The sequence below is a fragment of the Macaca nemestrina genome, chromosome 6 (assembly GCF_043159975.1).
Source record: "Macaca nemestrina isolate mMacNem1 chromosome 6, mMacNem.hap1, whole genome shotgun sequence".
Lineage (NCBI taxonomy): Eukaryota > Metazoa > Chordata > Mammalia > Primates > Cercopithecidae > Macaca > Macaca nemestrina.
The window spans coordinates 103513188-103585276 of NC_092130.1; the positions used below are offsets into that span (position 1 = coordinate 103513188).

General features: G+C 42.5%; 1 protein-coding gene and 1 pseudogene across 3 annotated transcripts; one reads left to right on the plus strand and one right to left on the minus strand.

Annotated features, from left to right (window-relative positions):
• The first annotated feature begins 1780 nt into the window (after window positions 1-1780).
• On the plus strand, window positions 1781-44144 carry LOC105475162 (forkhead box D1). Of its 3 annotated transcripts, none has more exons than XM_071098821.1 (2): window positions 1781-4250; window positions 43766-44144. In XM_071098821.1, the coding sequence occupies exon 1, from the start codon at window positions 2813-2815 to the stop codon at window positions 4217-4219; it is 1407 nt and encodes a 468-aa protein (XP_070954922.1). In that variant the 5' UTR covers window positions 1781-2812; the 3' UTR covers window positions 4220-4250; window positions 43766-44144. The 3 variants fall into 3 exon arrangements, 2 of the variants coding, with proteins under 2 accessions (XP_070954922.1, XP_011728495.2); XM_011730193.3 differs by lacking the exon at window positions 43766-44144 and adding an exon at window positions 6008-10503; XR_011624917.1 differs by lacking the exon at window positions 1781-4250 and adding an exon at window positions 19893-19957.
• On the minus strand, window positions 40130-40436 carry LOC139363849 (non-histone chromosomal protein HMG-17 pseudogene; annotated as a pseudogene).
• Window positions 44145-72089: the final 27945 nt, after the last annotated feature.

Sequence of the window (72089 nt, forward strand, 5' to 3'; positions counted from 1 at the left end):
CCGCGCTTGGGGAATTTCGCGAAGTCGGAACTAAAGGTTGCATACAAACATGGAGCTTAACTAAGCAAACAAAACAAGTGGTCACATCCAAATGTGGGGCTTCAGTAAAGCTCGCCTAAATCTTAGTGACACTTCTCTGTCTCTGCAGCGGTCCCTCTGGGCTGATCTTCCACTCTGACCTTCAGTAAGTCCTAACACTTTCCCCGGAGTGGCCAGGAGATAATTCGCCACATTTTGCAAACGTTTCCAGGGAAGAGCCTCTTAACCCTTTGGGGGAGAAACTTGCAGATAAAGTTACAAACGAACGCAGTCTATCTCCCACGCCATGAGCGTTATGATGGCTGTAACCGGTCACCTAAAGTAATTAATGGTCCGCGAACAAATTCTTCCTCTCTGTTTCATCTTTGAATAACTTCGCCACACACCAACCCTCAGTGCTGCGAAAGTCATGGTGTTTATTTAGATATCGACTGAGTACTTATAAAACTTAAACTTTCCAATGTCAAAGTGAACTCCTTGGTAAGGACTCCTGGCTGCATCAACAAAGAAATGTGATGCCTGATTAATAGTGCTGATTAATGTTGGCTCAGGTTAATGCTCAGCCTATTACAGTAATTAAATGGTTCAGTCATATATCAAACGAGAGTCAATGAAAAACAATTTAGAACGTCGAGGCTTTCTCATAGATTGTTCAAAGACCTATGATAGTCTTTATGGGTCATGTGTAAATGTAACTGGTGGTAGCAGTCCTCAGCAACAAAAACTCGATTTTAATAGAGGTCTTTAGATGAGGAAACAGTTTATTTTTGAGGCTCTGTGATTGATAGAGGTAGTAATGACACGTTTCAAAATGTGAAAAGTACTTGGTCGATAAAATGATATACACAAGGGCAGCTGATGGCTGTTACTACAGAACGTCATTGAAGTTTGATTTAGTTCTTGTCAAGAGGTCATTTTAATCAGAAAGTTAAACTTTTGGGGCAAGCTCCCCTCTTTGAAATAGAAGCATTTTAGGAAATGCACAAATAAGTGAATGTGAATTCAACAAACTATTAGGATTTTCCCACTAGCCAAAATAGCTCGTTTGAGGTGGTGATAAAGATATATTTAAAAGAGCATATCTTAATTATTTCCACTATCTTGTCACCTGAAAAGAAAACTGAATTGAGCGGAACTTGAATCTCATAAAAAAAAATCTTCATTTCACCAGAAAGTATTAACAATATTTAAGGATTTTCCAAAAACACATTTTTTAAAGTTTATCTTAAAGTCATCTATCATTATAGTTTCTATTTAAAAAGACTCAGTAGAAATATGTATACGTTACGTAATTTAAGTATTTTGAGATTACTATGAAAAGTGCTGACTAGAATGTTCCTCCTACTGAGAACTACATAGCCCCATTATGAACGAACTTTTTTTCTTTTTTTTTTCTTTTTTTTGAGGCGGAGTTTCGATCTTGTTGCCCAGGCTGGGGTGCAGTGGCACGATTTCGGTTCAGTGCAACCTCCGCATCCCAGGTTCAAGCGATTCTTCAGCCTCGGCCTCCTGAGTAGCCGGGATTACAGGCGCCACCTACTAATTTTTTCGTATTTTTAGTAGAGACAGGGTTTCACCATGTTGGCCAGGTTGGTCGAACTTTTCAGTAGTTTCTAGGTGCAATTTTTGTGCGTGTATTTGGGTTTTCACTAAAATTTTCTATTTCTTTTCCGAATTCAATTATTATGTTCTTTATTCCCATGACATTTGTCAGATCGTCTCATTAGAGTGGCTTAGTTTAACTGTCAAGTCTCTGGGGCATTCAACTGCAGAGAAGTGACTAAAACGCCAGTCTCAGAGCAATTTTATTAACAGATGGAAAATAAACGTCTTTGGAGTAAAACCTAAGAGAATGGGCTAAGGAGTCAATAAACAATTCTTATCGTGATTAAATTGGGGGGCTTCTCATCAGATCCAATGGGGAGTCGCTCGCCCGATCTAGGGGAGTTGGACACCCCCAACAGACCCTAGAGCGTACCCCAGGGACTACGTCAGACAGTGGGGTGGTTATCCCCCGGCTGGACGGCTTCTACAGGCTGTCGAGGGGTCAAACCAGAGTGTCGCGGGTGGGCTGCTGAGGTTAGGTTGGAGGACTAATTGAGGAGGCTGGGAAGTCTAACTCGTGCAGCGGCCCTCGTGCAGAACGCCAGGTAATTCGGGCATTAGCCCCTTTGGCAGGAAATAGTGAGGTCCCTTCTCCTCCCAATTCTTCTCAGCTGCTGCCTCCCTCCTACGGGTGAATTTTCTCTCCCGAACAGGGCTGATTTCCTAGGCTTTCTTCCCTCGGCAGCGCTCTGACGTGCACACCATGTGACAGGCCCCCTTCTGCTATAAGCCGAGGAAGGTCCGCCCTCTCCTGGACTCAGCCCTGGCCTCGCCGAGCTCTGTTCCTAGACTCTCACCCGTCCCGCACGTTCTTGGGCGCCAGGCATTCGGATTCGCCCGCCCGGGCCCCGCCACCCCCTCCTCAACCGACGGGGCAAAAGCTGCTCCGAGAGGAGAAGGTCAAGTGCTCTGCCCGGGACGGACGCGAGCGGAGCCCAGTGAGCGCAGCATCCGCGCGGCTACCGCGGCGGCGCAGGAGTTACAAAGTCTGCGCGCGAGACTCCGCCGCCACCCAGCAGCCCCGGCGCAGCTCCGGCAGCCGCAGTCGCAGCGCCCCCAGCGTGGCGCCCCCCGGCCGGGCCTGCCGCCCGGGACCAGGGCTGGGGCGCAGAGGGAACCCGGAGCCCGGCGCCCCCATGCGCCGCCCCGCCGCCGCCACGCCACAGCTATGACCCTGAGCACTGAGATGTCCGATGCCTCCGGCCTCGCCGAGGAAACAGACATCGACGTGGTGGGGGAGGGCGAGGACGAAGACGACGAGGAAGAGGAGGACGACGACGAGGGCGGCGGTGGCGGGCCCCGGCTGGCTGTCCCCGCGCGGCGGCGGCGGCGCTCCTACGCCGGGGAGGACGAGCTGGAGGATCTGGAGGAGGAGGACGACGACGATGACATCCTGCTGGCCCCGCCTGCTGGGGGCTCCCCGGCGCCCCCGGGCCCGGCCCCGGCCCCAGCGGCGGGGGCAGGAGCCAGTGGGGGCGGCGGCGGCGCGGGCTGCGGCAGCGGCGGCGGCGGCGGGAGCGCGGGTAGCGGCGCCAAGAACCCGCTGGTGAAGCCGCCCTACTCGTATATCGCGCTCATCACTATGGCCATCCTGCAGAGCCCCAAGAAGCGGCTGACGCTGAGCGAGATCTGCGAGTTCATCAGTGGCCGCTTCCCCTACTACCGAGAGAAGTTCCCCGCCTGGCAGAACAGCATCCGCCACAACCTCTCGCTCAACGACTGCTTCGTCAAGATACCCCGCGAGCCCGGCAACCCAGGCAAAGGCAACTACTGGACGCTGGACCCGGAGTCCGCCGACATGTTCGACAACGGCAGCTTCCTGCGCCGGAGGAAGCGCTTCAAGCGGCAGCCGCTACTCCCACCCAACGCCGCGGCCGCCGAGTCGCTACTGCTGCGCGGCGCGGGAGCCGCAGGGGGCGCGGGCGACCCGGCAGCAGCCGCCGCGCTCTTCCCGCCCGCGCCGCCGCCGCCCCCGCATGCTTACGGCTACGGCCCCTACGGCTGCGGCTACGGCCTGCAGCTGCCGCCTTACGCGCCGCCCTCGGCCCTCTTCGCTGCTGCCGCGGCCGCCGCAGCTGCCGCCGCCTTCCACCCGCACTCGCCCCCGCCGCCCCCGCCGCCGCATGGCGCGGCCGCCGAGCTGGCCCGGACCGCCTTCGGCTACCGGCCGCACCCGCTCGGCGCCGCCCTGCCCGGCCCCCTGCCGGCCTCCGCGGCCAAGGCGGGCGGCCCGGGCGCCTCAGCGCTGGCGCGCTCGCCCTTCTCCATCGAGAGCATCATCGGGGGCAGCTTGGGCCCGGCCGCCGCTGCCGCTGCCGCCGCGCAGGCCGCCGCCGCGGCTCAGGCCTCGCCCTCGCCCTCGCCTGTGGCTGCTCCGCCCGCGCCCGGATCCAGCGGAGGAGGCTGCGCAGCGCAGGCGGCCGTGGGCCCGGCGGCCGCGCTCACCCGCTCCCTCGTGGCAGCCGCGGCCGCCGCCGCCTCCTCCGTCTCCTCGTCCGCCGCCCTGGGGACTCTGCACCAAGGGACTGCCCTGTCCAGTGTCGAGAACTTTACTGCTAGGATATCCAATTGTTAATAACGCTATGTTAGCGCGCTCGAGGAAGAAGGTAGGAATCCCGGCTCCTTTTCTCGTCTCAGTGGTTCGGTGTTTTGTTCGTTCCTCCCGGCGTGGCCCCTCTCGACCTCGCGCGCCTATTTTCGCCGCTGCGAATTCTCGGACGAAACTGTCAACAGCTCGGGCGCGCTTTTCGGCTCTGCGGGTCCCTCTATTTATGCAAAGCCGTCCTATGCTACAGCCCCCCCCACCGACCTGGAGTGGGGAGGAAGAGGGTGCCGGGGAAGGGGGTCCGCCCTGTCCAGGCACTAGAGGCTCCCTTGACTTTTGGTAGATGAAAAACAACTAAGCCTTTTTGAGGTGTAGAGATTCTCAGGTCCAGGCGTTAAAAAATAATGTTCAAAAGAATAATACAAAAATAGTAAAGGTCTTGAAGAATACCAACGAAGCAATTCTTTTTTGAGGACACTTGTCTGGTGTACTTTTTCATGAAAAGGAAAAAAATGGTTAACATGTTTACACAAGAAAAAAAGTCAAAATTATAATTTCTTATTTCAACCTGTGTTTTGTATCATAACAGACGTGCGGAATTTTTTTGTACTTACTGCATATTCTTTACAAGGAGTATTGTAAATTTTACTGGCAATTATTATTGTACTATTCTAAATGTAAGATTTTTACACTTTTTCAGAAATAAAAATGCTTAATTTTCAAAGAAAATTCACCAGAATAATTGGCTTCAGTTGTCCCCTTTTTAGTTTTTCTTTTCTACTTAAAGTTTCTATATGGGGTAAGTAGAAACTCGGTATAGAACAGACTTAAATATTTTCTGAGAGAATTTAACAACAGCATCATGCCGTGATTTTTCATTTGAACCTCCTAAGTGAAAACCGTGGTAGGAGATCAGAAATTACTTTTAAATGACTTCAAATAAAATAAGTTACTTTCGTGTACATTTTCAAATCTGATTCTATGCCATTTTAAAGCGCATTGAGGTATGTTAAAATTAAAACCACCGGTACCCAAAGATAATTTTATAGGAACTTTGCATTTCATTTTTGAGCTTCCTTCCTCATTTAATTTCTACTCCGTTCACGACAATATTATATCTACGGAAACTCTCAACATAATAGGTTGTAATGGAAGTGAAACAAGCAAAGAGGCAGTCTAGTTTTAAAATTCTAATAGGAAAAATTAGTAGAGATGACCATCAGTTAAGGAGCTTTAAAGCCCTGAATAAGGACATATTTGCGTATAAGAAATAAATTATATTTAAAAGTGCCAGTATTTACAGCTACTATGTTGCAGATGGAAGGAATGCGAGTAATTGTATAAAGAGGTTTTTCTCTTAAAAGGCCAATTTATTGAAATTCTGACTTAAGTGAATAGGGTATTTAAGATAAACCTTCAACTTTGGGATGCTTTAAAGAATAAATGAAAATGTATCAGGTGTTCATTGAACTAATTATATTTATTGAATTTAGGTGATTTAGGTTTATCTTTTTCAGTTTTTAATGTCTTTTATTAACTATTACATGAAATTTCTAGTTCTTTGAAAAAAACGTGAGATACAAGTTTTGATTACTACAATGTTGTGTGCCCCAAAGAATACCTAGGTATATGTAACACATAATTTAAATGTCTAACATTAGTGTTTGCAGCGGAGATTAAATCTGTTTATTCAATTCTTTAAAATGTTTGGACAGGTATATATATGAAGATTCGCAGATTTAACTTACCAAGTTAATGAAATCTATAGGGTCAATATTTTGCAATGATGCTCATTCATGACGCCCTGTCTCTTTTTAGGGAGAAAACGGACTCTCTCGGGCTCAAATGAAGTTCTCTCTCCCACCCCCGCCCCCAGTTAAATGTTTGAAGGAGGTTAAATTCTCTCACCCTCAAACTTACCCCTAAATCTGTAGATACAAATTGAAATACTGTTAGACCAAAGTCTTATATACAAAAGTTACTTTTACTCTAGCCCGGTTAAGAGAGGGGAGTCATTGAATCCGAGAACGTCTGGACTCCACGCGCCGCCTCGGGTGGAGAGGCGTTGGCAGGCGGAATCCAAACGGCACAGACACTGCTGGCGCGCCTGGTAGCCTTCTGTAACGCACGCATCTGAAATTTAGATATGAAAATAGTTACGAACAGAGACAGCCAAGAACAAAACTGTGTGTATTTTTGATTTTTTGCGCGATGCGTGGATGTCCTGAAAGCAGGGAATCCTGGTTAATCTTGTCTCTTGTTCATATTCCCACGTCTTCAAAAGTGCCAGAACGGGCCCCACCTCCAGGGGTGTCAGTGAATTTAAGAGAATGGCAAGAAGGCACAGGGCGATCCAGGCCTCGCTCCGGGTCCCGGGGTTGGGGTCCCGCTTCACGCGCCCCCACCGGAGACCGCAAGCCTGTTTTTAAACAGGTGGAGACCAGCGTGAGCTCAGAGCTAAAGGAACGTGCAAACCCAAGCCGCCTCGATTCAAAGTTTTGCGTCCTGCTGCTCAGCTCCCCACCCTCTGCGTTTGGGGTTCAGTTCTCGGCCTTGCAGACCCTGCGGGCCTGCTCCCAGGGGGATGAGACTGGGGGAAGCAGGGCCACCGGGCGGGTGAGGTAGGAGCCGCGAGAGGTGTGGGCCGCGGGGCAGGCGAGGGACGAGTGGGCCGTGGACCCGGGACCGGCGAGCCAGGAGCGCGGGGCGCGCCCCATCAGGCCGTGCAGGCGAGCAGGTGCTGGAACAAAGGCCGCGGGGCCGCCAGGCTACCGCGGCCTTTGATGGGCAAGGACCTCTCCTCCTGGAGCTCCTCATTCGCATGCAAATCCAGCGCTGGTCCCCTTTTCTTTGTAGGCAAACAGAAGGATGTTTGTGTGTTTGTAGGAACGAAGCCTGCTTGAACAAGCCTTCCTCAATAGGCTGGGTCTCGAAAAATAAACCAGTTGGACAAACATTGGCCACCAGCTCTCCTCCTCCCAACTACAAAGTGTGGATTTGCTACAACTCATTAACCCGACGCTTTTCTCCCCTTCTCCTTGTTTCTCTGCTCATCAAACGCCCCCGTAGAGCCTCGAGACAAATGACCGAAGCTCAGTCGGGAGGGAATTGCAGTTAATAGGGAGAGGGATATATTGGGGCTAATGGTTCAGGCAGCTCCCGGAGAAGGACCACACAAAAAGGAGCCTCTCCATTCAGGGCTCTGTTGTGCTGCGGAGATTTAATCTGCAGCTAGATTTAGCCAAATGTTATCTATTGCGGGGGTAATGAAGCCCTTATGGGTTGAATTGCTCCTTGTACCACACATGGTGTCATGACCTTACATCGTTCCTTGGTTGATTTCTCTTTTCTCTATTGGGTAATTATTTTATTTCTTTAAAATAAGAAGCTAGTGCTTCTCCTCAACAACGTGTTTCCTGTCCATCCTATCTCATGCATTTATTTAAGGGCCACTTCCCTTCCCCTTAAGAAAAAAAGGAACTGGGGAGATGAAGGAAAAAAATTGTGAAGACGCTTCTTATTTTTCACTCCCTGAAGCATCTGTATGTTTACACATCTCAACTTGTCTGGCCCCTACTTGGCAGCTCTTTCCTGGCCAAACTTTCTGTTGATGGAACTGGAATTCTGGATATATTTATTATCAAAATTCTTGCAGTGAATGTAGTAAGCATTCATCTCAGGAAAAGGCTTTTCTGCCCTTCACAGTTTTTTCTTTTTTATAAACCTACCATTTCTTCCTGTAGCCTGTCCTCTGAGAGAGTTGGGGGAGGTGGTTATTCTGATGGAAGGTGATTATTTTGATGGAATACCAGCCTGTGTCATTTATTAAAGGCCGTCTGAGGCCAGTGGTTGAGGCTGTGCCTGTTGTGTTTTTCTCTCTCTAGCCCCAGTGACTCTGATTTCCTTGTTTGATCAAGGACCAAGCTTGGAGCAGCTAACGGTGTTATTACAACTGCTATTGATGGGTAGGGATCTGTTCTTACTACCCAAAGCCAGGAATCAAGGACTCTAGTTATAATTTTAAAATTCTCTGCTGGCTACACATTTTGCTCACACCTGTTTTTATTACTGACTGAGAAAAGACATTTTGGGGGCAATTTAAAGGTCATATCAGCATCAAACCCAATCCAAATCAGAAATCTGCCCAGGAACTGCCCTAGTGTCTCAGGGCTCTTCCAGGAGGGAAACTATGCATCTAATTGGAATTCCAGGGGTCCATCACCCCCTTAGAACTAAACCAGACTAGGACAGGCCTGGGGAGCAGAGGACAAGTGAAGTGGGCCCAGCATTGTCTGCATTCATTCTTGTTTCTGCTGTTTTCCTGGTGGTGCAGCTGGGTCACACATATACATACACAGGCATGCATGCTCATTGCCCATCAGCTGCCACTTGCCTCCTCTATGATTTTGTAATTAGACATATGCTTTTTGTTGGTAAATGTGTTTGATGTCATGGCCAGTGAAACATGGTGTGTTTATAGGGCAACGAATGTAAATGTGTAAATATGTTTAGTGTAAAATCTGGCCCTTCGACTTTAGCAATAAATACCCTGCCAGCTCGGATACAATTACATTTGACAGAAAGATGGAGAATCTGATCATGACCAGCTGCTCAGGGCTCTTTGGGGCTTATACTTTCCCAACTGAATTCGCTTTTCAGATAATTTCTTTGCATGTCGCATCCCTCTAATCACATCTTTCCCTTGATGTGAACAGCTTGGGCTTCTTTCTTGTTAGTGTTGACCCCTCTGGCATGTAGGAAACTTCCTGGTTTGTTCCTCCAGCTTCTTTCCTCTAGGAAAATACTAGTCAGTAAGATGCAAAGCACACACAGAGAAAACAACTGATGATTCTCAAAGATCCCCTTTGATTCCAAAGCCTCCATATGGGGTGGCTAGGAGGAGAAACGAAGATAACAGTGATGAGCTTCTGATGACTTACATTTAGAGTTTTTCCTGTTGTTATTACCATGAGCTTACCACCTTGAAAGAACTATTTTGTGCTACTCTGACTTTTAAAAGTAGAAGTTTTAGGGAAGTGTATGTTTGGAAAAGTGCGCAAATCCTAACAACTTTTCACAGTGGCCACATATGTATTACATAACTAGCATCAGAGCAAGAAGCAGATGTTATCAGTGTCCCAGAACCCCTTTCGTGTCTATTCAGTCAATATCATCAACACACACTGACTTTGTAAAAGGACACTCACTAATAATTCTCTCAACTGCACTGTGAAATAGTGAGGATAAGAATTATTATTGAGCTCATTTTACAAATAAAGATATCAAGGCTCAAAAGAGATTAAATGACTTGCCCAAGGTCACAGCTACTGGGACTTCAGCATTTAAAACTCATCTTATTTTTGTTACATTGCACTGCTACTTTGTTGCCATCGTTGTGATTTATTAAATAACAACTGTGGTAGGGAAGTTGCCTTAGAGGTCACTGTGTAGAAGAGTCATTTATTTCTTACACTTTTTTTTTTTTTTTTGGGCATTGTTGCCATACCTTCCTCCCTACCACTTCCACCCAGGTCTTCTGAGAGATACTGTCACAACTCATTTTAGATTCGTTTGGAATTGATAGCTAATTATTTTAAGAGGCATCAGCTTCCTCCACGTAGCTCTATACGATACACATGATACTTTCCTGGCATCCCTCACGCCCCCCATTTTTTGGCATCAACAGTATTCTTTAAAACATCACACACACACATTCACATACACACGCGCACACACACAGCTATTTTGTACCATTTACCCATTTCCTCAGCTTCTTTTGCTGGTTTTTAATGGTCAGGATCCTCTAGTTTAGAACTTTTTGCTAAACTGCTAAGCAGGTCTTACAACCAGCCTTAGGGATACATCCTCCCTGTGTGGAAAAGGTAGGAATACATAAGGAGTCAGATCAACTGGTTTAACACTTAATGAGAAAATGAAAGATTTTTCTGAATATCCTTCTCTCAGCATACTCTTAAAGATATTTTGTTGTCTTTGAACAGCTGTATATGATGTGGCTTGGGCCCATCCTTTTTGCCCCTATACAATTAATCCACCTGCCTTGCCAGAGGTCTCCTAAAATGCTTATGGGGGAATTCTAGACTACCTGCGAGCTTACCATTGCCCATTGCCATCCAGAAGTCTGGTTACAGCCCAGCCTCCTCAGGCAAGGGTTGGGGCCACTGCTTTGTTCAGTGTGAAGACATCCACACCAGAGTCAGTGCAGGGATTGTGCCTGTAAGCTGCAGAGTGCAAAGGAGAGTGTGTATGGCAGTCTTTCCAAGGGACGGTGCATAATGCAAGAGAAAATGGATTTCCCGGAGAAAATATGTTGTTTTAAAAACAAGAAACTTTTTTCTTTTTAATTCTAGAGTTAAAAAAAAAAAAAAAAAAAACCTAGGCCCCACCAGTCCACTGAGCACTGGAAGAGGAACAGGTGTGGGGTGGAGGTGGGTGGGTACAGGCTGAATCTGAGACCCTGCGGCCTTGCCTGGATCTCCTTGTCCTAGAGGGAGCCAGGCACAGACCAAGGATTCTTATTGCAATTACTGATCAATAACAGACTGGCAAAGAGGGGAGGGCAGAGATTAATTATGGCAGAAGGCAGAAGTGTCTTTGCTTACTTGCCTAGGAATTGCTGTTAAAATAGCTAGAAGACAGATGTTTTCAGCAGCAAAAGGAAGCAATACATTTTCGGAAAGGTCTACAAGAAAGGGTTATTATGAAGGAAAAATAACTGGCCCTCTATTTTTGCTTATTCTAATGCAGAGAGTTTCATATATGTATGAAACTGTGCAGAATTTTGTTCTGTTAGATGATTGACTCTGGAGAAAAAAAATCACAAGCCAAAAGAAAAAAAAATCTCCAAAGCCTGCAAGAGAAGAAAGAAGACTAGTTTGAAATTAAACATTAGATCAGTTTTCATAATATTTTGCATTTTTCTTGTAGAGTAGGAGAGGTTGTGAGAATTAAATAATACAATTTATGTGAAAATGCTTTGGAAAACTTAAAACCTATATAATGTATAAGACTTATGATTACTTTGTGGCTTCTTTCCACATCTTTATTTTTCAAGGAAAAAAAAGGAAAAACCTCTAAACGTTGGCATATACTTAAATCCCTAAATTAAGAGAAATTTTTGGCCATATATAAAAATTTATCTTCAAAATTTCCATCGCTATCTATGAAATAAATTAGTTCTTCTAGATATAATGAGGATAAAAGAGATGGCATGTGTTTTCTCTTACTTTAGCCAGATGTGTATTTGGACAGATAACTTTCCCTTTCTAAAATAAACAAACCACTGGTGTTTTAAATCCACTCTTCTAGTCTCTTGCTCTGTTTCTTTCCTCTACTTATCTACTGATCATCTCTTTAACTGCTAAGCTTTGAAAAGTGGGATTAGTCTGCACTGTTTATTGAGCACCTGCTATATTGCAAATCCCTTTACTCCTGCTTTAAATATAAGAAACAAATTAAAGAATTCCTGCCACCAATAAGCACTCACTATGGAACAAGAGCAAGCCATTTTAGCAGGAAACAATGGGGTGGAGGGAAGGTTAGCAAGATATATTTTTAAAATCTCTCCATTAAAACCATTTCTTTTCATTACGAAAAATCTCCCTAGTGTGTAAATGAAACTAATAATAGCTTCTTGACAATATATTTCTCGTGTGGCCAATTTACTCAAAAATGACTAAAACGCCTGAGCACCTTTGCCTATGTGGTATGGAGGCAACTCAGAGCCAGAAGTTTCCAGGCACTGTGAATTTAAATTTCTTCCCAAGTGTTTACAGCTTTTTACTAATAGATCAAATCCTATCCCTAGCTGCCAGTTTTCTGTGAAGAGCTGAAAAGGAGGAGGGTGATGGTTTGTGATCAGACCTCAGATATCATTGTGAACGGAGACTGTCACCTATTCTGAATGAGTTCAGGCTCACATGGGTTTGTGAAGAGCTAAATATAGAGACGCAGTAAAACAACAACAAAAACCCTAGGCACTTTTTTTGTTGTTGTTGCAGGCTTAGACATTGTATTACAAATAAAAAAAATTAAAATTAAACCAGGTATATTTTCCTTGTTAAACTTTTGAATAAATACTTTCCCACTTGCTGAAATTGTTGTCGCATCTTCAAAATGCAGACAGAGAATCCAGGTTTTGGACCACTGGGGGTGGTGCATAAGCACCCAAGAGTTTTTCTGCATTCAATTCAAGCATTTATTTCACCTTTAAGTTGTCATTGCTAAGGAACTGCTTCCAAATCACCAAGTTTTTGGGGGTGTGTGTGTGTCTCCAAAAGTAACTGGGGGTACAGAGGAGAAAAATAAAATGTTGAGGCATTCTGTGCTCTGTTTTTGTATTTATGGAATTTATTATTTCTTTGCCTTCCTCCCCCCTTCTGACCTCCCTCCCTATCTGCATAGATAGCAGGACTCCAGCAAACTATCTCCCACAGTTCTTTAGAGTTCTGTAGGATAGGATCCCTTATTTTAGGGAGTTGGTGGGTGCGGGTTGTTACTGTGACTCTATAATGTAACTAAAGCTCTGGCATGTAATAAATCTCTCCCCAAAGACTTTTGGATCTTTGATTTGAAAAAATCGGATTCCTTTTGTGGAAACAGTTGACAGGAACCTAAAAGGATTAGTTGCATTCCACATAGGATAATTTTTACTGGCAACATTTTGAAACGATTTGGTCCCTTTCAGACCTTAAACAATATCCAGAAAAATGATCCAACGAGACTTTTATTGTTTTCCTTTGTATGTGAATCCGCTTGCCGCTTGTGCCAACATCTCGATGGGGTTTTGACAGGGTTTTACTCCTGAGCAGGGCACTGAATTAATTTCTGATCGCCGTTTCGACTCGGTTACCTCCTTCGGCCAGGGGCCTGGCGGTGTTTTCCAGGCGTCAGCCCTTGAAATGGCAGCGGGAGCGGGAGGCTCGGCCTCTCGGTGGCGCTGTGTCCGGGAGGGACGCAGGGGCCGCTCGCCGCTCGCCCGGGGCCCCGGGAGCTCTGGCGTCCGACGTCGTAGGGGCCGACGAGGCAGCGCTCACGCCCCAAACTGCCATCGTCGAACGCTCCCGGGGCCCTCCATCCACGGGAATGGGGCGCGGAAAGGGAGATAATTCTGCTTCTCTCTCTCCTCCAACCGCCCCTCCTAAAGCCCCAAGCACAAAGCCGAGAGCGGCCCGCCTTTCCCTCGAAGACGGCCGCCGAGCTGCTGCGAGCGGGCCGTAGGCCACGGCGCCCCCCGCCTCCCGCCCCTCAGCCCTCTCCACTGTTTATTTTGTTGTCAGCGGACTTATCAAGATGTTAGTTTGCTGGAGGTTCTGACCTGCCCGGGCGCTTTGGCTGCTCGGCCCGGGCTTTCCCCTCTGTTTTTACACCTGCATAAACTCCACCGCACTCCCCTGTCTGATTTATAGCCCAATTAAAGGTTCAGTGTTCTCCAAGCCACCCGGGCTGCTCCCTTCCCCGCCTCCCGCCAGCTGCGGCAAGCGCAGGAATGCGCGGGGCCGGAGCCGGGGCCTGAGGCCGGGCCGGGGCTGAGGCGGTTCCGCGCCCAGCAACCCGCAGGAGCGGCTGCGCGAGTGACCGGCCTGCGCCTGGAGAAGGGCAGAGAAACCTCGGGCACACCACCCAGCAGCAGCGCGCAGAGGCCGCGTCCCCAGCCCAGAGTGATTTCCTTCCTGGGGTTTCGGCCTGAGTGGGACGAGGGCTGCCCGAACAGCACGCGAGGCCGGGACGGGAGGGTGCTGGGAGCTGCCACGTGGCGCGGCCCGACGCGAAGGCCAGGGGTCCGGCCGCTACGCCGCGTCTCTGCACGATTTTCCGGGTGAGGAAGGGGCGGCCGCGGGGCCCGGCGGGGCGGAGAGGCTCCAGGCTGGGGCGGGAGGCCGTGCCCGCTCGGTCACGGCCCTTCCTTCCCGCCCGCCTCGCTCGGCGAAGGCCGGAGACCGCGGCCTGGAGACGCTGGCCGGGGTATGGCTGCTTCCAGCTACCGGGCTCCGGCTGTGGGCGGGAGGCGCGGGGGGTCAAAGACCGCCCAGCCCGGGATTCGGCCAGAGCCCAGACCTGGCGCGGGCTTCGGCTCCAACTTCCTTCTTTGCGGCCTTTTCTTTACGCAGAGAATAAGCGGCAACCCAGCCAAGATTGGCAGCATTGAGCATCTTCCTAACCCAACTCTGTCTTCTTTCCATCTATCAATCCACCTTTCTAATTAGACTAATTAGGAGCGCTCTGGAGTGTCGCTAGGCCCAGGGACTGAACCGCTTAGGGGTTGTGAAAAGACGCCTGAATGGCCTCGCTGGGGGCCGGGCGGGGGCCTTTGCGACCCATTCAGCACAGAGTAACAGTGGCTACATTTATCCCTGGCCATTGAAAAGAGGCTCGATTAAAACGTTTGGGAACTAATGCCACCCTGCATCCCCTCTCTAATTAGAGGAGCCCAGAGCGAAGGCGAGAGCGCCCGGGACTCCGCAGACACTAGTTCTGTGCGCTACTGCTTTCCGCCCTTTCAGCACAGCCGATTTCCTTCCCCGACACAAAAGTCCGCCACCTCCCCACCTGTTGCCCGGCCCTTGCTTTCCCACCCATCCCAAGCCCCTTCGCCCTCATCCCAAGCTGAAGGCCCCGCCAACTGCGTTACAACGCACAGCCCAGACGTTGGGGGCAGCGGAGTGGAAAAAAGGCGCCTAGTTCCCTCCTTCTGTCTTGGAAAGCATCACTTTGCATTCGGTAGGCTACATATTTTCCTCTCCATCTGTCTTCTGTATTTCTCACATACTTACCACCTCCTCCCTCTCCCCCTCCTTACTTTTAGCAACATGGAATTTCCAAGTAAAGCATTTGGGAATGAGAGGAAAGTGGGTCGGATGCCATCCTGAAGTCACTATCTTGGCCAAACATGCTGTAGGAGTTCCTCGCTTGCATCAATAATTTGTATTTTTTGTTACCAGTTTTTTCTTTTCTTTTCTTTTTTAAGAAATGTGTGTGGAGCACCTACTGTGTGATTAGACAGACAGATTCTTACTATACTCCTCAGTCTTCTTTCTTCCCTCTTAGTCCCTCTCCAAATCTGTTTTAACAAGTTAAACCTGACTTGGTTCACTTCCTTAGGCAAGCTGTTGATTCTGTCCCCATAGTGTATTTTTTCCGTTGTCTTTTTCATGGCTCATTAGAAAGAACTGAAGACACAAGATAATAGGGAAGCAAAAGAGAAACGAGAAATAGTAGACATATTGCAACTACAGATTTTGTATGGGGAGGGCGTTGTTTGTTCATTTTATTGATGAGAAGTTATCTAATATTTTTACAAAAATTTGAAGCAAACTTTGCCCTAAAATAAAGGTGACCAAAAGGGGTTTGATTTCCTCTCTCTCTCTCTCTGTGTCTGTCTCTCTCTCTCTCCACCCTCCACCCCCTTAATCCTTCTTTTTGGAAAAGAGCCAGATGTACAAAGAAATATCATCAGGTCACTGTTCTTGATCTTGTTAATTTAGAAAATAGAACCTCAGCAAAAGATGCTATTAACTAAATGTCAACCCACAGCATGCAAAATTCCTTGGATCCAAACTTCAAAAACAGGAATGAAAGATGTCATGTGAGTGAAAGGAATCATGAAATTTTTCAAGGCCTAAACTGATCTTAATAGGGTTTTATTGCTTCCACACTCTGCTTCACAATATTTTAATTTCACAGTTACAATATTCATGACATTGCACCATAAATATAACTAGTTTAGAAACTGGGAGGGGCAGAGAAGAGGAAAGAGATGAGAAAAGCAGTTCATTTGCATTGGAGAAAATGACAATTTGCAAGATGTAAAAATTCGTGGAAACTTTTGAGAGGAAAAACCAAAATCAATTCTGCCTGTGATGTTATCACCAAACCTCTTATTTTTTCATTTCAGTTGTTAGCTTAACTTTTAATTAAAGAATAACATAGATACAATAAAGTATCCAACTCCTAGTGTACATCTTGGTGAATTGTCCATATAGATGCACCTGTGTAGCCACCACAGTTAGAGTATTTTAAACACCCCAGAAAACTCCTCTGTGCCTGTATCCAATAAATGTCATTCCACTTCCAACCACTGTTCTCATTTCTCTCACCACAGATTAGTTTTACCTGTTTTTGAACTTCATATAAATGGAATTATGCAATATGTATGGAGTCTCTTGTTTGACTTTTTTTTTTTACTTGTCAGAATGTTTGTGATATTCATCTGTTCAAACTCCTATTTATAGAATAATATAAATGATAAGTCAATTTAGATAGATAAAGAATGGGAAGCAAATGCTGAAAAGCTTTATCTTAACCTGAAATTTTAGGCCCCCTCCCCAAAGCCCAACATTTCATTATCAACTAACAGAGGTAATTTTATGATTATAAGTAAATAAAATGAAATGATTTACACATAGTAACTGCTAGTTACATCACGTTCAAGATGCAGTTGCGGGTAAATGTAAGGGGAGCAGAAGCCACAAGCTGTTTTGTAATTGGATTCTATTTCCTACTTGCCATTTCATTCCCTAAGACTAGTAGTAAGCACTTTGGGCCTCTTCACAAAGAATGGCATGAACTTGAGGGGGAAAGTAAATTGTATCCTGTGTGTGCCACCTCTGCCGTGCAAGTACTTAATGCAACAGCCTCTCAAGGGCACTTTGAATTCTGTTTGAAGTAAAGTGATCATTTTGCAACTAACATAGCAGCAGTCTCTACTTTGTCTCATCTGTGGGTCACTATACAGACCAGTTAACTTTGAACAGAGCAAACCTGCAGAATTATGATTGTCCTGTTCACTCCTAGCATCCCCAGAAATCCACCCACAAAAGCCAACCACAAAGCCAGAATTCACAGTAGAATTCATGCTGCGAGTGACCAACCAGAGGCAACCAGTGCAGCCCGACATCAGTCCTCCTTCCCTCAACAGAAACAGAAGTCAGCCAATAGGACTTTTTTTCCAGGAAGGATAATATTTTTAGACAAAGGCATGTTTATGACATGGGAGAAATTATAAGGGCAGGTGGAAGGGCCTGAAGTGAGTTTTTGGTCACTTATACTGGACATTGGTAAACGACGTGATGAACACATCTTTTTATAATTTTAAAGCTAAAAATCAATATAAGGCTTGAAGTTCATACCCAGGAAGACAATGTGAAGGCAAAAAGCCATCTCTATTGAATTATCATAAGACCAAATACATTGAATCAGCAATTTCCAAAAATAATTAGAACTACTGACCTATTAGAATAGCTAAAACAGTAGTAATACCAAATGTTAGCAAGGATGCAAAAAAACTGGATCTCTCCTACATTACTGATGTGAATGTAAAGTGGCACAGTTATTCTGGAAAATAGTTTGTCAGTTACTTACAAAATTAAATATGCACTTACCATTCAGCCCAGCCACTATGTCCTAGGGCATTAATCCCAGAGAAATGAAAATTTATGTTTGCAGAAAAACCTGTACATGAATGTTCATAGTAGCTTTATTTGTAATAATAAGAAGAAAGAAAGAAAACAGACAACCCATATGTCCTTCAGTGGTGAAACTCTGGGATATTCATACAAAGGAATATTACTTAGGAATAAAAAGAAATAAACTGATGTGCACAACAAATAGAATCTCAAGGGCAATATGTTTGGCGAAAACAGTCCACCTCAAATTGTTACATACTGCATATTTCCATTTATTTAACATTCTCAAAATGACAAAACTGCATATATGAGAACAGATTGGTGGCCTCCACAGCACAGGGAAAGGGTGGGGGTCCGAATGTAAGAGGGGACCAGGAATGAGTTATTTTGTAGTGATGGAAGAGTTCTGTATCTTGTTATGGTGCTTACTTGAATTACACATGGGATAAAACTGCATAGAACAGTACACACATGAATGCATGTAAAACTTGGCAAAAACTGAGTAAGGCCTATAGTGTACTTAACAGTGATATACAATGTCAATTTCTGAGCCAGACATGGTAGCTCATGCCTATAATCCCAGCACTTTTGGAGGCTGAGGCCGGCAGGTCGCTTAAGGCCAGGAGTTCAAGACCAGCCTGGTCAACATGGTGAAGCCCCTGTCTCTACTAAAACTACAAAAATTAGCCGGGGCATGGGCATCTGTAATCCCAGCTACTCAGGAGGCTGAGGCAGGAAAATCGCTTGAACCTGGGAGGGGAAGGTTGCAGTGAGCTGAGATCGCGCCAGTGCACTCCAGCCTGAACAACAGAGGGAGACTCTGTCTCAAACAAAAACAAAAACAAAGACAAACAAAAAATACACACACATGCACACAAAAAACAGTGTTATACAATGCCAGTTTCCTAGTTTAGATATTGTACTGCAATTACATGTCACCACTAGAGAAAGCTGGGTGAAGGGTGTATGGAACTCTATTTTTGCAACTTCCTCTGAGTCTATAATTATTTTAAAAAATAGTTAAAAAAAAAAGTAAAGGCTCCTTCAGTTTGTGTGTCATTAATAAAACTCCACTGATGGCAAGTACTTTCATTGTCTTTTTCATAATGAATAAGGGTAATTATCTAGCTCTGTCCTTGCAACAGGTACTTTATAAACAACATTTAAAAGACTGACATTTTTCAATTGCATTTTCTATCAATAAGCTCCATCATGAAAACTTTTTGAAATGTAAAAAAAAAAAAAAAAAAAAAAAGCCCATTCATTTGAAAACCTTCATTCTTTGAAGGTAGATTTAATTTTGCAAATGGCCAAATGTCACTGAGTCAAATATGGTGAATAAAGCGGATGAACAAATTGAGTTTTTAAAAAACACTTTTTATTTTTTTCAAAACTAACATATCCTTGAAGATTTATCATCTTGTGTGTCTTGTAAACTGGTTACAAAAGGAGAGTTCTCAAGATGTCCTCAGGAATGGCAGTATCATTGGTATTGGTGTGCTCCCAGGGTGACTGCTTAGAAGAGAACATTCCTGTAAGTTTGATGAAGGGTAAAAAAAAATTGTATCGTTTTTTAGTCATGCTTTAAAGATGGTTCTTGAATATATATATGGCTTATTTTAGAAATAGTATATTAAACAGGATATCAAATGTTTAAAAGATAGCATTTATTAATCTTTTTCTAAGACAAAGCAATATACATTATCTTAACTGTTTTATAATTTTGAACTATTGGAAGTGAATTTTTTTTTTTTTTTTTTTGAGATAGTTTCACTCTTGTTTTCCAGGCTGGAGTGCAATGGCGTGATCTCAGCTTACTGCAACCTCCGCCTCTCTCCTGCCTCAGCCTCCTGAGTAGCTGGAATTACAGGCACCCGTCACCACACCCGGCTAATTTTTTGTATTTTTAGTACAGATGGGGCTTCACTGTGTTGGCCAGGCTGGTCTCGAACGAACTCCTGACCTCGTGATCTGCCCGCCTCACCCTCCCAAAGTGCTGGTATTACAGGCGTGAGCCACTGTGCCTGGCCATGCAAGTGAAATTTTTAAAAACTCTATACATAATTGTAACTCCCTTTACCCTCTACCAAAGCATAACGGTGACTCAATCAGTACTACCACTAATTAAGTAGCAAAAAGTCTCTAATGATGAAGAGCGTGTTCAGTCTTTGTGCTCAATGGGAATATGGCACAGGTTTAATACAGATCCCACCCATGAGATCTGGCCTGCCGATCTGTAAGTGGACCATGACATAAAACAATCTAAATTCCTACTGTAAACATTCCAAATCATGAGTGACTGGGTTTCAGACAAGTTTCAAGCCCTGATGCCAGCGTTTTAACCATGGTACTTGTTCCTTTCCTCGAATGTTTTATTGCTTTATTATTTTATTTCCACTAGGAATTGTGGAGTTATAAATATTATTAGTGGTTTACCACTTTTGCACATATGTATCCTATTATTTTTGGAGATTTATATGTGGAGAAAGAGACTGGCCTCTTTCATTGCACCCATTCATCTACCTGCTCACATAGATGGGCTCCTGTCTATTTAAAGAATTCAGAGGAGACCACACAGATTCTAAGAAACTTGAGCAGAAGAACTACATTGTGAGTAGCTGACAAAATGGTTTTATTATAGAAAAATCTCTAGTAATGATATTAAATTTTTGTTTAGTTTTGTTCATTTCTTCTTTTGCTTGAAAACAGTTTATTTTAAATACAAAGCAACTTATGATACATTACTTTGCTCTATAATATCCTTACATAAATTCTTAGAAAAATTGTGAATATTTTCATTTAAGAAGTCAATAAAATATATGAAAAATTAATAAAGAAAAGCTACTTCTTACAAAATGCTATAAAAGGTGTCAAAACTTGGGCATTTATTATGAGATTCTTGGATCTGTATAACATTATAACCATAAAGTAGCATAAGGGTTGAAAAAAATACAAATAAACTTCACATTAAATTACTTATATTGTAGGCTGGGCGTGTTGGCTCATGCCTGTAATCCCAGTGCTTTGGGAGCCTGAGGCAGGAAGATTGCTTGAGGTCAGGAGTTTGAGACCACCCTGGGCAATACAGCAAGACCCCCATCTCTAAAAAAAAAAACCAAAACTTTAATTCTAACAAAAACAAATGATCAAGGGGAACCAAAGACCCAGATTTAATCATCTATTCATTCTTTTATGGTGAGCACCTACTGTGTGCCAGGCACAGTGTGATGTGTTGTGAATACAAAAAAATTAGACATCTGGTTGGAGGTAGCGAGATATGTATAGTCACTGAAATACAACAATACCTGATGTGTTGTCATAGAAATATGAACTGATTGACAGGATTGACAGAGAAAAATATCTGGGAGGGATAAAGAAAGCTTCCCAGAGGAGATAATATTTGAAATGACCTTTGAAGAAGGAACAGAAATTAAACTTGCAAATAGAATGTATAAAAAATAGCAGCATAATTCTCACATCCAGTCATTCACCAAGTATAGTTAATTCTTCCTCTGCAAAAACTCACCTTGTCTCCCTTCTCCACTCCCACTGTTATCATCAGAGACTGAGCACCTATTACTCTATTCCTGTACCATTGAAATACCTTTTTCTGTCTGGTTTCCTTACCCCCTGTCTTCCTATTGTCCAATATATGCAGCAGATTAAAACTTTCCAAAAACATCTTTATCGTGCTACACTTCTGCTTAAGAAGTGAAAGTGATTCTCTATTGATTACATGATGAAGTCTTAGATTCATCTGATGTTCAAGACCTTTTACAACTGGGCCAAACTTACTATCCCAGCCAACACCACAATTTTCCTGCAATTTGTACTATTGATGTTATAGTCCATATCTGTAAGACCTTTTCCTCCTTACTCTGGTCTTCATAAGACCCTACTGAGACTTTTTCCTTCTTCGTGAATACTATTACCCCATAAAAGCTACCACTACATAGGTAACGTGTATGGAGTACTTCAGGCTAGGTTATATGTTAAGTATGTGACATAAATTAGCTCATTTAATTATCACAGCCATCCCACAAGGTTTTTTTAAGAGGGAAACACTGGGCCAGGCATGGTGGTGCACACCTGTAATCCCAGCACTTTGGGAGGCCAAAGTGAGAAGATCCCATGGGCTCATGAGTTTAAGACCAGCCTGGGCAATACAGTGAGACCCCATCTCTACAAAAAATTGGCTAGGTGTGTAGGTGCAAGCCTGTAGTCCCAGCTACTTGGGAGGCTGAGGCAGAAGGATGGCTTGAGCTGAGGAGAAGATTGAGGCTGCAGTGAGCTATGATCACTCCATTGCACTCCAGCATGGGTGACAGAGTGAGACCCTGTCTCCAGAGAAAAACAAAAACAAGACAAAACAAAAAAGAAGGAATCACTGAAGCATGAGGCGGTTAAGCAGGTTGCCATTGTCATATATCTGTAAGTGGATGAGCTAGAATTCACATCCAGGTAGCTGGATTCTTGAGCCTGGATGCTATTCCTCTTACTTGCCCTCAGTGAAGGACTCGTTTCCCCAATCCCTAGCAATTTTTTTATGTGGACCACTTGCCTGGTATTAATTCTATGTGAGCGTTTGTGAAGTGCCAGTCTTTATTCAGTCCACTATTAAGTTTCTACTATATTTCAAGCTACTTAAAAGTAAGCCCATGCCTTGTAATTCTTTGCATTTCCATAATTCCATGTACATAATTAGCACTGAATAAATATTTTGACTGATTAATAAATTGATTTACCAGGTGAATGATGTGGATAAAATAATTTGGAGTCCATTGGCTTTGTCTACTTATCCAAAAGCAAACCAGTAAAGAAAAGAAATTGCTCTAACTGTAAATGTTGGCCTAATGGATCTACACTGTCCAACTAGAACAGTAGGGTTGTAGTAATTCATCCTTTCAGATACCTGGCATTCACACTGCTATGTTGGATGACTGCTGATTGGTCTGACCAAAAGTTATACACTAGTATAGATGTACAGTCATGGGTTGCTTAACAATGAGGTTGTGAGAAATTTGTTGTGTGAACATAATAGGGTGTACTTACAGAAATGTAGATGGTATAGTCTACTACACATCTAGACTATATGGTATAGCCTACTTCTCTTAGGCTACAAACCTGTTCAGTATGGCTATACCGAATACTGTTGGCACTTGTAACACAAAGGTAAGTGTACCTAAACATATCTAAACACAGAAAAGACACAATAAAAATATAGCCTGATCATCAATATTTGTCTGTTAGTGGTGGTCTGTCATTGACTGAGACATTGTTATGTAATGCATGACTGAACTAAGTATCAGAGCTTAGATGTGAACCCAGATCTTCCATCTCCTGAGCCTATATTCTTTCCTATGACACTGTGGAGGCCTCCCAAAGATGAAGAGTTTGAAATGATGGTAAGGAGACCAGAAGGAACACAAATGGGGAGGAGAGGAGATTTTGCACAGCATTCCATGGCTATGATGCTAACTCACTTCATAGTTTGCATTTCGACTAGAAGGACCTAGTACATATAATTAGCTCTTCTTAGTCACCTTATACCTTAAGAGTACAATTGTGACCCTTACAATATTTCTTGGGTGAGGGACAGGGAGAGGTAAAGAGTATAAGAAGAACCCTTTTAGAGAATTAAGATATATTATTAAGTCTGGCATTTGTACAACTGAATGAAGTTTCTACTGCTGATTAGCTTTTCTGAAGCTTTGTTTAAGCTCCTTTTGGCCTCACAACATGTACCAGGCTTTGGGGTTAGGTGCATGAAGTTCACTAGGTTGAAAACCTGAAATCCCAGGTAAAGAAAAACTAAAATACTCTTCTAGATTTGCCACATGATGTACCGTTATAAGCTGTCTCCTGGTTTACATTGCAAGTCATCATCATTAAAAACATGAGTAGTAGCAAATATTCCTATGACTGGGATCCTGGTCTTGTAAGAGGGAAATTGGCAGGCCCAGCCAACTCTGCTCCCTTTGTTTTTAAGGCAATACTTCTCAAACTTTAACATGCTCAGAATAATCTGGTGGGCTTCTTAGAACACAGCACACTGGGCCTCAGTCCTAGAGTTTCTGACTCAGTAGATATGGAGTAGGCCTGGAAATCTGCAGTTCTAACAAGTTCCTAAGTCCCCCACAGATACCAAAGAATGAGTGTAGATAGAAAAGTAGGTAGGTGAGAGGTAATGTATTAGGGAAATTGGCTCCCATGGTTATGAAGGCTGAGAAATCCCACAACAAGCCGTCCAAAGCTGGAGACCCTGGATGCCAGTACCGTGGCTCAGTCTAAGTCTGAAAACTTCAGAACCAGGGGAGCTGATGGTTTAATTCTCAATCTGAAACCAAGGGCCTGAGAACCTGGGGAGCTGCTGGTTAAGTATTAGAGTCCAAAGGCTGGAGAGCCTGGAGTTCTGATGTCCAAGGGTAGGAGAGGATGGATGTCTCAGCTCCAGGAGAGAGAGAGGAAACCACCTTTCCTCTGCTTTTTGTTGTTGTGGTGGTGGTGGTTGTTCTTTCTGGGCTTCTAGGTGATTGAGTGGTGCCTGTCCACATAGAGGGTAGATTTCCCCCCACTCAGTCCACAGACTGCTAGTCTTCTCTGGAAACACCCCAACAGACATACCCAGATATAATGCATTACCAGCTCTCTAGGTATCCTTAATCCAGTCAAGTCAACACCTAAAATTAACCATCACAGGAATTATACCCCTAATAGTCACCAGTGATACAGAAGGCAGCTACTGACATGCTCCCAGTGATGCACACCACTTGAAATTCAAACCGTGTGTAATCCTCTCCCCTCTAGTGTGAGCAGGACCTCATCACTTTCCTCCAGCAAAGAAAATACAGCCAAAGTGATGGGCTGTCATTTACATGATCAGGTCACAAGAGTCCGTGTCTTCCATCTTGCTCGTACTCTCACCCACTTGCATGCTAGCACTGATGCAGCCAGCTGACATGTTGTGAGGTGATCTACGTAGAGGCCCACATGGGAAGTAACCTAGGGAGACAAAGCCTCCAGCCAAAAGTCCTGGAAGAAATGAGGCCTCAGTCCACCAGCCAACCAGCACAGAACTGATTCCTGCCACCAAGCAGATGAGTGACCTCAGAAGTGGACCTTTCCAAGTCAAGCCTTGAGATGACTGTAGCATGCCAGAGACCCAGTTAGGGGATCCAGCCAAACCGTGCCCAGCCCCTGACCCATAGAAACTGTGAGATAATAAATGTTGTTTTAAACTGCTAAGTTTGAGGGTAATCTATTATGCCGCAATAGATAACTAGCTGGGCAGGAGAACAGCAGTGGGGAGACTTGAGAAAAACTGCCTTAGTGTGAGTGATGAGAACTTTCATGTAACGAAGTTATTCTGGGCACTCTACAGAACTGGGTCAACAGTCTTTATTCTCTGGGGTTGAAATTATTTATGTTTTACTTAGAGGATCATCTTTAAATGGGAATGTTTATTTAGGTATCCTATTGCTAATTCTCAGAAGTTCTCATTTTGCACTCTAACAATAGCTATATGGAAAACAAAATCCTAATGGAGTAAACAAATTCCATTTGTTACTCTGTCTTGTAACCACACACTTAAGCATCTAAGTGTCATGAGTATTTTATAATAAATTCACATCTCTTAAGAAGCAAGTTCATATAGGTAGATAGGAGCTTAAAAATGCTCATCTTTAACATAATTTAAAATTTAAAGTAAATAACCAAAAGGATCATTTCAAATTCACATGTTATAAATGCCGCTGTATTTATTTAGGTAGATTTTTTATGGTAGAGAAAGAGATCAAAGGAAATATGCGTAATGTTTTCCATTTTGTCAACATATCTTGAGACAGATCTATTAATACAAGTCAGAACTATAATTGTATCATAAAAGACAAATAGATTATTGGGTATTTTTTACAATGACCATATGACTTTTGTGGATTAAAATCAGGATGATCTAAATATTAGTAGATTAATTTATGTGGAGGAAAAGTTACAAATCATTCACTTAAAAATTGGCTTTGTGCCCACATTCTAGAGGCACACTAGGGAGAGTTGTAGCTGCACAGCTAATGTCTACACAGAGTGAATTTCAGAACATAATTTATGTAGATGAAGTGTGCAGAATGTTTTTATTTGTTCTACATCTCACTGTCTCACCTCTGCATGAACTTCCCAAACCCAGATCTACTCCAAATATTCTTACTCCCCTTCTCCACACTTCCCTCCAACGTGTTTGCTTTGGCAACTTTCATGTTCTTACAAACAATTCTCCCAAGGAAATCAATCACTCTTGCACCCAAAGAGAAATACTGTACACTCAATGCGATGACAAAATGAAACATGTCTGAGGCAAACCATGTGTTCCCGCGTGTCCGGGATTATGCTATTTGCACAAGGAACATGTTCCTAATGTGTTTGGCTTCTGTTACCCCTTGTGATTGCAACTTTCATTGTCTTTTGGAATTTATGATTTCAGAAGCAACTGCTTGGACTCATTTAATGGGACACTTTTGGAATGTGAAGCCTGGGGGATTCACTGGGCAATGTCATTCTGCTCTTTTCAGGCAAATCTGGCCCATATAAGTATACCTGATGTTTAAGGAATTGTGGGGGATTGATTCTGTTTTGGAACCCCAGACAAGTGGCTTATCTAAATGACATGGATCCATCATACTTTGAAAGTTCTTCAGTTCATCAATCACTTTATTTGGGAAGAAATACTTTCTGGCAGTTGAGTGAGGCAATGTCATTTTAGAAAAGAGGTTTTCTGGCCAGGCATGGTGGCTCACGCCTATAATCCCTTTGGGAGGATTTGGGAGGCCAAGGAAGGTAGATCACCTGAGGTCAGGAGTTCGAGACCAGCCTGGCTAACATACAAAAATACAAAATTAGCCAGGCGTGGTGGTGCCCAACTATAGTCCCAGCTACTCAGGAGTCTGAGGCAGGAGAATTCCTTGAACCTGGGAGGTAGAGGTTGCAGTGCACCGAGATGGTGCCATTGGACTTCAGCCTGGGTGACAGAGTGAGACTCTGTTTCAAAAAAGAGAGAGAGAAAAAAAGAAAAGATCTTTTCTGTGGTGCTCCCCTCAGAGATACTCAAGGTACTTGGCCAAATTCAAATTTTGTCCCTCAATTGGGCAGCATATTTAATTAGAAGAGAGGCACCACTACTACCAGTTCCATTTTTATAAGCATAAGACCCATGAGCTAACCAAATCCCTGTCCTGTTCTCTTTGCTCTGAATGAAGGATATCTACTTCCTTACACCAAAGATTGTCATAGTAGGAGGCTGGTTCCAGGCCCATTTGGCCTTTTATCTGGGTTTCTGCACTCTCTTCCGCTGGAGTTCTTCAGTAAGCCCTGGGTTCATTTCCTGCCATGACTCCACCTACCTACTGGGGACCCTGGGAAACTCTGTTCCATTTAAGTTTTTTTTTTTTTTTTTCTATATCTCATTAGTCTTAGATTTTTTAGAATGACAAATGGGGTGAGTAAATTTTCCTAGTTTGGTGTCTAATATATTAAAAAATTAAATACATAAGAATTAGAACCATCAATCACTCCCATTGTAGCAAATGAAATGACACTGGCTTACGGAAGGCGTACAACAGAATCAAGTCATAGGTGATGGAAAGAGGGCTTAGTTTAAAAGAAACAGGGAGGCAATAATTAATTCATTGTTGAGAATGGAAATTCTATCCAATAAGGAAAGTGTTGATACTCAAAATCTTAGGCTTCTATTAAGAAAACTGTGATCCCAGGAGCATTGAAATTAACATTTAGAATTATCCCTCACAGACATGGGGGGACACCGTATGCATGAAGAGGGGCCTATGTATGGTGCATGGTTAAGATCATAGGCTTGGGAGTACATATGCCAATGATTGGAGACCAGCCCTGCCACATATTAACCTGGTGGATAAACTATTTAACTTCCCTAAGCCACAGTGTTCTCATTTGTAAAATGGGCAATAATAATCTATCTCATAGGTTTATTGTGAAAACTATACAATATAATGCATGCAAAGCACTGGCAGATGATACAGGCTAAATCATTGTTAGCTGCTGTCATTATCATGATCATCATTACATTATCACTGTTACTGATATTCTAGTCAAGACCATGGAATATATATTAATCCATGTATATGTTATATAAATTGTATATATGTAAATCCATATATACATTATTTAAAAGTAACTTATGCTACTAAACAAAGATGGTCAAAATAAGTGCTCTAAAATTTTTTTAAGAGGAATAAAGGACTGTAAAAAGGAAGAGAGATAAAACTTCAAAGAGCAGGTGGTCCCTTTGCAGGGCCTTGGTCTGGGCCTCGAAGATGGGTTGGAAATTGCCATACTGTGTTCCATCCACCAGCTGTACTGCACTGACACAGCAGTGCCTCTTTGTTATAGACTGAATGTTTGTGCCCCCAACTCCAAATTCATGTATTGAAGTCCTAAACTCCAATGTCATGATATTTGGAAGTGGGGCCTTTGGGAGGTAATCAGGTTTAGATGAGGTCATGAGAGTGGGCCCCCCATGATAGGATTAGTACCCTTATAAGAAGAGGAAGAGATTAGAGCTCCCTCTCCCTGCATTATGAAGACACAGCAAGCAGGTGGCTGTCAGCAAGCAAGGAGACTGGAGTCCTCACCAGGAGCCAAATTTGTCAGCACCTGGATGTTGGACCTTCCAATTTTCAGAGCTGTGAGAAATAAATGTCTGTTTTTTAAGCTATCCAGTCTATTGTTTAAGCCATCCAGTCTATGGTATTTTGTTACAGCTGCTTAAGCTGACAAAGACACTCTCATATGAGGCCAGGGGAGCATCAGAAACCTCAGCCTTTGCATGGGAATATGCTACCTTCCAGGGAGGCAATCTCATTGGTTTACTGGGCTTCAGGTTCTTTATTGTTGTCTTTCTACTGACTGGTAGGAGTAAAGTGTCCTCTTTTGACTAGGGTCACTAAGTAAAGGAAATTTAGGTTGGAATTATTGAAACCCATTCTCTTCTTTTATTCCAAAGAATTTAAGTTCCTCAGCTGTGATTTTTTTTTTTCTGGTTCGCTGAAATTTTTACTTTCCTTATTCCCCTTATTCCTTATGCCAATCAGTTTCGAAGTAATGTAAACTGAAGGCAATTTGTACTAGTGCTATCTTTCTTTTTCTGTTTTAAATGTAAGGCCATGTGTCTCTTTGATCAAAAGGACCCATAAGCTTCTTTCACACCTTAATTTTGAGTTGGAGGAGCATATGGTCCCCAATCAGACAGGTGGACATTGTATTAAGTCATTTAGATCAAGACACTTCATGAACAATATAAACCAAGCAAGTGAAGGAAGTATAAGAGAAAAAGAAGATTGTTTTAATTCCCCAAATCTCTTCAGTTGTGGCTCCCCAGACTGAATTAAAAAACCTCTAATATAGAAGCCAGGGAGAAGTTGGCACATGGTTCCAAACAGTTCATTTTACTTTCTATTTCCTAGTACTATGCTTGCTTTTGAAAGTCCCCAGATTGCATGGCCAAGTGATGCTTAGCTTAAGATCTCTGTGGCTCTTCAGATATTTCTCTTCTGTGTATATTTGAATGATTTCTGTCTCATCTTGCACTTGGGAAGTCTTTTCAGGAGAGGTAAATTTACTCTCTGCTTGCTCTGATTCAACCTCCTATTTTCTTTCATTCTTTTCTTTTCTTTTTTCTTTCTTTTTTTTTTTTTTTAGATGGAGTCTAGCTCTGTTGCCCAGACTGGAGTGCAGTGGTGCCATCTCGGCTCACTGCAACCTCTGTCTCCTGGGTTCAAGTGATTCTCCAGGCTCTGCCTCCTGGGTAGCTGGAATTACAGGCACTCACCACCATGCCCGGCTAATTTTTGTATTTTTAGTAGAGAAGGGGTTTTGCCATGTTGGCCAGCCTGCTCTCCAACTCCTGACCTCAGGTGTTCCGCCCGCCTCAGCCTCCCAAAGTGCTGGGATTACAAGCGTGAGCCACGAACCTCTTCTTTTCAATATTTGCTCATTTACAGTTTCTGCAGACACTTCTTACCAGCAATACCCTGCATGCTCTCTTCCAGAACAACCCCTACCCAACTTCTCTTTTCTTAGGAGCCATTGAGAAGTACTCTTTATGAGGCACTAAGGACTGCTGAATTGTTAGAGGTTAGCATTGAGTTCCTGCCACAGCAGTCCATTTTCTTAATGACTATTACTGCCACCAGTTCAGATATGTTTTGTCTAGTTCTCAGTAACATTGAAAAAATTATGGTCCAGTAATTTTTCAGGTTATCTTTATAGTTCAAGTATTGTAAGCTCCCACTTGTCCGTTTTCAAACTTGATTCGACTTCATCTTCCATAGGTTTTCCTAGATAGTGGCCAGTGGCTTTGCAATGACTTGACGTAGTTGTTTAATCACCTTCAGACCAGACTCCACATCTTTACTACGGTAGTTAAAAGTGGGTCTTTCTTGGGTGAATATTGGGAGGAAGAAAGACAAGAGAGAGAAAAAGCTTAGCACGATGGAGCGATGTGTTGAGGTAGGTGTTTTGGACTCATCCAGTTTTGTTGTTTGCGCTTACACTGGAACCTCTGAGCTTTGGCTTTCCTTTCTCAGGACAGGGATGTTTCCCGCTGTTTTCTCTTTTGTTGGCTTGGGCAGGAAAGAGCGTGCGTTCCTCTTTTCATTCAGCCCAAACATAAAACACGAAGCTTCCCGTGCTTTAGGGGACATGTGGTTGTGTTCTAAGAGCCATCTGCAGAGAGACGGTCTTGGGAAAGCTGCTTCCCCAGAACGGAGAAACATCTCTGGAGCAAGCGATCTCCGGCCCGCAGATTCAATAAGCCCAACTGCACTTGGCTCCGTCACAAACCTAATACGGCAGCCCATATTGTTGCTGGGGAAGTCTCCAGCCAAACCGAGTTCTTGTAAAAATAAATACTCATCAGCAAATATTTTGATTAGTTAAAAATGTTCGAGATGCCTAACCCCTCGTTCCCCTCCTCCTTTCACGGTGCGAACGCGGAGAAGAGGCTCGGCTCCGGGGGGCGGGAGCGCAGTACTGCGCCCCCCGCCTCGATACGCGCCAGGCCCGCGGGCGCCCGGGAGGCTTGGCGCGGCAGGGCTCGCTCGGCCTCGAGGGCGCGCGGTTCCGAGAGCCTGAGGACGCGAGCGCTGGCAGCCGGGCCTCGCCTTCCCCCGGGCCGCCGGCACGGAGCCGTTCGCAACCTCCATACACTTACTTGCTTGCCTTAAGCTCTTTATTAACTCCCCCGGAGGAGCGCCGGCTGCGGCCGCGCCTCCTACGCCCCGGTGGTCTGGCTCCTTCGCGCGGCGCACATGCTAAACAGATTAACATGCCTTGGCTGACCCACGCTTCGCAACCCGCGGATAGGGTTTCTGCAGCTCCATGTGGAAATTAACCTATCTGTACCCGTGGTCAGCAGCGCCCGGCCGCTCCCGCGCCGGGCCGGCAATCCAAACAAACCAGGCCGCTGGCTCCCTTTGTTACTCTTGGCCCCCCTCCCCCCTACCCGGCCAAATATTTATTGGAAAAGAGGTTCTCCTCTTTGGCCGAAGGTAGGGCACATTTCTGAGAGCTCTTTATTTGTAAATGATTTTTTGTCAGGCCAGCCAGGCACCCTTAGGAGGGGCTGTCAGGGAGCTCAAACTCCAGGACTGGAAGGTTTCTAGCCCTCCGCAGGCAGGGAGCTGTTTATGTTTGCACAGGGCACCCGAGTCCTGGTCATTAAAAATGTATGCACTGCCCACATTTTGCTTTTGTAACAGCTCCTCTGTTTAATATAGTTGTTTGCTTTGTTCTAGGGCAAGTTTATTCCCTCATCCTGACCCTCAATCTGCCTCCCATTCACACCCGGTAAACAAAGTGAGCGGATTCTTCTAGATTTTCTTACTCAGAGGATCAGAAAAGGTAAGCTCGGAGGCTGGTGGGTACCAGCCCGAGGCCAAGTACGAATCGCAACAGCATCTGCCTTTCAACAGCTGCCTCTTCCAGCAATTCAGGATTGCTAATGAATTTCTAGTTCCTTCGTTAAGCATTCTCCTCTTATTATTTCATATCCCCGTTTCCTAAATTATTATTCATATTATAATTCTATAGAGGCAGTTCAGCTTTTCACTACGTACTGCATGCGGGGGTCTGTGTCAGTTGGGTGGGGCTTCTATGGTGAATACTGCCCAGGAAGACGAATGTGGCTTTTCCTATTCCTTTCCCTGGCGTTGGTCATGAAATATTCCATTGTTTGGGAACCCTAAATGGCTATTTCTGGGATGGCTGCAACTCCCTGATGCATCCATGCTTTGTCTCCTACTCAAAATGAGCCCAGGCGGTTTGAGGTTGCCGGCTGTGCCATCGTGCCTCACCGGCTTCTAGCAGTGTCACATCACTTCCGGGCTGGCTTGGTGTTTTGAGTATTGTTTCTCAAGGCCGGTGGCAGCCATCCATCTCACTTGCATTTACTTTCCAGGCAGCCCTCACTGCAGTGCAGTGCCCTTTGCTGTCTTGGTATCAGTGAACTGTGTGAGACTCGCAGGGCTAACTTGGCACTGATCAAACTGTGTGATGGCAGCCTCCATGTGGCAGGGTCCCAGGGGACCTACAGTCAGCAAGAAGGTTGGGCACAACTGCTCCTTAGCAGATCATCATTTGCCAGCCTGCTGAGTGACAGGCTCACTGTGCTGATTCATTGTGCCCTTTCTTTCAAGTACTGCATTTCTTGGATGGATGGCATGTCCCTGAGGTAGAAAAAACTTTCAGAGTTGCAAGCTTCCAGAAATACAATCAGGAACCAATTGGCAGCATATTTTAGGTGGTTTCAGTCTGACACTGAGGAGATGAACTAGAATTGGCCCTGATAATACACCCATAGCTCAGAACTGTGTGGAAACTGAGCTATAATAAATGTGCTGAGAAAAAGGGAAATCATGGTCCCCTGCAATATGTATTGCTGTAGGAGAAAAACCTAGATTCTCCTGCAAAGGCAACAGAATCCTTTAAGCTTGAAAAGAAAAAAATTATGCTCAAAGTCCAAGGCAACACAAGGCCTTAGTCAGTCAAGAGCTGGTGGTTCTTTTTCCCTCTGGTATGGAGAACATCTCAGAATTCCTCCCAGCTCTGGAATTGTGGTGTTCAGTCAGAGGCTCACTGTTAGAGTATTTCTCCATGTTTCCCACAAGGCAGCCAGCATCTTGATTTCTGGTCATCCTTTCTTCCCCACTTCATCAGCACCTATACTCGATATTGTCCATATGGATCATGTGTGTGGGAACACACAAATTACAGCAACTTTTGTCTTTTGTCGTGAAGGGCTGACAGGGCAATAAACACACACAGCCTCCCTCCTCCAGGAATTCCTCGTCCTCCCTGTGTGGCTCTGGCCCTGTGGATAATATCATTACAGGACTAAACAAATAAACAGTCGATCCGAATCAACCAGGAGGCACTGGGGACTATACAGTTCCTCTCTGCAAAGATGATACAAGTAAATTTACACTCGCAGCTTGGAAGTGCTCCAGCGGCTATGAATAGCTGTTCAGTTCTGTCAGGCTGGGGAGGAGCTGGGGCACTGGGCTGACCCCCCAGCTCTGTCTTTGCTTCAATCAATGTGAGCTTTCAGGGTTCTGTTTTCCTTACTATCCTTAACTGGGAACATTGAGGACCAGTCACACTTTTTATGAACCGTGAGCTCAAAGCAGCAGCTTTTAGTACAAAGTTAACATATTAAAATCCAATGACATGGATGAAAGGTTAACACACTTCTGCCAGCCTGGAGCGTCCCCTTTGAAAGTGATTTCCTGCATTCAGGCTGTCGCTGCTGCTGCAAACACTGCTGCCATCACCTCTGCCATAGCCCCTTCAGACAAGCACATTGATTCATTCCACTTCAGCGCAAGAACAGAAATGACTGACGATAGTCAGAGCCACACCAAACGCTTACTCTAATCCTGACCAACAAATTCTAAACGACAAATGGATTAATATACTTTTTTTTTTCCACTGGAAAGAATCAGTTACAATGATAACATGAAAACCACTTGCGGTTCTCTTTTTCCAAGTTTAAAGATGCAGCTTTCTTGTTTCCTATCTCTATATGCATCAACAGTTCTTAGGACGTGTGAGACTTTTTTTTTTTTCTGTTGCCTGTTCTTCTGACCCAAGACTGATTTTTTTTTTTTAAGTTTGTAACTCTGCCTGCAACCGTATGATAGTTCCATGTGTGTTGAAAAAAAAAAAAAAAAGACTGAAATGATATATACCAAACCATTAACAGTGTTGGTGGGATTATACTTTTTAAAACTTTAAAAAATATTACTTTGCTTTCCCCCAATTTTGGTCCAAGAGTGTATATTACTTTTAGAGTCAGATTAAAAAGTATTTAAAAGGTTATTCTTAAACAACATTTGTCCTCTTGTGGTAAGCTCTAATTTCTGTTCAGTAGGGCTCATACTCAGTAAAGGTAACCTCAAGGCATGGAGTTACTGGCCTTTCTGGTTTATGTGTTCAAAAATAGAGGATTAGGCATTCAGAGGTTTGCCTACAGTTTCTTCAGGAAGGTAGATTTGAGCCAATAGAAGGAAAAAGCAAATAAAACAGAGAAAAGTGTTTTGTGCTTTTTTTTTTTTTTTCTCAAAGAATAAGGCAGCATTACTTTTGACAGGTGCTTTCTGTATTTATGACCCACTTAAGAGCCCTGTAGCAAACAACTCTATCTTCTTCAAGTTTCCAGAGGCTTGCACAGGTGAGCCCGGGTTTGGGCAGTATGTGTTTTTACATCTGTTGAACTTCAAGGGCTCTGGGGTAAACATGAAGGAATGATGTAGCTTCTGGGAACTAATAGAAGGCCCATCTGATGCTGAGGGACCATAGGGAACCACCTGTGGGCCCCAGGTGAGCAGAGCCTTCTGCAGCTTCTCTGAGATCAGTGTTGTGGGGAAAACAAATCAAGGGGCTAAGCAATGAGGAGTGGTGAACTGAAACACACACAGACCTGGCATTGCACGATTTGGATTCCAGGTGCATCTCTGCCACTGAATTACTATGAGAACCTGGGTAAGTCACTGATCTTTCTGTGGGCTTCATTTCAAAATGAAGAGGTGGGTGCGATGACCTCAGGTCAGGTCTGTGAGTCATCTCCTGTTTTGGAGTGCACAAAGATGGCTGCAGCAGATCACATAAGTCTTGAAGCATTGACTACTCAGAATGTCCAATACCCCAATTCTGACTGTTCAAGGAAAGCATGGTCTTCAGATCCCAAACTGGAATTAAGTGGGAAGATTTGGCTTGCTCTGATCATTTGCATGAGGATAGGTTTTGAATTTTTACATGAGAGACATTATATTGGACCCTGACCATGTGCCAGTTACTAGGCTAGGGATGCAGGCAACAAGAATGAACAGAGCCTACTGTCTGCTAATTGTGAGATCCTAAGTCCCTGGCTTAGGAGACTAGTGTCTTTGGTTAGTGTTTAGAAGCCCCAATTTGGTACCCAAAGGTCTTCTATTCATTCAGGGGCAGAACTGTCTGGGACTGGCTCCCAGAGGTTAGAAAAACAAGCAATGGCCAGAGGCCACCTGGCAAAGATTGGCAGGGAGCTGGGAAGGAAGGTGTCTCTGACATTGTACTAGTCCCTCCACTACTGTCAGTGTTGGCTCGAAATTCTCTCTATACCTCAAAAACCTGATGATTGTTATGTAGTATCTATTTTTTTTTATTTTTCTTTTGGTTCTCTCATCATATCTAGTTAAGTCATTTTTGAATACCTGTCTTAGCTGCATGAAAGGACACTAAAGAAAGGGGGTTTACTTGTGTCCGGGCTAAATTTTAAAGGTTCCAGGGAGACAGGCATGGCAGGGGCAGTTGGAATCAAAGTGTGATACTTCCAGGAGAAGATGCAACTTTGGAAAGGTCTTAGGTTTGGTGACAGAGGTGGAAATGAAGATTCACTTGGGCAATCATTTATTTTACATGGAGAAATCTTCCAGAAAATATGTTGGTTCACACTATGTTTAATAAGATACTCTTACAAGATTCCTTCCGGTTCTACAATTTGACAACCTGTTTGTTCAAACAATTCTTCAGTGCTTTCTTGACTCATTGATTAGCTCAAAATTTCAGAGACTAGAGCACATTTTTGGGAAAAGGAAGTGATATTTTCTTCTTCCCATTCCCTACACAGATATATGGCAGTCCTAGACCACCTGATAATGGAAAATCTGGATTTTCCCTTCACTATTATTTTCAAAGCAGTTTTACAAAAGGCTTTCCCAACTATGACAGAAACTGTTAATTGTCTCACAATATCTGCTGTTCTAGTCTTCCTTTTAATGGAAAATCCCCCTAATTTTTAGCTGGGCACATGGCTACCCTTAGAGACTATATTTTTCAGGATCCCTTGCAGCTAGATATGTCCATGTGACCAAGATCTGGCCAGTAGGCTATGAGTAGAAGTGATGTGTACAACTTCTGGTATATCCTAATACAGAAGCTGCTGTCCTTGACATCCTCTTTCTTTTTTCTATAATCTGGAACAAGGACAGATGATGGTGAGCCAGTTTTGGTTATGCAAATGAGGGCAACATCATAAAGGATGATAGAGCAAAAAGATGAAAAGAACTTGGGTCCCCACAAAGCCCTGTCCTGCTTTGTGTGTTTTCTACCAGCTCAGACCTTTACATAAGAGACGAATCTATTTTATTTAAGCCACTATGTTACCTTTAGAGTCAGATAAAAAAGTAGTAAAAAGGTTATTTTCAAACAAAATTTGTTGTCTTGTGATAAGCTCTAATTTCTGTTCAGTGGGGCCCATATTCAGTAAAGATAACCCCAAAGTGTGGCGTTACTGGCCATTCTGGTTTATCTTTCTGTTTATTAAAGCAGCAAATCAATACGCTAACAAATGCAGCAAGTGTTCTTAGTGTATTTAAATCATGACCTGATTTTAAAAATTTTGTGCTACACACATTTTCAGGAAAGCATTTATTACATAAATCAAGGTATACCTCTATTGTCCATGGCAACACTATCATTCTAGTCCCCTAGACAGCAAATCTCGTATTCATCTCTGACTCTTCTCTTTCCTTTTTTGCCCATGTTCAATTAGTCAACAAGTCTAGGTGAAATTTTTCCTTCGTAATGCCTGTGAGATTTGACTCTCCCTCTCTATATCCACAGCCTGCCCTCATCCATGTTATCACCATCTTATGCTCAATTTACTAGAGTAATTCTTAGTTGTCTCCAGGTCTCTGGTGTAGCTGACTTCTAGCCTACCCATTACCAGATAAGTCTTCCCAAAACAGCTTCTTCACTATGTCATTTCACGAACTCCATATTTCCAACTGAACCATATGAAATTCCTGCTAATTGACTTACAAAAGTGGCAGTTTCATATGGCTAACCTAACAATTAGGCTGAATTCAAAGAATTCCACCCCTTGGGTTCACCTTTTATTTACAATTCCCGTTCTGCCAAATGATCCCTTTATTCAGTTTGCCCAGATTTCTTGGTCTTCCTCTTACCTTGGTGAACTTTCTCCTTGCTGTGCCTTTGTTGGGTGTGATTCGCCCTCCCTAGTAAGTCTTTCTTTCTCTTCTCTGTCAATGTCACTCTCCATTTTCTTCAAGACTCAGTTCTAGACTCTTCCTCATGATAGTTCCTGTGATCAATCATCGTTTCCAGGAAACTGAATTCTTAATTTGAATTCCTATAGCATTCTCTAACAATATGAGTATCTTCTGTCCTAAATAAATTGTAAAATCCTCATGGGCTGACTGTATCTTCTAATTTCTTTAGCAATTTTTAATTTTAAAAAGTTCTGCTCATAATGGGTACTTCATAAATACTTTATGACTTAAAAAAGCCATTAAAACTGTTAACTTTCCTAGTCTGACTAAAAAAAAGACACTCTCAGTAAAGTCCCACAGTTGTCTCTAGAATAGGAAATATGTGACTGGCTACTAGCCAAGTAGTGGTACTTTTTCTACTGCTAGAAGAGTATGAATGGCAGGAGCTTGGGTGACATGGCTCTCCCTATCGCTCTGTCTCTTTCTTGTGGATGCACACAAAGGGGCTCTGAGTCATTCGATCAGTGTAGTTCGAAACTGAATAACCCTTCTGTTTTCTTCCCTTCCTCTAACTCATCAAAGTTCTTTCTTATTCAGAGATTTGTTATTCATAGTACCTGTTGTAACTCTGCTAGACTGTGAATACTCAGGGAATGCTGACTCATGTTTGATGAATGCATATGTGAATGATCAGCAGAGTTCTTTCAAGGGAGAGCAAAACTAAAGGCTGAGAAATAGCAGGTATCAGTGCTAGGATTTTAAGCCTTCTGGCTCTAGCAGTATCAGAATGCTGTCTATGGCCCTCACTAAGTGTCATTTTTGTGTTGCTCAAAAAGGAATGATTGGTTCTCAAGACTTGTAAAATCTCAAAAGCTCACAAGGTCAGGTGAAAAGTTGCTTAGGACTTACCTCATGAATACCTTTTCCCAGTCTCAACACTCACATCCTCCTGTGGCATGACAGGGCTCAGACACAGCCTGTAAGTGCTAGGTTTGTTCCTTCATTGATCAAAGTCAACACAACAGGCTAACAGGAAGGAAGGAGGAATGAGAGGCAGACACCGTTAGGTTATCAATTCGTAACTACACCTTTTTCCATGGCTAGAAATAACCCTGATTAGGATAGTGTTATGGTGAATTCTATGTGTCAACTTGACTAGGCCTAGGGGTGCCCAGATTAAGCAGTCTTTCTGGGTGTGTCTGTGAGGATGTTTCCAAATGAGATTAGCATTTTAATCGGTGGACTCAGTCAAGCAGATTACCCTTTCCAGTGTGAGAGGGCGTCATCTAATCCATTGAGGGCCTGAATAGAACAGAAGGCAGAAGAAGGAGGAATTCATCCCTTTTGCTTCCTGCCTGCCTGCGAGCTGGGCATCGGTCTTCTCCTGCTGTTGGAGTGGGATTTATGCCATTGGTGCCCCTGGACACTGGGCCTTTGGACTCAGATTGGAATTTACACCACCAGCATCTGTTGGTCTCGAACCTGCAGATGATGGGACTTCTGAGGGTCCATAATTGTATATATTTATATTATATATCTATATTATATAGATATATAATATATATGTACCTATGTATCTAAGGGTTCCATTCCTGTGCAAAACTCTGACTAATACAGATGACTTTAGTGTGACTTCTCTAGGCGTCTGATTTTTCTAATCTGAAATATTAAACAGTGGGATCTCTTTCCATGGTTAAAGGGTATTGTCTATGATTCTGGAGAGGAAAGAATTTGACCAGAGTTTGTAAATGATTTAGTGATTAGGAAATACATCCTACCAAGACTTAGGAATTAATATTATTTGAATTTATATTATTTAGTCTGGAGGGGGAAAAGGAATGAAGAGTACCTTTATAATGTTTTTAAAATATAAGAAAATTTGTTGACCAGCTATTCTCAATTTCACCTGAAAATAGAGGAAAAATAAGGAATGAATTTCAAAACACCATGGGGAATGTAAGACTGACTTTTCTGCTACTATAGATAGTGGTTCTCAAATTTTAATGTGCATTTTAAAGAACTCCCAGGAGCTTCTTTAAGATGCAGGTTCCTGGCCTCTAAACTTAGCAGTTCTGACTTGGTGGTTCTGGGGTGGAGCCTATGAATCTGTATTTTAATTTTTTTTTTTCCCAAGCCAAACTGTATCGAGCTTTATTAAAGACACTTTCCGTAAACAATCATGGCATTTCAGGCAGGATATGGGCAGACAGTCGTTGACAGTATACAACAACTTTCAAACTCCCTTCTTCAGTGGACTACCAAAAATCAGAAAACCACTATTAAAACTTAACGAAGTCTTCATCTGATGCTCTGAACAGGAAAAGTTTAGAGTGAGGGTTGACATTTCACATTTAGCATGTTGTTTAACAACTTTTCACAAGCCGACCCTGACTTTCAGGAAGTGAAATGAAAATGGCAGAATTTATCTGAAGATCCATAATCTAGAAATGGAACCAATGCTGTTTTGACAGGTGCCATCTCAGTGGCATCACTGGAAAGTCCAGATTGCCTAACACACTGGTAACCAATGACTGGGGGTCAGGTCCCAACAGATGTCTGGGCTTAAGGGAGTTAAGTCTATGCTGAAGGAGGGAAAGGGAGAAGAGGACATAAAAACGAATTTGTTTTTCCATACCACAAGGCTTTTGTGCCAAGGTGGCCATGTGTGTTAGAGTCAAGGAATCCCTCCTCCTGGGAGCCAAGAGGAAGTCTCTCAAAACTAGAAGGGAAAGGTGTTTTCCCCACATCAATCCAGCTTCAGAGACATTCTATTAGTGACATATGCCCCTTCCCCCAAAAACAACAATGAAGTGTTCTGTCTGCTAACAACACAGCTTAAAAAAAACAAAAGTAAAGCAAAATTCTGCATTTTTATAAAACTTGATAAAAACTAGTATTTCAAACTGTACAGTCACCAGAAGTACACAGTCATCCAAAATGCATACACTTCACTTGGCATCTCCAGCACCTTCAGCTTTCTGTGCCTGATCTGTTTTGGCATCTCCATTTTCTGCAGGGTTAGTCCCCTCCTTGCCAGCATCAGCTTTTCCCTTTTTCCCTTTGGGTACCTTCTCTTCCTTCTTTGCAGGGGCCTTTTTAGGCTTGGCCTCTGGCTTTGGAGGAGCAGGTTTAGCAGACAACCTCATGGATCTTCTCTGTGGTTCATCCTTCACCTTGGCTTTATCTCCTTTAGCATCACCTTCAGCCTTTCTCTTGGGCATGATGGTGGCAGCGACAACGGCGGGACATAGGCGCTGGGCGCGGGATGCAGCGGCGTATGGGCTTTGGTCGGTCCAGGGGCCGGTCTCGCCTCTTCTTTTTCACGCTGCTCCTGTATGTTAACTTTAATTTAATTAATTAATTTATTTATTATTTATTTATTTTGGAGACACAGTCTTGCTCTCTTGCCCAGGCTGGATTGCAGTGGCATGATCTTGGCTCACTGCAACCTCCGCCTCCCAGGTTGAAGTGATTCTCCTGCCTCAGCCTCCCGGGTAGCTGGGATTACGGATGTGAGCCACTGTGCCCGGACTGAATCTGTATGGAGTGCAGTGGTGCTATCTCAGCTCACTGCAACCTCCGCCTCCCGGGTTCAAGCGATTCTCCTGCCTCAGCCTTCTAAGTAGCTGGGATTACAGGCCCCCACCACTATGCCCAGCTAATTTTTTTTGTATTTTTAGTAAAGATGGGGCTTTACCATGTTGGCCAGGCTGGTCTTGAACTCCTGACCTTGTGATTCTCCCGCCTTAGCCTCCCAAAGTGCTGGGATTACAGGCATGAACCACCATGCCCAGCCCTGAATCTGTATTTTTAATAAGCCCCTAATCCCCCAAGTTGAAATAAGGTGGATTGCCCTTAAATCATACTTTGAGAACTGCTGGGGTGGATGGCTGAATAGAGTGAATTCTTAGGGAATTCATTGAGCTTTTCTTCTCTAGAACACTTTATAAAGTTATTTTTGTTTTATTTTATTTCACTTAAATACAGGAAAGCTTATCATTTGTTTAGGAGGTTGTACTAAGTTGAACAGTATCCCTCCAAAATTCATGCTCTTTCCAGAAATTCAGAATGTGACCTTATTTGAAAACAGAATCATTGCAGACATAATTGGTTAAGATGAGATCATACGGGGGTAGGAGAGGCCCTTAATCCAAAGTGATTGGTGTCCACATAAGAAGAGGATGGGAGACACAGGGAGAATGCCATGTGGCAATGGAGGCAAAGATTGCAGTGTGATGCATCTATAGGCCATAGTATGCCAGGGATTGCTGGCAAACCACTAAGACATGGGAGGATCCTCCCCTAGAGCCTCCAGATAAGGCATGACCTTGCTGACACTTGATTCAGCCCTCCAGCCATCAGAACCATGAGAGAACATATTCCTATTCTTTGAACCCACACATTTGTGGTGTTTTGTCACAGCAGCCCTAGGAAACAAACATAGGGAGTTTGAATATAATCCTGCCACTAGGCAGAGCAATAGATGAGCTCTCAAGATGGGCATTTATTGTTTTATAGGCTTGTTCACTCACATTTTGAAGGGTAGGTATTCAAATATTTGCAACTGTCATAAACCAGACAGAGGTTTATCAATATTCATAACATCTTTTCCCTAAACTATACCTTAAAACCTACCCTATATGATTTTGATTATCTGAGACAAATGGGCTTTTGAATTTTTATAAGATTAAAGAAGTAAATGCATTTATTTTTTATAATAAACAGAACACCTCAAATGTTCATGACAGAAAATAAATCATTTTGAGGTTGGGTTGTCAGTCATGAACAGATTTGAAGTCACTTTTTCCTCTTAAAATTCTAGAAGTTAATTTCAAGGATAAATCAGATTTTTCCATTGATTTGAAACAATGAAATTTTGTGTGGGAAGTTTACTTACTTGAATGAGACTTCCATAACTTGGACATAGAAGAAAAACTCATGCAAGAAATTAAAGTTATTTTCCTATAATACATGTTAAAAGAATCCTTCTTTTTTGGTAGCTGCTTTGTAATTGTTAAATTTTACTGACAGATTTCACTTCTGAAGACTGAACTCCCCTTATATTCTGTGGCTGTTCATTTTTTAGTGAACTTATCATCTAAAAGCCATAGGTTTGCTGGCATTTAACTTGCAATCTCCTACTTCCCAGATAGGTGCTGTATTATGGTGTAACATGATAGAGAAGGGGCAAAGAACTTGGCTTGTTGCTGGCATATCAGTTCTTTCCATTAATAAAACACTCAACTGAGTCATTTTCTCTGGCCACTTTTCCACTGTAAAAAAACCTAAATCAAAGAACGGGACTGCTTTTATTGGCAAAACAGTAGATAAATCAGGGATGTAAAAATGCAAGAAGGATTCAGTACAAGCACTACCCAGAGTGGACTTGCTGGGTGAAAGGTTTATTCTGTCAGTTTTTCTCTTGAGACACTTAGGTTTAAGGAAATGTTTGCACTGTTCTAGAGAATAAGTTGGCTCTGTGTTTTCTTTTGTGTTTAGGCCACTCTGGAAGTAATTCCTCTGGGCACAATTATCTAACATATGGTGATTTAGAAAAAGCTCAAAGCAAAGGTCATTTGGATGTTTTAGGCAGGAAAGAAGAAAATCCATCTTGGAGAATAAAAGGAAGTCAGAAAGGGCTGAGGTACAACTTATGGTCAAAGGGATGTGAAAAGGAAAAATGAGGTAGATATCAAGCAAAAATTGCAACAGAAGCCTTTTGTTTTTGCTTTTGTTTCTGTTTATTTTTGCATGAGGAGTGTGCACTTGTAGATGAAAGCAAAGGCTATATCAGAGAAGTTTGGTGCTGGAGATGGCATGAAAGAGATCAAGTCCAGTGTGTGACCCATGTGTGTGGCCTATGCCACTGAGCAGGGCCCTGTGCGCAAGTGGGCCCCATACCTGGATCTGGTTTAATGCTCCATTGTTGTTGCTTTGAAATTCTTCATTTTAACATTAGGACTTATCTTTTTATTATGAGCTGGATCTGCAAATAATGTAGCAAGTTCTTAAAAAAAAAAAAAAAGGTCAATTCTCAATTCCCCCACCCCCCCCCTTTTTTTTAGGTGAATAAATTAGGTCCAGAGAGGACAAATGACTTGTGTGGTGGAGCCAGAAATAGAGCCTGGCTTCTTGGGTCAAAACTGCAAATGAATTCACATTCAAAGTGTTTAAACAAAGAGAAGTGCTGCTTTCACCCTTTTGTTGAAAAGAAACTTCCTCATGCATCATAAATGAGCCAAATAAAACACTGAAATAATCTAAAAGGAAGAAAGATCTGGATATGATTGGATAGGAAGACCTCACATTGAGTTTTCAAGTCACTTCTAAAAAACCTGAACTGCCATACTGATTTTCCTCCTTTCAGCATCAGCCCTCACATCACTCTCTGGGGCCAGGGAATTCTGGCACTCATTGCCTTCTAACCCAAAGGGCCATGTTGTCATGAAGTCTAAGCAGAGGATCAAGCTAATTGCTGTTTGGGTGCTGTGGAAACTGGCTGTCCTGCATTATGTACCTTGATCACTGGTGCTGTCCCAGTAAACTAAATTAATTTCAATAATGGTGCACTTGTCTTCTTGCAGGGCCAGGAACAGCATGAAGATCAGTGCAGCATCAGTTAAGCAATGACCAACACTAAACAGCAGAATAGAGCGTCATGCAGTAGCAAGCGGTTGCCTCACTTCAAAAAGGGAGCCAAACTCGGAGCAGAGCAGCCTGAGGAGCATTCTCACTGAACAAACATGTCTCCAGAACTGCAGTGCTCTGTATCTCCAGGCTGACACTGCTATCAGAATGAAAACATTTGGTGGATTCTAGATGAAGCAAGCTGCATTAAATAGTTGGTTTTTAACTTCCTTTAAATATTTGAACAAAAGAGCTGCTTTTAATCACCAACCCCCAAACAACTCTCCACAACTCTCTGGTGATAAACAACATCTGTAGAAATAAAAAGGTAGGTTTGCAAGCCAGGTGCTGTGGCTCACATCTGTAGTCCCAGCTACTCAGGAGGCTGAGGTAGGAGGATGGCTTGAGCCCAGCAGTTCAAGGCTGCAGTGAGCTATGATCACAACTCTGCACTCCACCCTGAGTGACAGAATGAGACCCTCTTTTTTTTAAAAAAAAAAAAAAAAGGTAGGTTTGCGACTCTGCCTGGGGGTTGCCAACTGAAATTCTATTGGGCCAGAATGGGCAAAAGAATTCTCAAAACACTTTTTCCCCCATGAGAAACATCCTACTTAGAATACCGTGGTGTACTGAGAGATGAAATAGGTAGGCTGGTGTTAGCTGATTCACAGAGAAAAATGATGTCTGAAATAACCCAATTCATTGCCAGATTCAAGGAACTTGATAAGAATTAGCTCTCTTTCTGATGGACTGCTTACTCACTACAATTTGAAGAGGTGGCAGGGATTTTACTGGGAAAGAGGAGTCAAGTGTTTAGAAAATACAGCTCAAGCTCTTTTATAAAAGAAACATTCCAGATTTTCTCAAGTGTCTGGTGAGGGTGTGGAAGGGTGAGGCATCAGATACTTTCCATGTGCAGGTCAAGTAGAGAGAAGGGGAGTGTGGAAATGCAAGAAAACAAACTTAAGAAATTTATCTTGGCAGGATTTTTACATCATAACATCTTGGAGCTGAAAAACACTCTGAAACTCCACTCACATTTTATAACTGAGAAAACTGAGGTCCAAGGAGATTGTTAATACTTGAGGCCACTTGGCCAGTTAGAAACAACCAGGTCACTAACCTTCAAGTGTAGTCCTCTTGCATAAAATGTGCCACCTGCGTAAGTGCTAAGTGGGGAGAGGCTCTGGGAGGAGGAAGGTGGTCTCTGTTAAACACTGAGGCATGGTAACATTCACTTCGGGTGTCTTGGTGGCTCAAAGTGCAGATCTTGGGACTGAATTTCCGAGCTGGCTTGGGGTTTTGGTTGCTGCAGAAGCTAAGGAGGACTCATGCCAAGCACCTTTCTCAAATCACTCCACATCATGACCGCAAGGGTAGACAGCAAAAGGAAAGAGAGCTGATGGCCCTGAGCCACTCTGAAAGGCTGGGTCTCCATAACCACAGAAGCAATAGCAGCCACAGTGATACTAACAGAGGTTCAGACTACTTTCTCTGAGTTCCATTTCTGACAGCTAGATTTCTTTTTTTTTTTTTTTTTTTTTTTTTTACCTCTGGAACACTGAGCCCCTAATCTGCCCAGGTTTGGATGAACAACTGAGAGGAGAAGGTCGAAGTAATACATAGTGAAGCAACTGTTACCATCGCGTGTATGTAGAATCAGCTTCTGCAAGGGAGCTGTCGTGGAGCAGCTGGCTGTGAAATACGAGAATCTGGGAGGACAAATGAATCTCTTCCCACTAACCCAATACTGGTAATAACTACTGTTTTCCTAAGGGTTTTAATTTCATTTAGTTGGTTTAGAAATGAAATTATGCTAGTCACAATAGTACTACTGCCTCTGGACCTGGCTGGTTGTTATACAGAAACATTTTAGCACCTAGCAACCTGGAGGAGTTAATTGTGTATAGGGTTTACCATCTACTCATTGTCACAGGATTTCTAAACCTATAAAAGTTGCTTTTGAAATATTTTCCTTAAAGCATACAAAATTTAGCTAAACCACTATTAATGGTGCCATTTGCATTAATATAATAATAATTCGTCATAATTACATGCATTCCCAGTTGTTGCAAGTTATATTCAAAATTTGATTTTCCCACAGTGAGAATATCAACCACCAGCCTGGGCAACATGGTGAAATTCCATCTCTACAAAAGAAAAATACAAAAATTATCTGGGCATGGTGGCACGTGCCTGTATTCCCAGCTACTTGGAAGGCGAAGTGGGAGGGTTACTTGAGCCCAGGAGGTTGAGGCTATAGCGAGGTGAGATCACACCGAAAACTAAACCAGCCAGGCCCATGCTTCTCAGTTCCCCACTCTTGTTATTTGGATTCACTTCTAAAAGTAAACCACCTACATCTGAATTCATGTCTCAAGTTCTGCTTTTTGGAGGACATTAGGTGAAGACAATACCATTTCTTATAACTTTTTCAGTTTTTTCCCCCCCTCCTGTGTTGGCCTCTCTCATGTCCTTGATTTAGCAGTTCAGAATAATACTCTCATTATTTTCCAATTTTCTTTCTTAATTCTGACACCCTGTTTGGTTTCCAACTATCTTATTTATCCCTGATTTTAACCTGTTTTTCTCATTCAGGCCTAGTGTGCCAATGCCTCAAATCCCTTAAAATCCCCAGCTCTAAAACTGCCTCAATTCTTCCTCCCCTGGGTCCAAATGCTCACTAATTTCAGTGGATTTAAGCCCAGGATGAGGTGAGCACAGCATTGTATCTTTAATTAGGTACTTTTCAAATCCCCTGTGGTATGTACAGTTTGGATTACTAAATTATGCCAAAAGTATTTCATGTGAGGGGGGGTATGAAGATTAATAAGTGGTGGTTTCTAAATAGCTTTAAAGGTTGAGAATGGAAGGTGTTTTGCAAATATATGGCATTGTCTTGAGTAGCAGACATTGCCTTAGTCCACAGAATAAATTCTATTTTGGGAAAACGTTTTGTATTGCTAAACCTGCATAACAAAAACATGCTGTAGCAATTCTATACTTCGACAGCACAGGCTGCTGCTATTTATCCATCCATCCATTCATAAGCACTTATTAGAAATTTATCATGTGACAGGAACTCTGCTAGGCTCTCTAGATTAAAAAAAGTCACCTTCAAGTTGCTCCCATATCAGTGTATGTATGTGTGTGGGGAGGGGTCTGAACAGTACACACATAATTATAACGTGTAGATGCCATTTAAGGAGGAAGCAAAGTGCTAGGAGACTTGAGAAGAACTAAAGGTCAGAGTTGGGTGGGGGATTCAGTAAGGGATCACAAGGAAGGTGATATTTGGATAATGCTTGAGTTAGAAATTAAAGTAGAATTCAAGTCGACGTAGAATTACGTATTTTTTGTTTTAGAATAAGTTTAGATTACAGAAAGTTGTAAAAATAGTACAGAGGGTTCCTATATACCCCTTACTTAATTACCCTACTCTTTACATCTTACATTTCCTAGTATATTTGTCAAAGCCAAAAAGCCAACACTGTCACATTATTACTAACTATATTCCACACATTTTGGATGTCACCAATTTTTCCATTAATGTTCCCTTTCTGGTCAGGATCCAGTTCAGGTAATCACTTTTCATTTGGTGGTCATAGCTCCTCAGCCTCCTCTGGTCTGTGCCAGTTTCTTAGTCTTTGTTTTCATGACTTTGATGGGTTTTGCTTTCTTTTTTTTTTTTTTTTTTTTTTGATACAGAGTTTCGTTCTTGATGCCCAGTGGCATGATCTTGGCCCACTGCAGCCTCCGCCTCCTGGGTTCAAGCCATTCTCCTGTCTCAGCCTCCCGGGGAGCTGGGATTACAGGTGTCCACTACCACGCCCAGCTAATTTTTGTATTTTTAGTAGAGACAGGGTTTCGCCGTATTGGCCAGGCTGGTCTCAAACTCCTGACCTCAGCCTGTCTCAGCCTCCCAAAGTGCTGGGATTACAGGTGTGAGCCACCATGCCCAGCTGACTTTGATGGTCTTAAGGAGTACTGGCCAGGTCTGCTGTGGAAGGTCCTCCAGTTGGGGTTTGTCTGGTGTTTCTCTCATGGTTAGGCTGGGGTTATAGGTTTTAGAGCAGAACACCCTGTTTCTCACACCATATCTGTAGTACCTTATATCCTCAGGACATTATTATTGGTGTTAATCAAGAAGCAGAACTTTAATGCTTCACAGGTGAAAAAACTCATCTGTGGACTAGTGGGAAGCCCAGGTGGGTACTTGCAAGGGAGTCGTGAGAGACAAGCCATGTGTGGTACCGCCCTTTAAAGTTTAGAGGAGATTATGTGGAAATTAACTTTTTCAAAGCTTAGCACCCCATGGTAAAGTTATTGGGTAGGTATTGTAATCCCTGTTACCAGGTAAGAAAACTGAGGCCTAAGGAAATGAAGAAGATGGTAGAAGGTCACATAAGTAGTAGTAGAGCTAGGAATTGGACACAGTCCTCCTGATTCCCATCACAGGGTTCTTCACTCTTCATCTTGGTCACTGCCTCTCAGAAAGGCCCGTGGAGCAAGTGTTGGGAGGAATGAAACTGCATATATGAGTCTGTTATGACTGGAACCCCCTGTTTGTCCCAATTTCCCTCTAAACTTTATACTCACAAAGCTAGGAAGAGCAAAGCCACCTCTTAACTTCTCAAGAGATTAACACTCTTCCATGCAGGTCTGGGGAAGTTTTCTTCTGTGTCACTCCTTCACCCAGGTGTTTGTCCTGGTGTATGTCCCTGAAAGGAATGTAGCACTGTGATCCTAAGGGCACAGGAGCTGCCATGTAATTCTACTAGCAACTGTTCATTAGCACATTCTATGGGCAATCAAGGGGCACAACACTTTTGGCAACTGGAAGCTCACTACTGGTCCTAGTTGACCGAAATCCAGATTGAGGAGAGAATGAGAGAGGAGATTAAAGCAGTTTCTCTTCCCCTCTTCCCCAGTGAACCATGAGACTGGCCTTTTGCTATGTCAGCAAGGAAGCCTCAAGTTTGCTAATAGATAAGATCTCTTATCACTTTTAGATTTAACACTTACTTGTTTATTTCACAGACACATATCATGTACCCACTATGAGTCTGGCAATGGGAATGTAAAATAAACAATATCAATAAGGTTTCTTGCTTTTAAGAAGCTCACCAGTAGGTGAAATGGGAGAAAAAAATAGGAGAGAATAATTTACTATCTGGGCTTCATGGAAGAAGTGATACAGGAGCTTGGTCTTGTGGGACAACAAGAGCTTTTTTGGTAGAAAACAGCACAGAGCAAGGCATGGAGGAGAGAGGGGCAGCATTGCAGGTCTGGAGAAGTGGGAGTTATTGGGTATTGTTGGAGCATAACGGAGGGTGTTGAGATAGTGGGAGACGGAGCAGGAGAACACGACTCCAGCTGCAAGTCTTTGTCCAGGACCATTCTCTGGGAGTAGGAGGCAGAGACCTCCAAGAAGGAGCCCTCTGGCATTCTACCTTCTCCATGCCATCCTTTAGATAGCCAGGCACTTGGATCTTAAGTGTTTTTCCTGACTTCCCATTATTGCAACTTGATCTTGGAAGTACATATCCATAATGCCTAATCCCTTCAAATGTGCTGAAAGCATAACAGCATTTGGTCTATGATCAGCAACAGATTTTCTTGCAACTCATTTTTACACAGATCAAGACTGAGTGAAAACATCCCACTGTATTAAGTACTTTTCTTTTTTGAGGAAGAAAAGATTATCTGTAGATCTTTGATATTCACTTGTTCATAGAGCTCTGTCATTATAATGTGTCACATGGCTCCTTATAGTTTCCAAAACCATTAAATGCTAAAGAAAACAAGACTTTTCCAGCTCTGATCTCATTATATGTACAAATTCCAAGAGCAGCCTCCCAGAAAATAAAAGTTTTTATACAACAGAGTAGATGTGTTCATGAACGATATATTGTTTATTTTCTTGGCACAGAGTTAACACTAAAATAAGATTATTTAATTGGAGAAAACATTTCCTGACATGCTGAGAAGGAACATTTGAACCAAATCTCCTCTCTCTTAGATTAAGTCTAGGGTACATGTGTTTTAGGCTATTTAATCCATGTGAATCTCAAAACAAAATCATTTTAACTACTGAAGCATTTAGTTGGTAAGGACTCAATACTGGAGGCAACAGCTTGTAATCAATTATGATTTTTAGTTGGGAAAGTTCCTAGGCTTTGTTGTTACAGTAGTCGTTTATTTATTTATTTATTGGCACAAAACTCTTAAATCTGGAAGCATTCAATTCAATTTTTCATAACTCTAGGCTACTCAGCTTTTGTTTGCAGAGTAACTCAGCTCATTTTTAGTGGTTCCTTTATGCTCTTTTTAGGATTTGGAGTCAGCATTATAGTATACAATATTATATATATTATGTATAATTATATATTATATATAGCTATATATCACATATATAGGCTAGTTTTCATAGTGTGAATATTATGACATATTGATATGTTTTATACAACTGTATATTAATATTATATAATATATATTATATGACACATATATATTATGCAGACATTCAAACCATCAAGAAAGCCAAAACTCGCGGTGGCTCAAGCCTGTAATCCCAGCACTTTGGGAGGCCGAGACGGGCGGATCACGAGGTCAGGAGATCGAGACCGTCCTGGCTAACACGGTGAAACCCCGTCTCTACTAAGAAATACAAAAAACTAGCCGGGCGAGGTGGCGGATGCCTGTAGTCCCAGCTACTCGGGAGGCTGAGGCGGGAGAATGGCGTAAAACCCGGGAGGCGGAGCTTGCAGTGAGCTGAGATCCAGCCACTGCACTCCAGCCTGGGCGACAGAGCGAGCCTCCGTCTCAAAAAAAAAAAAAAAAAAAAAAAGCCAAAACTACCACTTCAGCTGGTGATTGCGGGTTCTACCTTATCCTTCTCTCCCTTACTTGGCACACACACCTTCCCTTCCTACCCTACAGTGGTGTGCGTGTGTGTGTGTATATATAACAATATGATATATATCATATAACTATATTACTAATATTAATAATAAAACTATATTACTAATGTATTATATAATACGAATGTTATTAGTTATATATTTATATTAACATATAGTTGTATGAAACATATTATATATCATAATATTTACACTACTAACACTAGTCTCTATATATATGCGTGCATGTGCTCATGCAAGTGCACGCTATGGGCAGCTAGTTTTTCACCAAGCTACCTTTCTCCTTTATTCCTGGGCACATGGCTACTTTCTGCACTAGAATTGATTTCCCAGTCTTTTTTGGAGCTGGGTGAGGCCATGTGATGAAATTCTTACCTACAGAATGTGAACAGAAGAAATGTGTGCCACTTTCAGGGCTAGGCCTTAGATGTTGGGTGTATCTCCTCCATACCCTCTTGCCCCTTCCTGCTGGCTGGAATTTGGATGTGGAGACTTTGCTTTGACCAAGTGGGTAATGACAATGTCCTAGAATAATAGTACAATACAGTCCCAAATGTCTATGTGGGACAGAACTGTCCTGCCGACCTGGACTGCCCACCTTTGAACTGTTACCATGCGAGGGAAATAAGCTTCTTTATTTATTTATTTTTATTTTTACTTTTTTTGAGACAGAGTTTCACTCTTGTTGCCCAGGCTGGAGTGCAATGGCGCAATCATGGCTCACTGCAACCTGTGCCTCCCGGGTTCAAGCGATTCTCAGCCTCCCAAGTAGCTGGGATTACAGGTGCCTGCCACCACGTCCAGCTAATTTTTTGTATTTTTAGTAGAAATGGCGTTTCACCATGTTGACCAGGCTGGTCTCGAACTCCTGCTCTCAGGTGATCCACCTGCCTTGGCCTCCCAAAGTGCTGGGATTACAGGCGTGAGCCACCACGCCTGGCCAGCTCCCCTGTTCTTTAAGCCACTGTGTCAGTGTTCAGTCAGAGAAGCAAAAGCACAAGAGATCTGATCTTGAGCAAATGTGGGAGCTGGTTAAGAGGTCTCTGTAAGGCTATTGACTTTGTGACTGGGGTAGAAATTGAAGTTTGCAGGTGGACAGTTTGAAGGCTGCAGGGTAGGAAGGAAAGGTATGTGCCAAGTAGGGTGAGCAAGGATAAGGTGGAACCTGCAATCACCAGCTAAGCTGGGTGTTTTGGCTACTTCTTGATGGTTTGAGTGTCTGTAGAAGTTGATATCCTTCATGACAGATCTGGGCCACATACCTGGCCCAAGAGTCAGAGCAGCTGAAGGAGAGTATAGGAGAAGATGGAGCAGTTGCTGGCCTGGCTGCTGCATCACACCAATAGGGTGAACCAGAAGGTCAACAATGAAGGTTGCTGTTTCTCTCCCACCACCAGATCTCACACAGGAATCTCTCTTGTGACCACCTTACCTGGAAGCATACAGGTAAGGGAAATATAATTCAATCTAGTCAACCTGACACATTACAAAGCCACCACAGTCAACCCTTTGTCAACTTGTACTCTATATCGCTTCATAAACCATATTTTATCTCCAAATGGAACCCATAACAAAGTCATGCTTTATCTGATGTGAAACAACCATCACGCATACAACCAAAAACACACTTAACAGTTTCCCCAGAAGAGGAGACAAAGGCTGTTTTTCTGTCTTTCGGTGATGTTAATTCTTCTAGTTGATTCACAATCCTCTTCTGATAATCCTATAACTTAAATACTGGTATATAAGATTAATTACTGTTTAACACAGCTCAGATAATATGGAGATGAGAAAGGGTAAGAAAACAAAAATATTTGGCCAATATATATGCAAACATATAAATATTTAAAAAGGGAAGAAACAGTCAAACAATTGCAATCTTCACTTACACGATGGTCCTGTGGTCATTTCTAGTATTTACCACTACTTTCCTCCACTACCCATTCCATATTCCCTTTGCCCTAAGCAAGCACTTCAGCTGGTTGAGGTTCCTTGCCTGGGAAGTGACTCAAACCTTCATTCCTGAAAGGTCTGGGTTACTAGCAGTCCTATCTGAATTGGGTTGTTTTCCAATTGACTTTAAAGTTTTCCACTGACTTTAATCCTAGGACATAGGAATAGTAAGAGGTGCCCCAGAGGATCTAGTGCATCCCAAATGTATTATTTCTTAGCCCCATTGTATAGTAACCCCAATTTCCTTATGCTTATCATGGACCAGTCTCCCCAGTCAATATAGTAACCCTTTTCTTTATTTCCTGATTCACTGGCATAAGGAGCACAAAGTATTCAGGGGGAGTTTCAATGTCTGCTTCAGTGGAATTATTATTGTGTCCCTTGGTGGAAGCATTTTCTTTCTTTTTTTTAAATTATACTTTTAAGTTCTAGGGTACATGTGCACAACATGCAGGTTTGTTACATATGTATACATGTGCCATGTTGGTGTGCTGCACCCATTAACTCGTCATTTACATTAGGTATATCTCCTAATGCTATCCCTCCCCCCTCCCACCACCCCATGACAGCCCCGATGTGTGATGTTCCCCATCCTGTGTCCAAGTGTTCTCAATGTTCAGTTCCCACCCATGAGTGAGAACATGCAGTGTTTGGTTTTCTGTCCTTGCGATAGTTTGCTCAGAATGATGGTTTCCAGCTTCATCCATGTCTCTACAAAGGACATGAACTCATCCTTTTTTATGACTGCATAGTATTCCATGGTGTATATGTGCCACATTTTCTTAATCCAGTCTGTCATTGATGGACATTTGGGTTGGTTCCAACTCTTTGCTACTGTGAATAGTGCCGCAATAAACATGCATGTGCATGTGTCTTTATAGCAGCATGATTTATAATCCTTTGGGTATATACCCAGTAATGGGATGGCTGGGTCAAATGGTATTTCTAGTTCTAGATCCTTGAGGAGTTGCCACACTGTCTTCCACAATGGTTGAAACAGTTTACAGTCCCACCAACAGTGTAAAAGTGTTCCTATTTCTCCACATCCTCTCCAGCACCTGTTGTTTCCTGACTTTTTAATGATCGCCATTCTAACTGGCGTGAGATGGTATCTCATTGTGGTTTTGATTTGCATTTCTCTGATGGCCAGTGATGACAAGCATTTTTTCACATGTCTCTTGGCTGCATAAATGTCTTCTTTTGAGAAATGTCTGTTCATATCCTTTGCCCATTTTTTGATGGGGTTGTTTTTTCTTGTAAATTTGTTTGAGTTCTTTGTAGATTCTGGGTATTAGCCCTTTGTCAGATGAGTAGATTGCAAAAATTTTCTCCCATTCTGTAGGTTGCCTGTTCACTCTGATGGTAGTTTCTTTTGCTGTGAAGAAGCTCTTTAGTTTAATTAGATCCCATTTGTCAGTTTTGGCTTTTGCCGCCATTACTTTTGGTGTTTTAGACATGAAGTCCTTGCCCATGCCTATGGCCTGAATGGTATTGCCTAGGTTTTCTCCTAGGATTTTTATGGTTTTAGGTCTAACATTTAAGTCTCTAATCCATCTTGAATTAATTTTTGTATAAGGTGTAAGGAAGGGATCCAGTTTCAGCTTTCTACATATGACTAGCCAGTTTTCCCAGCACCATTTATTAAACAGGGAATTTTTTCCCCATTTCTTATTTTTGTCAGGTTTGTCAAAGATCAGATGGTTGTAGATGTGTGGTATTATTTCTAAGGGCTCTGTTCTGTTCCATTGGTCTATATCAGTGTTTTGGTACCAGTACCATGCTGTTTTGGTTACTATAGCCTTGTAGTACAGTTTGAAGTCAGGTATTGTGATGCCTCCAGCTTTATTCTTTTGACTTAGGATTGTCTTGGCAATGCGGGCTCTTTTTTGGTTCCATATGAACTTTAAAGTAGTTTTTCCAGTTCTGTGAAGAAAGTCATTGGGAGCTTGATAGGGATGGCATTGAATCTATAAATTACCTTGAGCAGTATGGCCATTTTCACAATATTGATTCTTCCTATCCATGAGCATGGAATGTTCTTCCATTTGTTTGTGTCCTCTTTTATTTCGTTGAGCAATGGTTTGTAGTTCTCCTTGAAGAGGTCCTTCACATCCCTTGTAAGTTGGATTCCTAGGTATTTTATTCTCTTTGAAGCAATTGTGAATGGGAGTTCACTCATGATTTGGCTCTCTGTTTGTCTGTTCTTGGTGTATAGGAATGCTTGCGATTTTTGCACACTGATTTTGTATCCTGAGACCTTTGCTGACGTTGCGTATCAGCTTAAGGAGATTTTGGACTGAGACGATGGGGTTTTCTAAATATACAATCAAGTCATCTGCAAACAGGGACAATTTGACTTCCTCTTTTCCTAACTGAATACCCTTTATTTCTTTCTCTTGCCTGATTGCTCTGGCCAGAACTTCCAACACTATGTTGAATAGGAGTGGTGAGAGAGGGCATCCTTGTCTTGTGCTGGTTTTCAAAGGGAAAGCTTCCAGTTTTTGCCCATTCAGTATGATATTGGCTGTGGGTTTGTCATAAATAGCTATTATTTTGAGATATGAACTATCAATACCTAGTTTACTGAGAGTTTTTAGCATGAAGGGCTGTTGAATTTTGTTGAAGGCCTTTTCTGCATCTATTGAGATAATCATGTGTTTTTTGTCTTTGGTTCTGTTTACATGATGGACCACATTTATTGATTTGTGTATGTTGAACCAGCCTTGCATCCCAGGGATAAAGCCCACTTGATCATGGTGGATAAGCCTTTTGATGTGCTGCTGGATTTGGTTTGCCAGTATTTTATTGAGGATTTTTGCATTGATGTTCATCAGTTCATTGGTCTAAAATTCTCTTTTTTGTTGTGTCTCTGCCAGGCTTTGGTATCAGGATGATGCTGGCCTCATAAAATGAGTTAGGGAGGATTCCCTCTTTTTCTATTGATTGGAATAGTTTCAGAAGGAATGGTACCAGCTCCTCTTTGTACCTCTGGTAGAATTCGGCTGTGAATCCATCTGGTCCTGGACTGTTTTTGGTTGGCAGGCTATTAATTATTGCCTCAATTTCAGAGCCTGTTATTGGTCTATTTAGGGATTCAACTTCTTCCTGGTTTAGTCTTGGGAGGGTGTATGTGTCCAGGAATTTATCCATTTCTTCTAGATTTTCTAGTTTATTTGTATAGAGTTGTTTATAGTATTCTCTGATGGTAGTTTGTATTTCTGTGGGGTCGGTGGTGATATCCCCTTTATCATTTTTTATTGCATCTCTTTGATTCTTCTCTCTTTTCTTCTTTATTAGTCTTGCTAGCAGTCTATCAATTTTGTTGATCTTTCAAAAAACCAGCTTCTGGATTGATTGATTTTTTGAGGGTTTTTATGGTGTCTCTCTCTCCTTCAGTTCTGCTCTGATCTTAGGTATTTCTTGCCTTCTGCTAGCTTGTGAATGTGTTTGCTCTTGCTTCTCTAGTTCTTTTAATTGTGATGTTAGGGTGTCAATTTTAGATCTTTCCTGCTTTCTCTTGTGGGCATTTAGTGCTATAAATTTCCCTCTACACACTGCTTTAAATGTGTCCCAATGATTCTGGTATGTTGCCTCTTTGTTCTCATTGGTTTCAAAGAACATCTTTATTTCTGCCTTCATTCTGTTATGTACCCAGTAGTCATTCAGGAGGAGCAGGCTGTTCAGTTTCCATGTAGTTGAGCGGTTTTGAGTGAGTTTCTTAATCCTGAGTTCTAGTTTGATTGCACTGTGGTCTGAGAGACAGTTTGTTATAATTTCTGTTTTTTTTACATTTGCTGAGGAGTGCTTTACTGCCAACTATGTGGTCAATTTTGGAACAAGTGTGATGTGGTGCTGAGAAGAATGTATATTCTATTGATTTGGGGTGGAGAGTTCTGTAGATGTCTATTAGGTCTGCTTGGTGCAGAGCTGAGTTCAATTCCTGGATATCCTTGTTAACTTTCTGTCTCATTGATCTGTCTAATGTTGACAGTGGGGTGTTAAAGTCTCCCATTATTATTGTATGGGAGTCTAAGTCTCTTTGTAGGTCTCTAAGGACTTGCTTAATGAATCTGGGTGCTCCTGTATTGGGTGCATATATATTTAGGATAGTTAGCTTTTCTTGTTGAATTGATCCCTTTACCATTATATAATGGCCTTGTTTGGCTCTTCTGATCTTTGTTGGTTTAAAGTCTGTTTTATCAGAGACTAGGATTGCAACCCCTGCTTTTTTTTGTTTTCCATTTGCTTGGTAGATCTTCCTCCATCCCTTTATTTTGAACCTATGTGTGTCTCTGCACATGAGATGGGTCTCCTGAATACAGCACACTGATGGGTCTTGACTCTTTATCCAATTTGCTAGTCTGTGTCTCTTAACTGGAGCATTTAGCCCATTTACATTTAAGGTTAATATTGTTATGTGTGAATTTGATTCTGTTATTATGATGTTAGCTGCTTATTTTGCTCGTTAGTTGATGCAGTTTCTTCCTAGCATCGATGGTCTACATTTTGGCATGTTTTTGCAGTGGCTGGTATCGGTTGTTCCTGTCCATGTTTAGTGCTTCCTTCAGGAGCTCTTTTAAGGCAGGCCTGGTGGTGACAAAATCTGTCAGCATTTGCTTGTCTGTAAAGGATTTTATTTCTCCTTCACTTATGAAGCTTAGTTTGGCTGGATATGAAATTCTGGGTTGAAAATTCTTTTCTTTAAGAATGTTGAATATTGGCCCCCACTCTCTTCTGGCTTGGAGAGTTTCTGCCGAGAGATCCGTTGTTTAGTCTGATGGGCTTCCCTTTGTGGGTAACCCGACCTTTCTCTTTGGCTGCCCTTCACATTTTTTCTTTCATTTCAACTTTGGTGAATCTGACAATTATATGTCTTGGAGTTGCTCTTCTCGAGGAGTATCTTTGTGGCACTCTCTGTATTTCCTGAATTTGAATGTTGGCCTGCCTTGCTAGGTTGGGGAAGTTCTCCTGAATAATATCCTGAAGAGTGTTTTCCAACTTGGTTCTATTCTCCCCGTCACTTTCAGGTACACCAATCAGATGTAGATTTGGTCTTTTCACATAGTCCCATATTTCTTAGAGGCTTTGTTTGTTTCTTTTTACTCTTTTTTCTCTAAACTTCTCTTCTTGCTTCATTTCATTCATTTGATCTTCAATCACTGATACCCTTTCTTCCAGTTGATTGAATTGGCTACTGAAGCTTGTGCATGCATCACGTAGTTCTCATGCCATGGTTTTCAGCTCCATCAGGTCATTTAAGGTCTTCTCTTTGCTGTTTATTCTAGTTAGCCATTCATCTAATCTTTTTTCAAGGTTTTTAGCTTCTTTGCTATGGGTTCGAACATCCTCCTTTAGCTCGGAGAAGTTTGTTATTACCGATCATCTGAAGCCTTCTTCTCTCAACTCGTCAAAGTCATTCTCCATCCAGCTTTGTTCTGTTGCTGGCGAGGAGCTGCATTCCTTTGCAGGAGAAGAGGCACTCTGATTTTTAGAATTTTCAGCTTTTCTGCTCCGGTTTCTCCCCATCTTTGTGGTTTTATCTACCTTTGGTCTTTGATGATGGTGACGTACAGATGGGGTTTTGGTGTGGATGTCCTTTCTGTTTATTAGTTTTCCTTCTAACAGTCAGGACCCTCAGCTGCAGGTCTGTTGGAGTTTGCTGGAGGTCCACTCCCAACCCCCTTTGCCTGGGTATCAGCAGCGGAGGCTGCAGAACAGCAAATATTGCAGAATGACAAATATTGCTGTCTGATTGTTCCTCTGGAAGCTTTGTCTCAGAGGGGCACCTCGCTGTATGAGGTATCAGTCAGCCCCTACTGGGAGGTGCCTCCCAGTTAGGCTACTCAGGGGTCAGGGACCCACTTGAGGAGGCAGTCTCTCTGTTCTCAGATCTCAGACTCTGTGCTGGGAGAACCACTACTCTCTTCAAAGCTGTCAGACAGGGATGTTATAAGTCTGCAGAAGTTTCTGCTGCCTTTTGTTCAGCTATGCCCTGCCCCCAGAGGTGGAGTCTACAGAGGCCGGCAGGCCTCCTTGAGCTGCGGTGGGCTCCACCCAGTTCGGGCTTCCTGCTGCTTTGTTTACTCAAGCCTACTCAAGCCTCAGTAATGGCAGGCGCCCCTCCCCCAGGCTCACTGCCCCCTTGCAGTTCAATCTCAGACTGCTGTGCTAGCAATGAGACGGGCTCCATGGGCGTGGGACCCTCCGAGCCAGGCACAGGATATAATCTCCTGGTGTGCCATTTGCTAAGACCGTTGGAAAAGTGCAGTATTAGGGTGGCAGTGACCTGATTTTCCAGGTGCTATCTGTCACAGCTTCCCTTGGCTAGGAAAGGGAATTATCTGACCCCTTGCACTTCCCGGATGAGGTGATGCCCTGCTTCAGCCCACGCTCCATGGGCTGCACCTACTCTCCTGCACTCACTATCTGACAAGCCCCAGTGAGATGAACCCGGTACCTCAGTTGGAAATGAAGAAATCACCTGTCTTCTGCATTGCTCATGCTGGGAGCTGTAGACTGGAGCTGTTCCTTTTTGGCCATCTTGGAACCTCCCCCTTGGTGGAAGCATTTTCTACCTTTAGTTCCTTTTGAAATGAAAACTCCCAAACTAGCAAAGCCCAAAGTTGCAGGGATGAGAATAAAAGATGAGTAACAGTGAGATGAGCCACTCCCATTTTCACCTCTTAATTTCCAGGCCCATGAATCCTGGCTATCAGAGAAAAATCACCATATATATATATATTAGACATTAATTTTGAGCATATACTGTATTCTGGAGGACACTGCAAGGTATTGCCTCAGCCTGGTAAGATATTCCCATCTAGGTGGCACCATAACTGAGCCTTCAAAAGGTTGTTCCACTATTCCATCAAGTCAGATGCTTCAAGATGATGGGGAACATGGTAAGACCACTGAATTCCATGAGTATGGGCCCAATGCTGCAACTTCATTTGTTATAAAATAAATTCCTTGGTCATAAACAATGCTGTGTAGAATGTCATGACAGTGGATAAGGCATTCTTTAAGTCCACAGATAGTAGTAGTTTAGGTAGAAACACTGTGGGCAAGAGAAGGCAAAAAGAATAAGCACCCATTCTAGTTGGAACACAGTGCTGTCTCTTCTATTATGGAAATAGTCCAAATGGAATCAATGTGTCAATGAGCAACTGGATAATCTCCCTGGGAATTGTGCCATATTAGGGATCAAGTGCTATTGGCAGAATAGATATTCAGTAGTGGTAATGGCTAGGTCAGCCTTGATGAGTGGAAGTCCATGGTGCTGAGCCCTTGCATAACCTCCATCCCTGCTACCATGGCCACTTTGTTCATGAGCCCATTGGGCAATGACAAGAGTGGGTATAGAAGAAGGCTGATAGAATGCGCCATCCTATCCACCTGAGGTCACTCTCCCATGGGTATTCACATGGAACACAAATCTCTTCACACTCTGTGCCCATTCAGAGAAGTTTATCCACATACCTCTTCCCCAGATCTCCTTGTCACCAATTTTCCAATTGTGTTTTTTTTCCAAGTCTCTGACCATCCAGCCAAACCATCAGCCACAGTCCATGAATCAGTGCAGATCATATCTTTGGCTATTTCTCCTTCCAGCTGTGGCAGGTGGTACGTGTGGAATTGCTGATCTAGGAGACCTACTCTGGGCTATTTTCCAAATAATTCTACTGTATTTCTAGGAAATAGAAAAAATGGTTTCCAACTTACTTTTGGTTCATTAACACTGATCCTTGAATGCCACAGCACTTAGATATACACTTTAGAAGTCTTCCACATGGTAGGTAGGTATTCCATCAACATTTACACAATGAGTGGCTAGCCCTGGCACTTACTATGCCACTGTTGAGGCTTTTTGAAAGTAGCCAAATGTACAAGCTCAAGCATCTGCTTAGCAGCTGAGACTGTATAACATATGAACACTTACAGCCACTCAGCCAACATGTATGTATTGAGCACCTTCTATGTACCTAGTCACTATTCCACAGTAATCTTTTTATACCAATTGTAGGGCTAAGTTAATTTTAAAGGACACATGATATCAATTATGTAACAGTACATTTATTTCTTGCCCAGGTTGAGCACATGTGTGTATCTGAGGCTAGACTGTTCTAACTACTGGCCTGGAAGTGCTCAAAGGGGAAAAAAGGAATTTATTGTTTCTGACTAATTATACATCTAGATTGCTAAAGCAATCTGCTCTTAAGCTCTGGGAGGTTAAGGCCCACTCCTGATATTGGAGTTGTTCAACACTCTTAAGCTTTCCTCAGTGTTTGGCACATGATAGAGCTTTATAAATAATTGTTGAGAGAATGAATGGGTTGTTCAGCGAGATCATGTTAAATACTGGTAACTTTCTGAGATTCCTCGAGGAGCTGACTAGCGGGAGTTTAGCATAGAAACAAAGCACTGGGCCAGGGCCAGGACAGCTGAGTTCCAGCTTTAGATTGGCCACTGCCGGGTTATATGACCTTCAGCAAGGCATATATCTGTTCTGGGTCTTGATTTCTGCTCTGAGGACATTTGAGAATTGAATGGCAGCCATGGGAGGCCTCTTTTGTTTAGACTGTACACTGTTCTAAAAAAAAAAAACTTTATTTGGATACCTTTTGGGCCACACACTCTCTGGTTTGCTGTTATCACCCTTCCTATCACCTTTGTACATTTTCACTCCCTGTCCTGCCCCTGTAGCAATTTGAATTTGTAACTTCTGAACACCATAGGCCCCAGCTCTGACATTCTCTGAGTCCATGCCACTGGAATATCGGTGCCATGAGGGGAGGAGCTTGAGCCTGTTTTGATCTCTGCTGGATGCCCAGTCTTGGAATGGTGCCTGAAATGTAATAGATACTTTTGAGTGAATGAATGCATGGAAGCATGCATGCATGAAAATGAGGCAGTACTACCAAAGCAGACTACGTAGTAAGGAGGTGGAGGATCCCGTCGGGAGACATTTCCCTCCAATTTGGATAAGTTTGTTTTCCATTTGAAATGGAGTAGGGAGGCCAATAGTATTCTCCAACTCTTCAGCTTGTCTGGGAGGTCCTAGGTTGACTGCCACTAGGAGAAATAACACCTGTGCCAAAAGCTTCCATCATCAAATATACAAGTTAGTTTAAATATTAATTGCCACTGTTCAGGAGCTTTTCCTAAGCAAAACTGACCACTTTATGGAGCCTGTGTTGCTGTGGGCATGGTCAGGAGCCTGGTTCCAGATGCCTCCCACAAGCTTCCAGCCTATTTCCTGTCCAAGTCAGTGTTGTCTACTGCTGGATCCAGTTGAAGAGCTTCCTGTGAGCTTCCTACTGTGTGTTTTTAAAAATTCCTTTCTGAGAGTACAACCCTGCAGCACTGCTGTTAACACTCAATAAACCTTTTTTCCCTGGTAGCTGTTAAACTTTAACATCAGATTATACGATACATCAGCAGAATACCCCACACAGGGCTTCTCTGCGAAACACAAGTGAGTCCCCCTAATGCATTAGCTCTGGGGAGAGTACAAGACCTAGCTCACTTTCACAGCCACCTAGAGAGAAACTGCCAAAACAATGCTTTTAGTCCTTCCCAGACAGCATTGGCAGTTAGAAACATTAGCGTATCACTCAGACAAATGAACAAGGTGAAATTAGACACTTGAGATTTGAGAAACAATTTAAAAATGTAAATTAGAAATTAATGAGGAATTACTTGCAAGCACAAATGTTATTGTCTTAGATTTTTCTAGTTTCAATCATTTGCAGTGCACATCTTCATTCTGTGAATTAAAAATGTAAGTTACTTAAAAAATTTTGTCTGACAAATCCCAACTAATACTTGTCTGGATTCAAGAAGAAAAACACCCATGTTTGAACCCTGCATAGAGAGGACACAGCAAATAATTCTCCTGGTCTCTTGTAATTTAAAACAGCAACATGGACCATAGCCTGGAAGCTGAGGCCTCAGGCCGAACTCCAAACCTGACAGGTGTAGTGACATTTCATTTATAACTTGGACACGGGCTGATCTAGTCTGCATTGACAGAGCCAGTGATGAGCACAGCACTGAGCAGAGACTGACAGACCGGCATTCTTCCACAAATACACAAAGGAAACCCTCTTTTCCCCTGCACTAATACAGCTTTGCTGGAAAAGTCCCAGCCTGAGTTTCCACTTTTGATTTCACTTGGCATTTGTAGACAAATGGGCCCAGGTGCTTTCACTCTGCACTGCCTGCTGATTGGGGAACAAAGTTCAAGAAGTCTTGGGAAGATAAACATTCAGAAGAATCTGGGCCCACAGGGCCATAGGTTTTGCCTTTGCAAATTAGACTCTGAGATAGCACAGGACTATGTCATGTCCTCACATGGGATGAGTTTGGACCATGAACTGCAGAGTAGCAGGTTTTAGGTTTATTTACACATCTCTGGCCTATGTTTCATAGTGATTTTCTTTATCTAACCACTTGATTAAAAAATAACTTTGTGAAAATTCATTTTAACAGAGAGAGGGGTTGTTCAGTAGCCTTTCAATTTAAAACAAAGTGATCATCTAAAACGATTCCAACCATGTAACATCACATGGTATCCTTGAGAAAGACAATGGGAGAAATGAGAGACCAGCTTGTAGAAATGATCCTGCAAAACTCTGTACCAGTTGAAACAGATTTAGACTATCACATGGATAGAGTTGAAGAATAATGACTTCATCTTTTTATTTAATGCATGTAGAAAATACTGTTCTTCATAATTATAATCAATTTCATCACTCCAAAAGCAACAAAAGTCATTCAGATCTAATCATATTTGTAAGTGCTCCCAGTATCAGACTGAATTTACAACCCAAGGAAGACAACAGAGGTGAATATGCCTATGCAAAATACACACAGAGAGAATTACCTAAAATATACACTGAGAGAAAATCCACTTTCAGAGAGAGATAAGTAGTTATGAGTTTCAGACCTGGTAAAATTCTTAAGATGAGCCCCCTTTAAGTGCATTTTTAAATCTCCTATAGCAATCAGCACAATTTCTTTCACAAAATTGGTTTCAGTAAGGTTCTGTCTAGAAGGATAGGATCCATATTTGTCTGGAAAATGGAATGAAGTTCACCTCTGAAGTTTACCTTCAAAATCTCTGAACAAAAGGTAAGCTTTTTTTTCTGGCTGTCACTTTGTGTTTTTTCTCCAAACTTTTCTCTTTAAAAGAAAAAAAAAATCCTCCCTCAATTTATCCTAAGTCCTTCTTAAATTTGGATACTCCCTTGGTTTTTCTGCTTCCACCACCTCCTAGAGTGGCTCATTTCCTTGGGGAAGTTTTTCTGTGGCTGCTTCTCACAGAAGAACCAGAAACAAGTCTGGAACGTGGTTGGAGCCTTAACCACATAGTCATCTGGACTGTTTTATGTCTTAGCTGTATTGTCTGGGTAACTCACACTGAAAAACTTCATAGGGATTGCTTTTGAGTGAGCTACCTTAGAATGCTGAAATTAGTTAAAAATCATTGAAAAGGTCATAAATAGCCCAAATTGTGAGTATAGCTTTGAGGGTGAGATTACTACATGTGAACATTTTCATAACAATGAAAGTAAAAGAGTTCCTAAACTTCCAGATTGTGAAAGTGTAAGCTGCCATAATTGCTGCATCATTGTTTTACTGAAGAGGGTTTTGTTTGGGTTACCTCCTCATGGCCCTGAAAAGAGATTGGGTATTGTTAACTTCTGGCTCTACTCTAACTAATTAGCCTTGCCTTGCCAGGGTTTGAGAAACATCATAGTGGATCAAGAAATCATGAAAATCATATGAGTTTCACATTAGAACTAAAATAAATGGATGTGTGAGACCACCAAGATTTTCAGAAAGCAGTATCTATTCAGCTGTGTACAATGTCACAGAATTGATATTTTGATTCTTGGCAATTCAAGAATGTGCCAAGCAGAAGCCCTGTGATGACGTAATGTTTTATGTAGTGTTTACTTTTATCCAAGTGATATGTGCATGCATGAAAGGAGACAAAGAGTTGTTTAAGGCCTGTATGAGAAAGAGAAGTCTTCTCTCCCAGCCTTTTCCACTTCCCACTCTTAAAAGTAAACCCACTAGACTTTTCCAAATGATTATCTTGGTATTTACATCCATATCCCTAAATCACATGCTTTTTTTGCTACATACTGAATTTTCACTTTTAAATATCATACTATGGAAGATAAGGATATAACACTCTTTCTCACTCCCTTCCATCATCACCCACAGTCACATGACTCCTCACCCTCCAACTCTGTACTCCCAAATAGTTTTAGAGACTTTTAGATTGATATAGATGTTCCCATTTTATGACCATTTAACAGCTATCAATAGCTGAGTCATGTGACAGTAATATCATCATCTCCCTGCATTATTTTCTTCCAAGTTGTTATTTATTTATTTTATTATACTTTAAGTTCTAGGGTACATGTGCACAAGGTGCAAGTTTGTTACATATATATACATGTGCCATGTTGCTGTGCTGCCCCCATTAACTCATCATTTACATTAGGTATTTCTCCTGATGCTATCCCTCCCCCGTCCTCCCACCCCACGACAGGCCTCAGTGTGTGATAATTTGGCCTCTTGCTTTCCTCTGAGAAGTCCTCCTCAAATGTCAGGTAATCCTTGGCTATCTGTTCATATGTAGGAATGGGGCTCTACAGATCTGATGGAAGGTTCTGTATGCAAAGGGAGGGCTCGTCATACTCCCTTTAGAGTGGGGTGATCTGGCTGAGCCATTTCATAGGTGAATGCCTGGTATCAATCTCAGAGCTTTTCTCTTCAACTGTCCAGATTTCCCAAAGAAGTCTCTTTTCACTAGGAGGATAAAATACAGTGAGGGGGTAATTTCAACATTCAGTATGTCGGCTTTCACTCATCGCTCCTGTTTTCAGGATGGTTTTTCATCTTCACTATTCTTGCTCTTCCCCAGTTCAACAGATCCTTTGCCTTACCCTTGTCAGGGAATAAGTTTCCAGTCTTCTGCCAGAGTGGTAGAGGAGATACTGGGTCTGACTCTTTAAACAACCTCAACCAGTCCTCTTATTATTTATTTATTTATTTATTTATTTATTTATTTATTTATTTTGAGATGTAGTCTGGCTCAGTCGCCCAGGCTAGAGTGCAGTGGCGCGATCTCGGCTCATGCAAGCTCCGCCTCCCGGGTTCACGCCTCTGTAGTCCCAGCTATTCTCCTGCCTCAGCCTCCCGAGTAGCTGGGACTACAAGGGCCTGCCACCACGCCCGGCTAATTTTTTGCATTTTTAGTAGAGATGGAGTTTCACCGTGTTAGCCAGGATGGTCTCGATCTCCTGACCTCGTGATCCGCCCGCCTCGGTCTCCCAAAGTGCTGGGATTACAGGCGTGAGCCACCGTGCCCAGAAGTTTAATATATTTTTTAAAGAAAAGAAATAGAACTAATGTTCTACAGAGAAATCTTCCCAGACATTCCTGACATACATAGAGTCTAAGGCCTACTGTAAATTGCTAAATTAAAAAGAAAATAATGGCTTTATCAGTCCTCTCCAATATCTGAGAGGTTGAGTCCTTAATTCACATGACTGCCATGTGATGGCCAGAAAGCCTAAGGAAGTCCTAAGTGCTTGGGCCTATGCTCACCCTCTAAGAGTCTTAGGCAGGATTTCAGCCTCTCACTTCATCACTTCACCTATTCACCTGTGGCCGATTGCTGTGTACTAAGAGGCTACAAAGGGGAAAATGAGAGACCCTAACCCAGGGTAGAAGAGAAGGACCTGAAACTCGGAGAACTCCACTCCCTCCCCTGCCTGGTGGCACAGCCATGGGATTGCCTTGCCAGCTGCCCTTTTTGACCTCTTGTTTCCCTGGTCTCCTTCACAACACTGGGACAGAATGGGGAAGCACACACTTCATTAGTCCACTAAGGACTGCCTAGCCTGTGGGGTCAGGGACGAGAATTCTCCCAGGTCACTTTTCTCAGCAGCCAAGTGGATGAACACATCCCTGCAGGGAAACAATTTAATCTGCCTCCCATTCCTAAGACTTTTTTTGAAAGAAAAAAAGTTTAAAGTTGTTACATTAGTTTACATGAAGGGGCTTGCAATCGCCTACTCATACACACACACTTCACTGCTTTCATGTAGGGCAAATGGGGAGGGAGTAAGAGAGGACCCTTAGCTTGGCAGGTGTCGATGAATGTCTTAGTGAATTGACTGTATGTAGACAGGGCTCACGATTGTCTATGTGCTTGCTTTTTAAAGTGTCACCTGGCCCTCTAGTATCTTCAGTTCCACATCCTGGGCATCTGTCACTTTGCTGTGTCCCAGTGATATCACTGGCTTCCAGGATTAGGGCTCCAGAGCCAAAGCTTGATTTATCATTTGGATGATTCACACAAAAAAACTCAACATCCCCTGCTTGCACTGTGGAATCTGGCAAGAGTTCTCACCTAATGAGGGCCTTCTCTTAGCCCTTGGACTACTCTTTATTTCTAATCCAAATTTCTATTCTGAGGAATAGAACTCAGCCTGCTGCAGAGTTCAAGGGCTTGGGAGCTAGAGGAATTCCTGGGGGTGCTAGGAAGCTGCTGGGGCCTGGATGTCAATAACACTGTGCTTATTTCAGCTTCTCAAACAAGTACTCCAGGCTCCATCCTGCTCCAAGCTCAGGGTGAGCTTCTTTCAGAGCCAACACTACTTTCTGCATGTGTGTCTTTATACATAATTTTCAGTAATACTTTGCAGGCAGCTGCCTTTCTATATAGGATCAGCTTCCGGAAACGCAGGAAACCACACAGGCCAGAAACAAAAAGACACTCGAGGTATTGTTTAGAGAACACATGTAAGATGTTAGAAACCACAACATCCTACACCTGTAGCAACATCGGCTGCAGATGGGTATGTGCTCTGCAGCCCATTCCAGACTTTAATGTGTATTACTTTTAAGAAACAAACTCAGGCTGCCTTTCTGCCAAGTTCCCTGATGCAGATGACTGCTCCTGAAAGCCCATATATAGTACAATTTACTGCCTCTGGAGCAAAGAAAAGGCTTCATTTGCAAGAGTTTGCCCCAACTCAAGCCAAGGTCATCAACTGAGGTTTCTGTCAGATCAGTTTTGGCCCCAAAGATTTTGCTTGCTCTTTCAAAGTAAACAGGAAACCAAAACAAACTCTACAGAGCTCATGCCTCACAAAAAGCAGACTCAGCCACTCGCTCACTCACTCATTATTGTCCAAAAGTAGTACTTATCACCTTGGTATTATTAGTTCTACGAGAAACACATCAGCTCTGTTCACTTTAACTCCCTCCTAATTGTGTTTTCTGAGAATGGATCTAGGGACCAATGATGGAGTCAGAGTCTTGTTGTGCAACAGGCAACTTTCCATTGACTGGGGTTTGAGCACCTTATCAAACAGTGATTTTATCTTTATTAGTTTCCTATTTGGACCCAAGCTATAAACACCATAACCATTAACAGTTTCACTGTTCACAATACATGAATGTTCTCAAAATTGATGACTATCTACAACTTTGAGTCAGATCTAAGACCATAAAGTTGTGTGTGCTGTGAGAACCAGAAGGGGCAGAGGCCTGATAGGATGCTGACTGCCTCTGAGGAAATACTTTTTTTTTTTTTTTTTTTTTTTTGAGATGGAGTTTCGCTCTGTCACCCAGACTGGGGTGCAGTGGCGCTATCTCAGCTCACTGCAGCCTCTGCCTCCTGGGTTCAAGTAATTCTCATGTCTCAGCCTCCTAAGTAGCTGGGATTAAAGGTGCACATCACCAAGCCTTGCTAATTTTTGTATTTTTTTTGTAGAGATGGGGTTTCACTATGTTGGCCAGTCTGGTCTTGAACTCCTGACCTCAGGTGATGCGCCTGCCTCGGCCTCCCAAAGTGCTAGGATTACAGGTATGAGCCACTCTGCCCAGCCTGTAAATATTTTTATGTTAGGGACGCTTTGAGGATTTTTCTCATTTTTATTTTATTTTGTATTGATTCTCAGAGTTTTTCTGCCTAAGCCAACCTCTTAACAGAGATACTGGCAAGGCATATGAAAGAGATCCTGAATGCTTTTCTGTTAATTTTGGCCCTCGGGTACCTTGAGCAAGTCTGTCTGATGATCTCCCTGTTTTCTTTTCTTTTTCTTTTGCAATCTGTTTTCTGAAAAGACACTTTCCCATTAATTCCACAGGATTGTAGTGAGGACCACATATTTTCCTTTGAAAAACATCAAGTGATAAGTCTAAGGTAACTTCTTACCTTTAAAATTAAGGGAAGGCTTATTTAATTACCCAGGATATTAAGTTATACACTGCTGAGTAACAATTTATCCCCAAACTGAGCAGCTTACGACAATAAACATTTATTATCTCACAGTTTCTGTGAGTCAGGAATTCAGTAGTGATTTAGCTGGTTGGTTATAACTCAAGTGTTAGCCAGGGTTGTGGTCATCTGAAGGTTTGAGGCTGGGGGATCCACTTCCACGATGGCTCACTCACCTGGATATTGGCAGGAGGTTTCAGTTTCTTGACACGTGGGCCTCTCTCTATGGCTTCTTCAGTATGTATGACATGACAACTCTCTTTCCCCAAACTGACTGATCCAAGAGAAACCAAGGCAGAAGACACAATATGTTTTATGACCTAGCCTTCAAAGTTACACTTTGTCATTTCCATAATGTACTACTGGTTACACAGTTCAGCCCTATTTAGTATGGGAGTGGACAACAAAAAGTGTGAATAATAGGAAAAGAGAATCACTGGGGCCAATCCTGAAAGTTGGTTATCACAAAATTGAACTATGCTGACACATGATGAAATGAATTAAAAGTAGTTATTAAGTGCATGTTTGAGCTCAGCATATTTTGTTTCCAAACATTTTCCCATGTCCATGGACACAGGTGCCTATCATATGTCTGAGTATTATCTGACAAGCCCTGAGTGTGGAATCAAAATTAAATACTGGGCCATTGGAGTTGGGACTAGATATAAATCTGGCTCATTCACCTACTTGTTTGAGCTTATATTTCCTCATTTGCAAACTGGATTAACATACTTATTTCACAGGCTTATTATAGCCATTAATCAGAAGATCATAAAACAGTATCTAACTACTCAATCAATGGTAGGTATTTTCATTAATTATTATTGTTTTTATTTTACAATTCAGCTTGAAAGATTAGCATAAGTGAAGAGAGTTTGCATTCTGGCACTCACATAACAAGAAGACTGCATGTTGCCCAGTTTCAGGTATAATTAATGCTGTGGTTCAATGACATCATCAAATACCCAGGTTCTTTCCATCTTTCTTCTCTGTCATCTTTGGCATTTGGATTCTTCCTTTGGAGTCATAAGATAAATACAGCAACTTGGAGCATCATGTCCTCACACAATTATATCCAAAGGCTGAAAGATTAAGGCCCTTCCTTTCACACATTTTAAAGTGAAAAAAATATTTCCATATCTCTAGAAGACTATTCCTCAGATTTAATTGATCTTAATTGTATTGCATGTTCATTTCTAAGCCAATCATCTGCAAGGGAAAATGAATTATCAGTTTTTAGCTTAGATTGATCAAAGCTATTCCTTCAGGCTGGGGAGAGGCCTGGCTTTCTGGAAGCATGTTGCTGTGTGATGCCTGAAAAAAATTAATATGTAAGAATGACAAGAATGGCTGTTGGGTGAGCCACCAGTCTCTATTACAGGGTACATGAGAGATACAACTGTGAAAAGTTTGTTTTCTGAAAATGCCTTTAGTCTATCTGTACACTTGGTGGGTAGTTTAGCTGGATATAGAATTCTAGACTGGAAATGATTTTTCCTTAGAATTGTAAAGACATTGCTGTATTTCCTTTTCACTTTCAGTGTACTTTTTGAGAAGTCCAATGCCTTTTTGATTCCTGATTTTGGTAAAGGACCTGTTTTTCTTTCTAGAAGTGTTTTGAAGTTTCTATTTATTCATGAGTTTCTGAAATTTTATGATTATGTGCTTTGGTCTAAATATTTTTTCATTCTTTGTATTTGGCACCCAATTAGTCCTTGCAGTCTGGAAAGTCATCCCAATTAGTTCTGGGAAATTTTCTTGTACCATATTATTAAATAATTTTACCTCTCTATTATCTCTGTACTTTCTTCCAGAAATTCAACTTGAATGTTAGGCCTCCTGTATCAATCTAGTTTTCTTATCTTTTTGTTTCTATTATTTTCCATCTTTTTGTCCTTTTCTGAAATATTTCTGTAACTTCATCTGGACTTCAACTTCAACTTTTACTGAGTTTATTTCTACCACATTTTTAATTTCCAACATTTATTTCTTGTTCTCTTACTGTTTCTTTTTTAGAGCATCCTTTTCTTATTTCATAGATACAATCAATAGTTTTTCTCATCTCCTCAAAGATTTTACTTAGAGAATTTGTTTGTCTTATGTGGGTTTTTAAAAATTTTCTCTATTTCCTCTTGGTTATTTTTCCATTTTGGTTTTTGTCTTTTGTTAAAGAGTTTCCTTAAAATATATGATGATTTTTCTTCACTTTCTCATATTTTAGTGAAAAAAGCACTTTCCTCCACCATACTGCCTACTAATACGGTAAGTTGTAATATTAGAACAGGAAGGAATGCCTATCTTCACTTTACAGGTGAGAAAACTGAGGCGTATAGTATTGTATAACCTAGCTAATAAAATGCAGCCAGAGTGTGGTGAATGTGAACTCCAAGTACAATACTGACTCGGTAGATGAAACTTATCCTTGGCATTGGTCCTCCTCTCTTGTCTTTCTCTCTCTCTCTCTCTCTCTCTATGTCAATTTGGTTTCAGAAGAAAAATCTATTGACATTTAAAATGAAGCAGGAATTAATGACAAGGGAAGAGCTGGTACCTCCCGCTAACATCACTCTAGTTTTTAGCATTTTAGCGGTGACTGTGTTAACTCAAATTACCTGTGGAATCAACATAGATAACATTTCTTGATCTGGCATTGTGCTGTGAGGCAACATAGACAATTAATATTGGCCACTGTCCCCAGAGGTTTTACATTTTAGAGAAGATGGACTGTTTATCTAAAAAGATAATTACATTATAATTTAGTTGCCCTGCACTCCTTGAGATAGCTTAACACCTTAAAGGTAATGACTGCTTGGTATCATAAGCCAACTTCACCCTGTAAGAACACTGAGATTTCAGAGGAGCCAACTTCACCTTCTAAGAACATTGAGATTTCAGAGGAAGATGTGGGCTCAGAGAGGGCAGCCAGGTCTGCAAGGGTTGGAAGTGCCCACAGGACAGTGGGAGGGCCTCTGTGGAGTCCAGGCAAGGGAAACTGATGAGCAAGTGTGAGGGGTTATAAGAGGTGACTCAGTGCTCACCTTGCTTAGGTCCCCAGAAGAACAGGAGTCAATACCCAAGCCCTCCACCTCTGAAAGG

Excerpts from the sequence above, each read along its gene's own strand:
- LOC105475162 (XM_071098821.1), top strand. The coding sequence starts at position 2,813 with ATGACCCTGAGCACTGAGATGTCCGATGCCTCCGGCCTCGCCGAGGAA.